The 70,387-nt window shown below is 47.0% G+C and overlaps 2 protein-coding genes and 2 non-coding genes across 4 annotated transcripts in view; all 4 read right to left on the reverse strand.

The window, feature by feature from the left end:
• Nucleotides 1–3,006: 3,006 nt before the first annotated feature.
• Nucleotides 3,007–25,496, reverse strand: Itga5 (integrin subunit alpha 5). The gene is made up of 30 exons (XM_036207748.1): nt 25,046–25,496; nt 18,837–18,967; nt 17,289–17,401; nt 17,067–17,187; nt 16,809–16,870; nt 16,669–16,714; nt 16,300–16,425; nt 16,057–16,101; nt 15,905–15,948; nt 14,022–14,078; nt 13,803–13,855; nt 13,314–13,522; nt 12,882–13,082; nt 12,689–12,734; nt 12,426–12,527; nt 12,205–12,260; nt 11,949–12,103; nt 11,514–11,651; nt 11,348–11,415; nt 10,927–11,077; nt 10,748–10,840; nt 10,566–10,645; nt 10,362–10,442; nt 10,154–10,259; nt 9,586–9,738; nt 8,202–8,285; nt 7,981–8,094; nt 5,800–5,901; nt 5,029–5,151; nt 3,007–4,431 (listed from the first exon to the last, which is right to left on the reverse strand). The coding sequence occupies exons 1-30, from the start codon at nt 25,417–25,419 to the stop codon at nt 4,348–4,350; spliced, it is 3,318 nt and encodes a 1,105-aa protein (XP_036063641.1). The 5' UTR covers nt 25,420–25,496; the 3' UTR covers nt 3,007–4,347.
• Nucleotides 25,497–47,605: 22,109 nt separating this feature from the next.
• On the reverse strand, nt 47,606–47,712 carry LOC118597555. Its single transcript, XR_004946855.1, has one exon. It is a non-coding gene; the product is annotated as a U6 spliceosomal RNA (small nuclear RNA).
• Nucleotides 47,713–49,665: 1,953 nt separating this feature from the next.
• LOC118597563 lies at nt 49,666–49,768 on the reverse strand. Its single transcript, XR_004946860.1, has one exon. It is a non-coding gene; the product is annotated as a U6 spliceosomal RNA (small nuclear RNA).
• A 20,220-nt stretch (nt 49,769–69,988) lies between these two features.
• Gtsf1 (gametocyte specific factor 1) overlaps nt 69,989–70,387 on the reverse strand; it is a 19,712-nt gene continuing 19,313 nt past the window's right edge. The window contains exon 9 of the mRNA XM_036209116.1: nt 69,989–70,090. The gene's annotated coding sequence lies outside the window, so the exon portion shown is untranslated. The remainder of the gene's footprint in view (nt 70,091–70,387) is intronic.

Below are 70,387 nucleotides of genomic sequence, written 5' to 3' on the forward strand. Positions count from 1 at the left end.
AAGACAAACAGGATGAGGCTGGAGTGTGAGAGTCGGGGAGGTATGGGGGGGGGGAGAGGCAGCTGCTACTGCAGCCTGAACCTGTCTGTACCTGCCGCCAGAGGGAGGGCAGTAGGCAGAGTTCCCAGAAGGCCAAGCAGCCAGCTTTAGGCCAACCCCAGCCAGAGGGAAAGGGGATGAGACTGGGAACTGGAACACTCGGGGTTTAGGGAGAGTAGAGGCAAGGGTGAAGACCAGGGTCAAGAGTGGTAGGAGTGGATCCAGAAATATTCGAGAAAGGAGGGCATTTCCAGCTTCTGGAGGGAAGTTGGGGCCTGGTGGCCAATTCAGGTGCCGGAAGTTTGGGCTCCTGTCGTGAGCCCTAGCAATGTCTGCCTTCCTTATGCAAAAAGCTGTTTGCAGCTACCCAGATGCTCCAGCTCAAGGCTAAGTTAATGATGGGTGCCAGCACCTTGGTCTTTGGGTCCTGTGATCCTGCTTTGAGGAAAGATGTGAGACCTCTGGGTCCACCAGAGACAATCTAACCTGTCAGGATCCCACTGCACTTCTATACCAGAAAGCTTGCTTCTTCGATTCAGCCCCTCCTCTCCTCTTCCAGGTTTCTCCCCTGGGGAAGAGACAGACTAAACAAGGACCAGCACTGGTCTTGGTTGATCTGAGGGCACCCTTTGCCCTTCAGGCCTTGTCCAACCTGCCCACACTGTCCCTAGGGTCTCTGAGTTAGGCAGAACTCAGAGGAGGGCTTGCTTAGCTTACTATGGGAGGCAGCTGGCTGGAGGGTGGGGTGACCTTGCAGGCAGCTGGGAGGGGGAGCATTGTGTTGGGTGAATTCATTATTGATGAGCCCTGCACCCCAGGCTACTAATGAGTCCAGGCCGACTGCCCTAATTGATGTCAAGAAACTTGAGACCCCCAGATCATCTTCCTGCCTGCCAGCTGCCTCTTCTGAGCCCCTTCACCCCCCCCCCCCATCTTCAGCTGCTTTGTTACTTTCTCCCTCCTCTTTTCCACCTTCACCGACACAGACAAGGAGAGGGTCAGGCGGCTGATCCCCACAGCCTCCATGCTCCTCTGGAGAGTGGGAGACACATTCTAACTGCAGGGTCGGGAGGTTGAGGAGGCAGCTCAGCTCAGAGGAGAGAGTCAAAGAAGTAAGCTCAGGGATGATGCTAGTGCTAGATCACAACTGTGGCATGCCTGAGCCCAAGGAATTTCTTAATTAGAGGGAGATTTTGTCATCCTCTTCTGAAGCAAAGGCACCACACACTGTCACACCCATGACACCAGCCCTTAGTCCTAGCCCACTTCCCTTCTTCATTTCCTCCTCATTACAGTGGAGACATTTCAGACCCAGTCCCTAGAATTGTGTCAACCTTCCCCAGTAGGATCTCCTTGAAAATTCCTGCTGTCCTTGGAATTCTCTGCCTCATTGTGTCTCTGCTGCCTCAGTCCTCTTGCTTTGTGGATTCTGGAAAGACTCTGTAAGTACAGGACTGGAGTGTAATTCAGGTAGCTTACCAGGAGGAATATTTGAAGGTGTTGTAAGAGTCTGAGTTAATAATAATAGCCCTGTTGAAGGGAGAGTTGGGTCTCACACCTCCCTGCCACAAAGTCCCAGAAATTTATGGCTATGCTGCCCTCTGGTGGTAAAATCCTGGTCTAGCATGACATAACCATCTGCCCTATTCAGCTTTCCGCTCTTCAGGATAGACCTTGAGAAAGAGGACCCTGGGGCTCTCTCATGTGGCATGATTTCTCTTTGAAGACCTGAGCTCTCCGGCACGTTGGTTATGAATAAGGGCTTTCACAGACAGACCGGCGACACTGAATGTGACTTGTTCTGCTATGCAGTGTGACCTTGGCAAGTTACATAAGCTCTGGGCCTCAGTGTCTCCTAGAGTAAATGGAGGTAATGGTACCATCACAGGACTGGTAGAGTTAGATGTGGGTGAAACATTTATCATGCAAGCCTGACAACTTGGGTTTGGATCCTCAGAACCCACATAAAAACCTGACTTGTATAATAGCTTGTGTCTGAAATCTCATTGCACCCCTGAGACACAGGAGAACTGCCAGAAGCTTGCAGGCCAGCTAGCCTGTGGTATTCCAGCAGTAAACAAGAGACCCCACCTTAAGCAAGGTGGAAGGCAAGAACCAACATTCAAGTTCAAAATTGTCTTCTGACCTCATGTGTGTGGTAAACTCACATGCCCAATTACAAGTGCACATACACGTGCACGGGAAGAAAAATTAAGAGATCATCCATATGAACTACTTAATGCCCCCTTACACTGGCACACAATAGTAACTTCAATACAAAACCCGAAGCAGGCTGTGATTAAAGGCTCTTGTCACCAAGTTGAAAGGCCTGAATTTGATTCTTCTTCTTCTTTTTTTCCTTTTTCTTTTCCCCAAGACAGGGTTTCTCTGTGTAACTAACTGCCCTGGAACTAGCCTTGTAGGCTAGACTGGCCTTGAACTGGGATCCACCTGCCTCTGCCTCCCAAGTGCTAATATTAAAGGTGTGCACCCCCATTGCCCCGTCTGAGTTTGATTCTTAAACTCACGTGGAAGAAAACCAAGTCCTGCAGGTTGTCTTCTGGCCTCCATTATTTGTGCTTTGGCATGTGCCCCCTCCCACACATTCTCACAAAAGGTGCAAAACAAACAGAAAAACTAATGGGCTTTCCTTTTACTTTATTTTTCTGATTTAAGGGAAACCGAGGTGAGTGTTTTGTACAATCTTTCCTCACGACCTCTCTGCATTCTTTCATAATTCTCAGTCCTAAAGAAGAGAGATCTCTCTCTTTCTTTGCTCCTTGGTGGTATGGATGAGGAACAACAACCAAGCTCTTTTTTTTTTTTCTGAGACAGGGCTTTTCTGCCCTGGCTGACTTGGAACTCACTCCGTAGACCAGGCAGTCTTGAATTCAGAGATCTGCCTGCCTCTGCCTCCACGTGCTGGGAATAAAGGTGTGCGCCACCACTATCTGGTTCCTCTCTCCCCTTCTAGTCTCTCTCCCTTGGGTCTCAGGTAGCCCAGGCAGGCCTTGAAATCATTATGCAGTGTGTAGCTAAGGACGACCTTGAACTCCAGAATTCTGGGATCGTAAGCACGTTACCACACCTAGCTCCCTTTCACTGTCTTTTAATCATCTAGAAGTTTGTTGGGTGGAGGAATCTCACTTCTGGCTCCTCCTCGTGGGAATAGGCCCATGGGAGACAGACATTTCCTTTTTACTCTGCTTTCTGGGTCTAGGATAGGTCTGGAAAGTAGGGTGGAAGGACAGACTGCAACTTTGGTCAGTGGGAGCAGTGGGTGGGGTTTATTGCACTTGCAACAGAGTTTAAATAAGTTGGGGGTAGGTTCTGGAGCAGAGGGAAAGGGTGGGTGGGAGGGAAGGGCAGCATCAGTGCAGCTGGTGGGCAGAACCCAGGTCCGGCAGGCCTGGGGCTCCCCATTCTCTGGGGAATGAATGAGCCTGTTTGGCCAAGCTGAGGTTCCAGATATGTTGCCACTGTGGCCTGGTTAGGGACCTGGGCAATTCCTGACTTCTCCTAAGTCAGGAATGAAGAAGGCCCCAGTCTCAGGTCTGCTGCTGACCCAAATGCCATCCTGGGTCTGTGAGTATATGTTCTTAAAATCTGAGACTGGGCTCCAGATGAATCCCAGGCCCCAGACTAGGTCTGGCTCCGTTCTCATTCTGACTCCTCTGGACCTGGGTCTGGGCCTGCTTCGACCTTTGTTTGGGATTTGTCCTGAGCTGGTCCTGCAGCACCATCCATGGTTAGTGTTCTTTACTGGCCCTCTAGGATGGGGGCTATTGGAGCTGCCAGGTCTCACTCCCCAAGTCTCAGGCTCTTAGCTGCAGGCTTCCTTTGGATCTCTGGGAAGGCCAAAGATACATCTTTGCAGTCTGAAACCAGACGGGAAGTCCTGGTGGTATGCCTGGCCCACAGAACCATGACTGGATTCCCTAATTACGGCTCCAAGTTGCCTTCATAAAAGTCTCCAAAATGCAAAGGCTGAAGGTAGGCTGGGGCTTCTGTCCCTGGACCTGAGGCCCCCATCCATGAGAGGGCATGTGTAGAGGCCCCCATCCATGAGAGGGCATGTGTAGAGGCCCCCATCCAAGAGAGGGCACGTGTAAACGAGGGTCCTTCACAGTGCATGGGGGGAAGGATCCCCAGCTTCTTGTTCCCCAGCTCTGGCCCTTCAAGTATGTCTCTGGGCTGGGGAAAATAGCTTCTCCCCAGCCCTCAGCACCTTCAGGAAGTGCCTGGTCCCTCCCTGTTGGCAGGTAAGGGACTGGCTCTTCAGGATCAGGAGTCTGGGATCAGGAGGACTCAGGCATCTGAGGTGGCTGGAGGCTTGAGCTGAGCTTTCTCCATGGCTGTGCCATACGGGAGGGAGCGTTTGAAGAAGCCAAGCTGATGAGAAAGGAGGGACAATGAGAGATCATATTCATTCTACTAGGGATCCGGGGGATGAGGAGCCTCCTGCCTCTCCCTTCCCCATCCTGCCAAAGTGGCTTCTGAATACACATTCAGATACTTCCCCAAGGGGTCCAAAGGATGTGGGAGGTCTAAAATCAGGGGTTTATTATGGGGCAATCTCTTATCAGAGCTTTTAAAAATGCTCCCAGTTAAGCCAGGAATGGTAAACAACTTCAATTCAAGTGCCATATCTGATTGCCCAGCAGTGGCCGCCACCTGTAGGATATGATTTGTTGTTCACTGCCACAGAGTTTTCGAGGAAATGACAGCACAAATGCCATCATGTATTTGCCATCTGCAGTTTTGCAATATTGGCAAACTTATCCTGAGACAGGAGGCTTCTTTCTAAACGGGGGCTGCAGACTGAAGGGAGGGTCCAGTAGTAAAAGACAGGATGGGGGTGTGAGTAGCCAGGGGCAAAGATGGGGGCCTATGCCGGAAAACAGATGTGAGAGTAGCTTTTTAGATTCTCTGTGTAAAAGGTGGAGCCTGGTAGGAGGGTAGCCAAGCCAGGGGCAGGGTGTGGCTGACCTTGTAGAGGACGTAGATGAGCAGACCTAAGAGCAAAAGGCCAAAAAGGATGGCTAGGATGATGATCCACAACGGGACACCATTGCTGCCTTCTGCCTTGGTCCACTGCACAGCTGTGGCCACCTGGGGACAAGCCAAATGACACTGAGAACCAAAATTCTTCCTACCCTCTTCCTGGCTACTGCTGACTGCTAGATCTGGACCTAACTCTCATTTTTAGCTAACAGCATTCCAAACTTAAAGATGGAAGAGTCTGAAATGCACACGTGTCTTTTTGTTTTTGTTTTTGGAGAGACAGGTTTCTTTGCGTAGCCCTGGCTGTCCTGGAACTCACTCTGCAGACCAGGCTGGCCTCGAACTCAGAGAGATCCACCTGCCTCAACCTCCCAAGTGCTGGGATCAAAGGCATGCGCCGTGTCTCTTGTTTTTGTGTTTCACATCTGCTGTTGTCTCCACCCAGAATCTTCCTTTCTGGGACAGTTAGCCTCGTTAGTTTCTTCAGGCTTTAGCTTGTACACCACTCCTTCCGGGAAGGAAGGAAGACCGGTTCAGGTATTCCTATGACATGTTTCCATAGACTGTCTGGTATGTGTCATGCTGATGTCATTGCCTTCTAGGTTGTGAACTCCAAAGCAGAGATACTATGTTAATCACCTACAAAGTCAGGAAATATTTGCACAAAGAAAGACCAGCCTGAATCCATGTCCTCACCCTGCTTCTGACATTCTTGAGCCTGCCTGCTTGGATCAAGACCTCTGACCTTGAACTCACCTGAAGTTTCTTTTGTGGCAGCTGCCGAGGCAGGATCTGGTAGGGCATCTTCAGAGCTTCATATACAGCCTCACACTGCAGGCTGAATGGCTGGTGTTCCCGCTGTGGGTGGAGAAAGGTGGTCAGGGCAGCCCCTCTTGGGATCTAGAGGACACAGGGCTTCCCCAGTTTGTCTCAGGATGTGATCGCTCCCTATTATGGACTCATTCTCTCTGATTCTCTTGATGTTCCTTATGAGAAATGATAAATGTAAAATTGAATAATTATAACTGAATAATGTATAATTAGATGACTATATGCTTAATATTTTTTTTAACAATGAATATGGGTTAACATCCAGGACCATGGTTGATCTATAATGTGTGTTCAGTATATGATAGCCTTTCCCTCTTCCTGCTTCTGCTTGTCCCTTCACTATGGATTCATCTTTTCTCCTACTCTCTTACATTAAAAAAAAAAAAATTACAGTTGTGTCCATGTGTATTCTATGTGTGTGTGTGTGTGTGTGTGTGTGTGTGTGTGTGCACATGTCAATGCACATGTTCCATGACACACATGTGGAGGTCAGAGGATAAATTTTACAAGTCAGTTTTCACCTTCCACCTTGTTGAGGCGGAGTTGCTTTTGTTTCTGCCACTGTGCTACATACCCCAGGCTAGCTGACCCACCAAACTCAGTTTTTTCCTTGGGTTCCAGAAATTAAACCCAAGTGGTCAGGCTTGAACAACTAGTCCATTTACTCACTGAGCCATCTCCCCAATCTTCTTTCTTATCTTCTTATTTATTTTTTAAACATTGATTTATTTATTTGTACGTGCTTGGGCATGCACATGCCAAGTCTTGCCTATGGAGGTCAGGGGGAGTCAACACTCTCTTTCTGTAAAAGTGGGTCCTGGACATCAAACTCAGGTTGTTAGGCTTAGAGGAAGGTACCTTTACCCACCCACTGAGACATCTCACAAGCCTCCTTCTCTTCTTTTCTTCCTGTGTATGATGTGAGTACATATGTAGGTGGGTCAGAGCCTGAAGTTTCATACACTGAGACAGGCTCTCTCATGTGCATGTATGTGTATGGTTTGTGTTTACATGTGTGGGGGGTCAGAGGCTGATGTCGGATATCTCATACATTGAGACAGGTTCTCTCATTGAACCCAGAGATCACCATTTTGCTTTAACTGTCTGGCCAGCTGACTGTGGGGATTCCTTGTTTTTGCCTCCTATGTGCTAGGATCACATATACATGGCTGCCACACCAGCTAGGCTTTCACTTACGTGAAAACTCTAGTCTTCATACTTGCATGTAAGTGCTTTACTCAGGAGTCAGCTCCCAGCCCACCCACTCTGGTGTTTAAACCTGTGGGTTGGGTATGCACCCTACCACTGACCTGAATCCCATCCCCTCTCCTGCTTCTTTCCTTCTCTCTCTCTCTCTCTCTCTCTCTCTCTCTCTCTCCCTCTCTCCCTCCCTCTCTCTCCCTCTTCCCCTCTCTCTCTCTCTCTCTCTCTCTCTCTCTCTCTCTTTCTCTCTCTCTCTCTCTCTCTCTTTCCCCGACACAGGGTTTCTCTGTGTAGCCCTGACTGTCCTGGAACCAGGCTGGTTCCTTGAACTCTGCCTCTTGCCTCCCTAGTGCTGAGATTAAAGGCATGTCCCACCATGTCCGGCCTGATTTTCTTTTTTTGTGTGTGGTTATTTGTTTATTGTTTGTTTTTTTTGTTTTGTTTTATTTTTTGAGACAGGTTTCTCCATGTAGTTTTGGTGCCTGTCCTGGAACTCACTTTGTAGACCAGGCTGGCCTCGAAATCACAGAGATCCTGGCTCTGCCTCCCAAGTGCTGGAACTAAAGGTGTGTGCCACCACCGCCCTGCTTATCTATTGTATTTTTTTTTTGAGACAGGATCTCTGCCTCTGCCTCCCGAGTGCTGGGATTAAAGGTGAGCGAGTGCCATCCTGCTGGGTTCTACTGTTCTATCAGGGCCAGAAAGGGAAATGGTTGCTCCTACTGTGGCCACGAGGTGGCGCCAAGGACACACAACTGGTCTAAACCAGGGTGAGGGAGGGAGATGAAGTTTGTATGTTTGTACACCAAAGCAGAGGTGGAAGGGCAGACAGTAGGGAGAGAACAGGGTCAACCCAACTAGGCCCAAAGGCTGGGGGGTCCGGGCTGCATAAAGCTCCCTCACCTGCAGGAAGGTCTTGGCCCAGACTCGGAAATGCAGCTGCAGACTCCAGCTCTCTTGGCGGTGCAGTGGCCCAAACTCACAACGTAACCTGAAACACTTGGCTTCAGGGCATTTCTGGAAAAAAAGAAGGTATTTGAGCCCAGAATTCTACTTTGGTGATCCTGAGAACTCAAACTGGTATCCAGTGATTGGGACAAACTTCATTCCCTGCAATGACTTACCAGGACTTGTGGCCCTGAGGAGGTAGGGCCCCTGCCTGGAGCCTCTCTTTTCTGCAGGTGGTGCGGGACACTATCTGGATCCAGCTGGAAGGAGAAACATTCTTACTGTCCCTCCAGCCTCATTACAGCACCTAAGTCAGCCTGAACCTGAGTTCCAGAGCAGGACCCAGGCTTCCGTCTCTGTCCCCATGTCCAGCCGACCCACCCTCTGCCAGAGCAAGGCACCTACCTTGTTCTGCACTGAAACGGGAGATGTGTAAAGACATCTTTAGTCCTTCCTGCCTCAGACCCTTTGTACTGGTTGTTTCTTCTCCCATCGGGAGTGTCCTCAGCCTTGTCTTTCAGGCTCAGTTGATTCATAACTTACTTTTATCAAGGCAGAGTTTCTCTGTATAGTTTTGGCACCTGTCCTGGAACTCACTCTGTAGACCAGGCTGACTTCGAACTCACACAGATCTGCTTGGCTCTGACTCCCGAGTGCTGGGACTAAAGGCGTGCGCCACCCACCCCAGCCTTCATTACTTACTTTATTTAGCAGTGCTGGGATTGAACCTAGAGTCTTGGGCATGCTATGTAAGTGTCCTCCTGGTTAATGGCTACCTCTTCAGTAAGCCGACTTTGTATCCCACAGCATATTAGGTCCACTTGCCTGTTTTCCTTCTTTCCTTCGAGAGCTCTCATTATGTAGCCTTGGCTGGCCTAGAACTCACTATGTAGACAGGACTGGCCTTAAAACCTGTGACTGTGTTCCTGCTCTAGCCTCTTCTAAGTGCTGGTGATTAAGATGAGAGGTAAGCTAAGATTACAGGTGTGGCCACCATGCCTGGGTAGCTCCGCACTTTCAATACTTCCTGTCAATCTTGTTGTCACTCAGGGTCTCACGTATGTAGCTGAGGACAGTCTTGAACTTCTGATCTTCCTTCCTCCCCCTAGTGCTGGGATTACAGGTGTACACGCCAGGCTTCACCACTTCTCAACAGCCAATTCTTTTCCTTTTTAGGTCTTATTGTTTACCAGCCTTCATCAGATGCAAGCTCCAGGAATGTGGGGACCTAGTGAGTTTCATTTGGTGTGGGGTTTCTCCTAGTTGTAACTGTTCACTGTAACCCTTACTTCATTCAGTGTTGTTTACAAACACATTCTCAGTGGGCCAGAGGACAGGTCTGAGAAGGCTCAGAGGAGGGACAAGGTGGCATAGATCTGGGAGCACATCAGGAGCATGAAGACTATCAGGCCAAAGGACAGGAATGCGCAGATACGGGTCTTTTTTCTCCTTCCAGATCCTGTGGAGCCTGTCTCCCCACCACTTCCAGTAGCCTCCAGGCAACCTTTCCCAGCCCCACGGCCCCAGTCCTCCACCCCATGCCCACGTCCAGGTTCTTACCTCCAGGCCCTGTGAGTTAGGGGTGTAGTTGGAGGTACAGTTGCTGAGTCCTGTTACCCTGGTCACATAGAGGAGCTGCTGGCCTTCCAGAGCCTGGGGACAGCTGAGTTCCAGCACACCCTGGCTAATGGAGCTGGGGCCGTGGTTGATGAGCTGAGAGGGAATAATACAACTCTCTGAAGGGAATACAGGCCTACGTCACCACCCATACACACCGCATCAGGGCTCCTGTCTGAGAATTGAAGGAACACCTGAAGGCAGCTATAACATCCACCTCAGCCATCACTTTTGACACAAGGTCTCACTCTGTACCCAGGCTGGCCTGGACCTTACTGTATAGATCATGCTGGCCTAGAACTCACAGCAATCCTCCTGATACAGGCCCCCTTTATAAGTTAATGGACTGGTGTGTTCCTCTTCTGGCCATCTCCCATAGACCCTCAGTACTCACCAGGCTGTCCCCTCTTCTCTACTAACCCAGGTCCTAGTTACTGTCACTCATACTGGCTCCTCTTTTTACCCCCATCATGTGGCTGGACCCCCTGGCTTGTCTCCCAACCCTCCTCACCTCATAGACATGGTGGACAGCAGGGCCCAAGTCTCCCTCCTTCTGAGGTTGGTCTTGGGGATACCAGTCAGTGACTGGGAAGAGCACAGCTTCAGGCTTGGAGACACTGAGGAAGAAGATGGTTTAGAGCAGGCAAGAGGAATCCAAGTGTCCTTCCCTAGAAGTCCATCCCTTCCCTCTAAGGGCTCCATTCTGCTTGGGCACTGACCCATTGAGGGAGACCTGGGCCTGAGCCTCCACGGAGAGTGGGAAGGAAACCATGTTGCTTTGTGAGTTGTTCAGGTTCTTGCTGTGGGAGGGAGGCAACAGAGAAGCAGTTTGCTGAGGGAGTCACCAGGCTCTGCCACCTGTCCCACACTCTCCCTTCTTCCAGTCTCAGCTGAGTCCCAGCTCAGGTCCCATCACTCCCTACCTGAAGATCTGGAAGTCAAACTGGATGGTTTTCTTTGTGTCTCGAAGATGAGGAACAGTGAACCGAAGGCCACCCCAGATCTGTGAAATGGAGGAGAGGGAGGAAAGGGGTGTTCAGCTGTGCGCTGGGGCAGCGGGACCCTGTCCTGTACTCTCCAACCCCTTCCTTTTCCCCTGACTTACACTGGTGCCTGCCTTCATGGGGTTGCCCAGGTCACACACCAGCTGTCGGCTCTGGTTCACAGCGAAGTAGTCACAGCTCAGGCTGGAGAAGTTCTGGGGACAGGCAGGCACAGGCCAGTCAGGCTTCAGCACCCTCTGGAGGGGATCACCACGGCAGCCCCATTTGAGTCCCTTCTCACCCCTGGGTGTCTGACAAGTCCTGAGTATTCAGCCTCCAGCGGGGCTGTGACTCGAAGCTCAGCCTCATAGGCGCCACCCTCACCCAAATTTTGGGCATGGAACGTCAGGTTCAGTGAGTTCTTGTCACCCAGGTACACATGTTTCTTCTCCCTGAAAGGGACACAGGGTAAGGGCACTGAAGAATGACTCCACAAACCAGGCAATGGGGCATGGTAATAACACAGCCGACTAGCCCTGCTGACTGGGCCCTAACTCTGGCAAGCATAAGGTGAGGTGCTGTAATCACAGTAGTGCCCTTAACCTGTCTAGAGCCAGAGAAATGAGTGTTCCCTGTAGACAAAGCAGATACCCAGAGATGCTGCTTACAGATCTCACAGCTAGAGTGTCCCTGATGCTTGGTCACGTGACAGTCCAACTCACCCATACACATCCAGCTGCAGGTCAGGCACACAGATATTGTCCTCACCGCAGTCCAGCAAGATTTGGGCCTGGGGAGCAGGACAGCTTTGAGAGGGGTCCTACCACCCCTTTTCCAGGGCTCTGCCTCAGATGCTACCACGCCTGTCCTCCCAAGTTCTTCCCTTACCTTGTCCTCTATCCGACTCTTGCTCTGGTAGTGGAGGACTGGCTGGAGGCCATGGCTGTCCATGGGGGCACTGGGGTCCAGGGAGAAGTTAAGGGCGATGTGAATCGGGGAGAGTTTGTCTCGGAATTCTGATTCATTCTAGGGCCGGGGGAGAGAGTGCACAAGATCAGGAGCTCTGGGGCCTCACTGGCCTTGCTTCTTTGATTTATTTCTCTTTTTATCTGTTTAAGACCCAAATTTAACAATCCCCATTGCTCTGTGGGTCTAGGCTCCTGGTGTCTGGATCTTCTGATAGAAGGGCTTCTTTTTTAGCCTCTCAAGAATCCCATGCCCTTCAGGGGGAACCTCACAGAGACACAGACAGACAGACAGACAGACAGACAGACAGACACACACACACACTCAGGCTGGGTCACCCCCACCCTCAAGCCATACCCTGAGGTAGATCTTCATCTCCCTGCAGTCCTCCCGAGCCCCATTCTGGATAATCAGGGTCTGGGTAAGGGTGGCCTGCTTGGAGGCCAGGAATAGCGCCCGCCGAATTCCTCCCTTCTGCTTCTGCCAGTCCAGTTGGAGTTCTACCTCAAAACCTGTGGCCAGGAAACATGGTGTGAGTTTGTCTCTCCTACCTGCTGGACTCAGTCCTCCCACCCCACTCCATGGTCTACCACACTCAAGCAGTCTCCCTTACCTATAGAGTTGGGGACGTGCTTTCCAGAGGCGTTGAGGCAAAAGCTAAGGTTGATGCTGGAGAAAGACGGAGGAGAAAGTGCTGAGCGTAAGTGGAACTGGACTCCTGCCTTCCTCAGAAAGACCCAGACTAGGTTACCCCCGTTTGCCCCTTCCTGAGGCAGACATGGGCCCCTGCCCACTGACGGGTACAGATCTCTGTAGGTTCCTGGCTCAGCTCACCAGGACACAGGGTTTCCTTCCAGGCTGCAGCTGCGCTCCTCTGGGTTGAACATGGAGGGAAAGATGGTGAGAGATGCACTGGCGGATATGATAGGCCGGCCCCTGCAGAGTGGGCGTGTGGTGCGGTAAACAGAGTCAAGGATCCTCTGAGGCCTGGGCACCTGCCCCAGGACACCAGTTCCCTTTGCACTGATGCTCCAAGTCTTAGTTCTAAAGGAACATTTCTACTTCCCCAGGCTGCCTCAGTCTCCCTGAGTTCATACCTGTATACCAGAGCCTTGTCCACACCAAAGGACCCAACGATTAGATCTGCAAAAAGCCAAGATACAACCCTTTATAGCAAGCCCCAAATCAGGATCCCTTTTTCCTAGGCTTTCTAGTTTCATGGCTCAAGGAGGCCTGAGCTAGGGAACGGTACCACCTGGTGGCAGCTGCCTAGAAATGCACACAACTTACCAGGGTATCCATTGCTGTCCAGATCTCGGCCTCCTCGAAGGGCGGAGCCAAAGAAGTCTGGGGTGTGGCCAGCTGCCCACAGGGGCTGCAAAACCTGGGAAGGCTTAGTGCGCAGTCCTCCTGGGCCTCCTGGGCCTCCGGGGAATATAAACACGACTCCCTGCTGGGTTTCCCCACCAAATGGAGCCCCAATGGCAACATCTGCAAGACATAACACACATTTGTCATCAAGTTAGGACCCAGGTGTTGAAATCCCTACCACAAAACCTGCCCCTCATCTATCTGTCATTCCTGTTCTAAATCTCTTTAAACCCCAATATCCCTGGAAAGTCAAGAGGGCCTGGGTAGTTAGTTAACATAAACCCTCCCCTTATATTCCTGACCAATCAGGCTCCCCCACTCAGCCTCAGCCCCCTGGGCCATGATGCTTACCATTGTAGCCATCTTGGTCCAGGTCCCCCAGGGGTGTCAAGGAGCTTCCAAACCGGCCGAATTCATCTTGGCCAGTGAGGGTGAGGGTGGGTGTGGGCTCTATGCCAGCTGGGTGCTGCAGGTAGATATAAACCCTGCCCACCTCCTGAGGTCTTCCATCAGCTGTCCGCTCCATGAGCAAGGGTGCCCCTACCAGCAGGTCATCTAGCCTGCAGAAAAGGGCAGATCCAAGCATCTTGATAACCTGTCTTGTCATAATTTATTGCCCCTATACAGGAAATCCAGGCATTCTGGATCCCCAGGCCCCTTCTGTGAATAAGACCTGAGGGCTCTGATGTAGCATTCAGCCCTCCCCTTGCCTTGACCAAGGAGAAGGACAGCATGAATGAGAGTCCAGAACAAAAACTATGAGGGAGCACTCGCCCACACTGTCCCATCCCCATCCTTCCTGCCCAGGTCTGGAAGATGCACCCCTTTCCCAGCACTCACCCATCTCCATTGGTATCAGTGGCAGCCACAGCATAGCCGAAGTAGGAGGCCATCTGTGAGGACAAAGGACATCACTGGGTCAGAACACGGTTCAGTCAGTAAACAGATCGAGAATGAGTGGATGCTCAGCGGCTCCAGCGAAGGTCGGAAGCTTGACACTATTTGTCCAGAGCTTAGTTGGCAAGAGAGACAACCTGGAGTTAGCGAGGGTGTCCTCACCTGTTCTCCTGAGACATTGTAGAGGGACTGGATGTCTGAGCCATTAAGGATGGTGACCTGAAGATGAAGAGAAAGGCCTATTGGTCCTGGATGCCCTATAGTCGAAGGTCTGGGACACACGGGACAGGAATTCCTCAGGGGCACCTAAGCACTCCTCTGATTCCTTCCCAGTTTGCCCACCCTCCACCAACATGTTTTCTCTACCCTGTTGCTGTTTTGCCTTTTTTTTCTTTTTTTTTAAAGATTTATTATTTTTATGTACATTGGTGTTTTGTCTGTATGTATGTCTGTGTCAGAGTGTCGGATCTCTAGAACTGTAGTTACAGACAGTTGTGAGCTGCCATGTAGATGCTGGAAATTGAACCTGGGTCCTCTGAAAGAGCATTCAGTGCTCTTAACTCCTGAGCCATCTCTCCAGCTCCCGCTGTTTTGCCCTTTTCCTTTAAATCTACCCAGCAGATTCTAGTGACTAGAATATAAGATCAGTGGGACCAGGAGCATGGTTTTTGTTTTTTGCCTCTCAGAGACTCAAGAAGAGCTTAGCAAGCAGCAGGTAAGCAGTAATTGATATCAAATACATACTGGGGTTTCAAACCCAACAGACTCAAAACTTCAGTTATCCCTCACCCACCAGTGTCTGCAAGTCACTCACATTTCTGTCTCCTCTTAGACATTGGCCCAGCAGACCTCCAAGTCTCTTGGATCCTGCTTTCTGCCCTGCTGTTTTGCTGAGACTTGGTGTGAGCCTTCCTAGGACTGCTGGGCATCCAGCCTCTGTGCCTTGGATTTCTCCCACTGGCACTGATGCCAGAGAGCAGGTGGAGACTGTTACTCCCACCTGTGCACCCCAGGGAGCCCCCTGAACCCACTGTCAGTCTCTGTCTCTTGGCTGGCTCTCCAAGGCTCCTGGTGTCTAGCCCCACAGCCCATGCTTGCTCAATGCTCCCTTGCTCTTCTTACCCTCTTTTAGCTTGTGAGGCTACAAACTAGCTCGTTTCCTATTCTTTGTGTTCTTCATACCTGTGCCTGGGACTCCCTCTTGACCCATCTGTGCAGAGCCCTCACAGAACCTTCTCTTACGCACTCTCTCTGGAAAGAGGTTACTGCTCTCCTAAAATGTGTTAGGTTACCTCAGTTGCTTTTCAGGAACTTCCAGTTCAAAAAGAGTGTAGAATTGGGAATATGGTAGATATTAAATATTTATCCAGCTGCCCCTAAGCAACATAATTGGTATCTTAGAACCATAGTTTATGTGCAAATTGTCAAGGCTGTTCTCCACCCCATGGGGCTGTAGTGGGGAACACCATCATGAATGGACAGTGCCTGAGACCTTGAGAGGCTCATGAACAGTAGCTCCGTCAAGATGAAAGCTGTGTGTCTCATCCCACATACTTGACTAGAGGCGACTGACAAGATGGGATAAGATATCTTTGTTTCATCTCTCACCTTGCCTTAATAAATGTTATTAATCGGACAGCTGTGTGTGGCACCCATCTGTCCGGGCTCTTGTCATAGTCTAATGATAGCAGCTGGCTGTTGTACACCACCTAACAATTCACAAGTGCTTCCATCCCCTTACAAGTGCCTAGTGAGGTCAGAACTATTATTACCCCATTGCACATGGAAGAAGCAGCTTGGAGAGGTTAAGCAGGGGACAGTGTACAATAAAAGAACAGATGAACTTATCCAGAGTCAGTGCCAGAATTTGAACCCAAGTCTGACTTCACATGCTTCCTTTCCTTGAACTAGACTTCCGAAATCCTATCTGTTTTCCCCAGAGCCTATGTTCTGATCTTTTTTTTTTTTTGAGGCTCCACAAACTGCCAAGCAAGGCTCTGCACTTAGCCAGGGTGAGAGGCAGGAGATGGTGGGCAGGGTCTTACATAGCCATAGGTGAGGTTCCCTTTGGGCACACCGGCAACAAAGTCTGCAGAGAGAAGAGAAACTGGTGGGCTGAAGGAAGGACAGGGTAGACTCAGAAGGCTGCGTTTTGGGCTCTCTCCAGCCCCACTTTTGGCCGAGCCCGGGGACTCACCTTCTGTGTCATCACCACTGAATTCACCCACAGCCACAGAGTATCCTGGGGGACAGAGTGGGTGGATGTTAGCATTGCCTCCTTTGGGACCCCTATTCTCCGGCCCTCAATCCCTTCAGAGTCAGCCTCTACACAAGTATGGCCGCAGAGCTGGTGGCACCGAGTGGGAGAAGCAGGGGAGGGCTGAGTGAGGACTGAAGCTCCTAATCTGCCCTCCCATTCTCTCCCCACCTGCTTGCTTACCCAAGTAGCTGTCATCATATATGGAGCTGGCCTGGCGGGTCTGCAGCTGGCCCTGTACCGGATTGATGAGGTATTCTGGGTAATAGGACTTTGAGATCTGCTCTTGAGTGGCGGACAAGATCTGGCCTGGAAGGAGAGCAGAGTGATGGGCCGGGGGAGGTAACAGGGACTCAGGGGAACTGAGTAGGATTTTAGAAGTTTGGATCAGGGAGAGGGACTATGTGGAGGGTGGTGGAATAGAATGAGAGTCTGGGTGTAGATGTGGAACCGGGAAGTTGAGGGGGTGGAGAAGGGAAGGATTGGTGAGTTCAGACCTAGAGGGCAAAGGATATGGTGCTAAGGCCTGGAGAGGGCAAAGGAAGGGCTTACCTTGCCAGAAGTAGCTCCCTGGTCCACCCAGGACCACATGGCCAGTCTATGGGGAGGTGGGGGGAAGAGGGGATGAGTGTACCATTTGGTGCTGACCCTGGATCCTCACTCACTGCCCTCCCTCCCCAATCACTTCTCACCTTGGTGAACTCAGCACTGAAACCCCCTTGACAGTAACCCTGCCCTGCTGCGCTGCTGAAATCTGTGAGGGAAGAAGACAATGAGATGAGCTAGCTGTGCACTGATGGGCTGACAGGGAAGAGAAGCAGGAGCCAAAGTCTCCTGAGCAGCCTTGAAAATGTATATTTTGCTGCTTGGTGGCTATGAAAAGAAAGCCCTGAGCACCTGGGATCCTCACATGGAAAAGGCAGAGTAGGTCATGCCACTCTGGCCCCTACCTGAGCGGCAAGGTGCATACTCCAGAATCCGGGTGAAGTTGTCTGTAGAGAGGTAGCAGGTGCCCACGGGGTCACTCTGTGGATCCTTTTCTGTGCGCCAGCTGTACAGTGGAGCGCATGCCTGGGAGGCCCAGAGGGTGATTTCAGGTTTAGCCCAATAAGAACTTCTCCACCACTGCTTAGCTCTTAGGCACCATACCACTGAGCCCACTGGCCCCTCACCAAGATGGAGGAGCCGTGGGCTCGAACCGTTGCCCCGAACCACTGCAAGGACTTGTATTCCACAGGCTCCTCTCCCTTGGCACTGGACAGTGAGGACTCCAGGATCCGGGAACCTTGGGGAAGTTGAAAGGGGGCTGTCACACTGGTTCACAGAGAGGCGACCCTCAGTCTTGGCCCAGGATGCTCAACATTTCTAGACCCTGAGCCCTTCCTAAGTTGTCTTCTTGGTTTCTCGGGTTTCCTCTCAGCTATAACAGGACACTTGCATTGTGGTGCTGGGGAACTGGCGAGGTCCCATGGCTGACTTCTGTCTGTACACCAGCCCTGCATCTGCCTCCAACAGCCTCTTTCCACCTCCTTACTAGACCTTCCTTCCCGTCCCTTTCCAGTCTAAACTCTGCCCTTTGTACCACTGCCTTTCTCCCTCGTCTTACTCTCCACCTGTCTCTCAGATTTTGTTTTTAAGATGGTGTCTCATTTATAGCCTGGGCTGGCCTTGAACTTCTGGCAATCTTCCTGTTTTGGCCTCCAGAGTGTCCTTAGGCTTTTAAAAGTCAGTCTGTTTAGGAACTGGAGGCTGTAACTCGGTGGTACAGCACATGTTTAATGTGCATAATCCCTAGCACCCTTTCAGAAATCAGCCAGCCTCCTTGTTTTTTCTTCTTTCTTTTCTTTCTTTCTTTCCTTTTCTTTTCCTTCCTTCCTTCCTTCCTTCCTTCCTTCCTTCCTTCCTTCCTTCCTTCCTTCCTTCCTTCCTTTTTGAGACAGGGTTTCTCTGTGTAGCTCTGGCTGTCCTGGAACTTGCTCTGTAGATCAGACTGGCCTCAAATTCACAGAGATCCAAATGCCTCTGCCCATCCTCAGTGCTGGGATTAAAGGTGTGCTCCACCACATCTGGCTTGGCCTCTACATTTTCATGCTTACCTCTTCTTGCCCATTTACCTCAATCCTTAGCTCTGATGATAGACTGTCTGATTTCATATCCTTGATCTCTTACTAGCTGAGTGACTTAACTTCTGCTTCCTCCCTCACAGGATGGAGATACTAATTCAGTTGCTGTAGGATTAAATGAGCCAAGGCACTCATGATAGTGCCTGGCATGGAGCAAATGCTCTCTGAGTGATGGTTGAATATCCTCTGCTCCCTCAGGTCCATCTGCTTGAAGGCTGAACTCCCTGTGGCAAAGGCTGAATCACACTATAGCTGGTGTGCACTATCACTTAGCTTAGGAACAGAACCCTCTTCAGCCTCTTCTTCTGTCTTTTGTGTTATGGCTCTGGCCTCCCAGAGTTGTGGGTGATTCAGTGGAAATGAGAGCCACATGTTTCTGAATCATGCCCGCCCTCCTTGGGCTGGGCTGGGAACATGGAGTAAGTGCCATAGGGAGCCCACAGCTAGGAAATGGAGCACCAGAACTACTGCTGTGAGAACACGTGGTTCTGGTGCTGAGGCTGTACCCCTCCCAGCAGGAACCCCAACCCCCATCCTCAAGCTGCAGGCCCACCCACTGACTTACTCTAGGCTCCTCCCTGAACTCTTCCAGCCTACCTTTGCTGTCAAATTGAATGGTAGTGCACTGGGCAGGGCTGGTATCCCAGGGACACACATAGACAGCACCACCCTGCAGTACACCTGGCTGGCTCGTGTTAGCCTTGGGTGCTCCCACCAGCACACTGACCCTGTGAAGGAGAAAGGGAAGTGGATTAGGAGAGGTCCTAGTTCCAGGTCAGTCTTGGGTGGCAGGATGCACCCAGGCCTAAGGATGGGGGTGGGGTAGACGTCCCTTGGGTTGTATTTATATCTCAGAAGATGCCACAGATGCCAGAAGCAGGGGGCTGGAGTCAGGCATTTCCCATGTGCTGCTGTCACTAACTCAGCTCCTCCCCCCCTCCCACATTCTCCTACCTTCTTCTACTACCAGAAAGAAGGAGCCAGAGTCAGTTCCTGGAAAAGAAACGAGGGACAGAAGGTCTAGACTCCAGCTTTTCCATTTCTCCCATCGATCTGCCAAGGTTAGATGTCCAGACCAAATGAGGCTGTGGACCAGAGATTGAGGGTGTGCTTGGCACATGCAAGGCCCTCAGCATCAGGAAAACAAAACAAAAAACAAACAAATAGTACCAAATGCAGTCCTTTGGGTGAAAGTGGATTAAAAATATGTGTTAAAGGGACAATTTAGTCCTAGAACCCCAGGTTGCTGTGGAGTCTCAGGGTCCTCACCTATTGTATACCACCTCTCCTCAAGCCAAATTTTCTCCCTGGGTCAGAACTCAGGCAACTGGCCACTTAGGCTTGGGGCATGTTGGAGGAAAATGTGAGTGTTGGAGAGGAGCTGGAGCACTGTGGAAAGAGTGTTTCCTGGGCCTGGCCTGCCCCTCCCTGAGGCCCAAAGTAGACCTCACTTTCCTAGCTGGGGCTCTGCCGTACTTGTACCTCTTTACCACAAAGCAGCCCCAGAAGACTGAACTCAAATCCTGTTCTGTTGGATCCTCTTCCTGGACACACATGCCCGAGATGGGGTGCTCCACCAAGGGATGGCTCCCGGAATTCCTCCTCTACCAGCCCTGGTCCCTTGTCTCCAGGTCCTCCACATAGCCACAGCCCTGTTCTCTCTTGGCGCTTTACTCAGAATCTCCTGCAAGGACTGCATCTGGCAGCCTGGGCAGCTTTCCCTGGCACCCCAGCTCTGGGCCAGTGTCCCGGCCAGGCTTGGCCTCTGCTCTCCTCCCCCGCTGCCATTGGCATTGCTCCCCAACCTCTCTGCCTGTCTGTCCCCAGTACTGCTTGCTCTCTTGATTTAGATTCCTGGGTCTCCTCCTTTGAAAAAAAAAAGTATTTATTCATTTAATGTGTATGGATAATTTGCCTGAATGTCTGTGTGGCATGTGGGTACTTGGCTCTAGAGGAGGCCAGAAGAAGGTATTGCATACCCTGGGACTGGAGTTACGAGTAATCATGAGCTGCCGTGTGGGTGCTGGGAATTGAACCCTGCAGTCAGTGCTCTTAACTGCTAAGCCGTGTCTTCCTTTTTTGATTTCAGATCTCTGGTTTCTCCACCTCTAATGGTTTTTATACCCTTTCAGGTTTCAACACTCCCAACACCTACCCTTTTCTTGCTTGTTCCACAGCCTTTATCACTAGGATTGTGGGCTCAAGAAGGGACTTAGCACAGGTCACAAAGGCAGGAGTGTCTTCCAATAGGGTTACATATACTGAGGGGGAGGGTCAGGGTCTAAGAAGAACAAGTGATGGGATCAACAGGGAAGGCAGTCCCTAGGACACCAACCCAAGGAGTATGGAAGGTGTGTAAGAGGATAGGAGAGAATAAAGAAAGCAGGGTCCAGAGGAACAAGAGTCGGGGCAGGACAGGAGATGCCTCAAGTTATAGAGTGGAGAGGGGAGGTGCCAGCTTCAGTTACCCTGGGGACAGGAAATGTTTACCGCCTGTGGCTTCCGGTCAGTTTCCAGCCTCACATTTCTCCATTTGTCTCCCACCCACTGGGTCTCACCTCTCTCTCACTCAGGCATTAAGGCCAATTAGAGGTTGGAGCCACCATTCCAAGGGCCCAGTGTCCTTCTCAGGTGAGAGTGCCCGAGGCTAACTACATGGAGAAGCTGGGGTGTGGTCCTTCTGTAGCTAGAGCTGGCACAGAGAATTTAGACCTGGCACCAAAAAACAGTAAGGGCCTGCAGCGCGGCGGTCTACACAGTGAGTTCCAGGACAGCCAGAGCTGCACAGAGAGACCCTGTCTCAAAAAACCCAACCAAAACAACAACCAAAACAGTGAAGGTTCTGCACAGGAACCAGACAGCTGCACCAGGAGCTGGAGCCCTGGTTCTTGCCCTAGCTCAGCATGGGCTTGGGTTTCCTCTCTTTCTTTGGCTTCTACCAAGGTCCCCAGATTTCTCCCATACCACCTGCATTCGTGGAGAAACTGAGAAGGGAGTGTATAGTTCAGCAGCCCTTACAAAGCTTGTGAAACCTATAAGCCCACAGGCCAGGGGCATATCTGTTTGCTATGTGAAGGTTCGGGGATCCGCGGACGTAGATCCAGACCAGCCCATGCCATCCATGCATGGCTTCCACCTAAGGCTTTGGTGGTGTGTCCATCTCAGCAGTTCCATTCCAGCACCCACACATGCCAAGGCTGCCATGTAAGCTCATTATCCCTATTCCCCTTCTGCCTGATGCTTCCTAAATCCTGCAGCAGTAGAATCCTCATAGTGATCCAAAAGGGGACTAAGGGAAGGAGGGTCCTTGGGCTGTTTTCCATATTGCAAAACGTGTAACGGAAACCATGCATTTATCTGATAAGGCACACTAGGCTAATTAAAACTTCAAGTGCATTTGCTTTTCACTGGCATTACACCAACTTGTGTGGGGAACCTGGTTATCTCAGGCTGGTCAGAAGCTCTGATTGGCAGCTATAGATACTCTTGGTTCATAAAAGACGAAAAGACCATGAATTATCTCCCACTAGACGCTGCTTGGCAGATACACTCTATTACAGAGTCCGAGGGAAGAAATGCTTGCCATCATTTATCCAGAAGCCTCAGAGCTCAGAGGGTTTGGTTAGTCTTTTGAGACAGATGGCCATATCTAGAAGCCACTGCACAGAACATCTATTGGTTTTAGGACTAATGCAGATACCCTGTGGGTGCTGCATGCAGTAGAGGAAGGCCATCTCCAGTCCTAACACTCCCCAACAAGTCCCCAAACTGCTGATCTAGCCTCACGACCTTATTTGACGGATGGGAAAACTAAGTCCAAGAGAAGTCACAGCCATTGGGGGTTGCTCAGAATCTTTCCCAGGATATGAACAGAAGCCTGGAATCCTGGCTCCTAGACTAGTGTTCTGCCCTGCCCCACTGTCAAAATATCCCCTCCTCTCTTCTTCACTATCTCCCTAGCCAGGCTTTTGATTAACCAAGACCCTGTTCAATATTCAGTTACTGTTTGACTCCCTTGGCTTGACAAGGTCAGTGTAGAGAGCAGCAGGTGGGTCAGGGCCCAGCTCCCACAATCCTACCTCACCCCTAGCCAGGCCAGAGGTGGACACCTGCTTCTGGGACCCCAGGTACATTCTAAAGGGATATACTTGGTTGGCTGAATAAGAGCTGCCTTCAGCAGACTGGCTCACTTTTTCAGCTTTAAGTGTCCTAGTGTCTCTCTTCTAGCCTTGAATTCTCTCAATGATGAGTTGCTTTTGATGGTCCCTAAACTAACTTCTAGTTCTAAATTTTTATGACTTTTGAAGCAATCATATTTTCTCTGCTCAACACAAGATTTTTGTAATAATCCAATGAGAAATTGATATGAAAGCATAAGAGGAATGTAAGGGACTATTATTGCTATCACAGTTATTAGCAAGTACTACAAGCATGTGAGGACTGGGGATGAGCAGTTCCAGCAGGTGGACTGCTTGCCAAGCATGCACAGAGGCCCTGGGTTCAATCTCCATAAACTGGGTGTGATGGAGGGTGTGGCAAAGCCAGCCTGTAATCCCAGCACTCTGTAGAAGTAGGAGCAGCAGTTCAAGGTCATCCTTGGCTATACAGCTTGAGTTCAGCCTGGGAATGAATAAATGAATGCAAGTCAGAAATGGAGAAAAACTTAAGATATGAATGAAGTTGGTGCCAGGAAAATAAAAATCAGAACCAGGACTCTCCCCATAAAACTCATGCTTTCATGTGGTGCCTGCATATGGGCAGGCACCTTTTAGGTATTGTCTCATTCAGTTCTTACAATAAGTTAGACATCACGTTCAAGGGGAGGCTGGACTCCCTTGTTGCCTGTGAGACCTCTGTGGGGCTCACCCTGTTCTCTTCATTGTTCCACATGAGAAGCAATGCAGAAGAACCTGGGACACCCAGACTACAGACTGAGTCCCCACGAAGGAGAGGGAGTCGGAGTGTAGCACACAGGCGCTGGGAGGGGAATGTTCTCAGAGGGTCACACAGAGCAAAGGGGACACCTGGGTTCTCCTGGGAGCAGATGAACAGGGTAGGGTGGGATGATGTAAAGACTGGGTCCCCGTTTAGAAGAAGCCTTAGGGACTGAAGGATCGGGCCAGGGGCCAGATACACATCTAGGGTCAAGGAGTGCAAAGTCCAACAGATATGTCAGTTTTTAAAGAGAACTAGCTGACAGTTTTGTGTGGGGTGGGGTAGGGATAAGGGAGAAATAGAAAGCCAGACCCCCTGATGAGGGAAAACATCCTATATCCCCTCCATCTCTTCAGCTCCATTAGGGTTGCGGTAAGAAGTTTGGGGGACATTGGGGGAAACAAGGCCTGGCAGAGACTCTAGGCCAGGGTGATGCAATGAAGTTTGGGCAAGAGGCCAGGGTGTGGGGTGGGGACCTTGAAAAGCCCAAATTCAACGTCTGGGGCCTAGTTATCTTTTTTTTCCCCATCCCTAAGTCCCCCAAACAAAGTAGAAAACTGTCCCTTCCCCAATTGAATTAGCTAGAGTTAGACCCCTCCCCCACCCCCTAGTTAAATAGACAGCTAAAATCAGCTCACCTCTGACAAAGGTCCTATCAAGCCCTAAGATCTCGGGGTGGGGTGCTGCTGTGGGCATAAGGAGGCCCAGAGCTTGGAGGTGGAGGAGAAACAACTACTTCTGTCATCCAAGGGGTTCAGGAACCTGGCATCTGGGGTTCCCTGTCCTAGAGGCTCAGACTGTCACCTTCCTCTTACTTCCTAACGTCCTCCCCTCATTTAAACAAACACTTTTGTTTCAGTGTGGCCTCTAATTCTGATTTCCGAGCCTGTGGGGACCCATTTTCCCGGCACTCGGAGTCTAGGTCTGTTTATTACCCGGAAATAAGGATCTCCATAGAGATTTTCAGGAACCTTCGTTCTGATGCTCTTGGGCCCAGAAAGCCTATGTCTCCCCAGCTTCCGACCCTAGTCCCAGAAGTCTGAGTCTCAGTTCAACTCCAGCCGACAAGCTACAGGAAATCAGCTTTTCTCTTCCTCCCAAGAGTTGAGCTAGAGGGAAACCGCCCACCCCCCTTCGGGCGCGCACACACCCCTCCCGACACATCCGTGCGCCGCCCTGGGCTGGTCCCGCCTCTAGCCCCAGCACCTCCAGTGCCGGGGTCCAGGGATTCTCCCTAAGTTTTTGGATCTCCTCGCCTGAAGAGACTGGGGGTGGGAGGCGACGCAGGGGACTGAGGAGAAAGGGGAGGGGGAGCCCCGTCCTTCTCCCTGGTCTTTCCCTAGTCTGAGTTGATGGGGGAGGGGAGGATGAGACTGGCCCCCACATAACCTCCCGACCCTCTCAGACTGTCTGCCCTCTTACTGCACGCGTTCACCCAGCTTCAACCCTCTCAGTGGCCCCACGGAGGATCTCCAAGTTCCTCCAGTGCTCCCTAAGGCCCGGCCTCCGCGACCCCCTCGACTCCCACCCGCCACAGGTCCCCAGCAGCCCACAAATCGCCGGAGACCCTGCGCTTTCTGCGCTCTTTCCTCCCGGTTGGCCTCCAGACCCTGCCTGCACTTCTCCAGCTTCTAGATTCCCGTCCTCTGCTCATGCCACAAGTCTCCACACCGATCTCACTCTCCACGTCGGCCACGGTGCCTCCCCGGCTTCAGCGCGGGCCCCCAATTCTAGCTTGGGCCCCCAACCCTAGTTCTGGTCCTTTCAAACTCCTCCCTCAAACTCAAGTCTCGGTCGCCTCCAGACCACGGCGCGCCCCCATTCTCCAGTTGGCCCCCTGCTCCCTTCCCGCCGCCAACCTCGCCACTCACCCGTCTCTTCCTGGCCGGTAAAACTCCACGGAGAAGCCGAAGAGGGAGCCGGGGGGCCCGGAGAGCACCGCTGGGGCCTCCGCTTCCAGGTTGAAGCCCCCAACTTGGAGTGGTGGCGGCCACAGGAGCAGCAGCAGCGGCAGCAGCGGCGGTAGGCACCGGGGCCCCCAGCGCAGCCGCACCGCGTGGAGAGGAGACGGTGGCGACCGTGGCGTCCGGCTCCCCATAGCGCCAGCTCTTCCCTGTCCTGGGGCCACCGACCCGGAGCCGCTTCCTAAACCTCCCAGAGGCGAATGACTCAACGCTGGGAGGAGTTTGCCAAACTCCCGGCTGGGCCCTCCCCCCAGCCGCCGGGCCGGCTGGCGGGGGGACATTCCTGGGTCCCCGGGACGCCAAGGCCGCGCCCCGCACCCCGAAGGGGCGTGGGGGGCCGCACCTCTGAACCTCTGGCTCCGGCCCCAGCTGGAGGTGGTGGTCTGGCCTGGCTCAGACTGGGCAGGCTCGGGTTCTTCGCCCTCCTCTCCGCTTCCCCTCCCTCCTCCCCCTCCTTTCCAGATGTACAACGTAAACGCTCGGAAAAGCAGTTGGAAAAAAGGAGCAGAGAATTTCCTAATGAGGAAAGGAATCACCTCTGGGGGGCGGAGGGAGCCTGAACAGTGTGTGTGTGGGTCTCCCTCACTTATTCAGGAAAGAAGCTTTGGGGTCGAGAGACAAGGGACTCCTCTGGCGTCCATCCAACAGGGATTCCCCCTTGCCTTCCGGGGCCACCGGGTGCCTGGGTTCGGGCCAGCTGGATTGGGGACTCTTGCAGCCCAGGCACGGAGTGCCTCCAGACAGCCTGCTGGAGCAGCTTCGCTGGCTGCGGGAGTTCTGCGGCTGCCCCTTCCTAAACCCATAGAGTGGAAAGCACAGGAGTTTGAGGTCTCAGTTCTCTAGCTTCTCTCCAAGGTAGGGCTTGGAAGTCTCTGTTATGGCCCTTTCTTGGATTTGGCAGTTGACCAACTGGCTAGCCCCTCAATTCAGTGCCTTCATCATGTTGCCTGATTTCCTGGAGAAATCCCAGAAAGATATGTGATGGGTGGCAGATGTGATGGTGGTGGTGGGGAGTCTTCAAAGGAAACCAACCTTCGGCTTCTGTTGGCTGTCATGGTCACCCCCAGAGCCTGTGTAAGTAGAGGAAGGAGTTTTAGTAAGTGGAGGTATCTTTCTAGCTCCTAGCTCAGGCGGTGTGTGATGAGATCACCTTTTAGAACTTTAGTCTTTATCTTACTTACTCTGGGGGATGGGGAGAGAGGCCTGGAGTCCCCACAATCTCCTTCCCTTTCTGCTCCCTTCTCTGCCTTTTTCTTCCAGGATTTCTCCCTTTCTGGAACAATGCTCCCAAACTTAAATCCTGCCCCTGTGCCCTTCCTTCTCCTTTGCTCCGCTGTGGCCTGTGGGGTTTCCGAATAAAAGTCCCAGAGTTAATTTTTTTCTTCCTGCTGTGTGCTTCCCTCTTTCGGTCACTCCGGTACCCTGCTTCCTTTTCCCAGTTGCCCAGCTAGGTGTTCAAAAATCCCATCTCCAGAGCCAGTCACAGCCCCAGCCAAAGGCCAGCTGAGCAGACCACAGCCATAGTGGCTCCAGCCCACTTTCCCAGGTTAGGACACCAAGGAATCTGTGGGTCAGGATCTGAGGCAAGCAGTGCCCAAAGGTGACCTCTGGTGAAACCAGCCAAGGGGAACCCCCTTGGAGAGAAGGATGGAGCCTTACTGCTTATAGAGACCCATGTGAAGCTTGGGTCTCACATGTGAACCCAATCCTCTCCTTTCTCAGCCCAGACTCTTTAGATTTTTCCCAGGATTTAGGAGCTGGGGGAAGAAGGGGGTGTACAGCTAGGGAGGTGTGTGACTCAGATCCTCCCAGGAGCCTTGGTGGGGGACAGGGGACACAGCGTCCTGCCCTGGTCCTCCTCCCCAATCCCCCTCCCACCATTGGCCAACTCAAACAGGCTCCCTCCCTGTCCATTCCTTCTCCTGTTTACACAGGAGCCCCTTAGTCATTCTCTGGCTGCTCTCTACTCTCCCCAGTATCCTCCTCTCTTGGCTCTCCTGCCCTTATAAGTCCTCACCCAGCCGCCCCAACACCAGCTTCTCACTTGTCTTGCCTTCGCCTAGCCTCCCTTTCGTGGGCTTCTTGTTGAATCTGAGCTAGGATTCTTCCTGCTTGGGGATGCTCCAGCAGTAACCCTCCAGGCCAGTTAGAAAAGGGTCCCTGGAGGCTATCCACCCAATCTTATTCAGGAGAGAAAATTGCCGTAGAGTGATGACTTGTTAAAGGTCACATGGCTAGCCATGGAGAGTCTAGGACCTGTGTGCTATTTGTTTATTTGTTTGTTTTTTACAATCATTTTCTGTGTGTGAGATCATGCGCAGATAATGACACACATGAGTGGGTCAGAGGACAACTCTCAGGAGTTGTTTATCTTATTCCACCGTGTGGATCCCTGGGATCAAACTCAGGTTATCAAGTTTGAGGTAGCAAGTACCTTTACCATTTTGCCAGTCCAGCCTGACTTGGGTACTTTGACTCCAAACCTGTGCCTCTCCTCTGAGCCCATGGCCTGTGTCCTCCTAACCCCTTTCTCCCCGATCTATATATCTCACCTCTCTGGCCAATCTGTCCCATGGTTCAGTGGTAATGATTTGCTGTGATGGCCATTATTAATCATAGTGTGCTGCATGGTGGAGGCCCAGAGGGTGAAGGACAAGACCAGGACCCTCACCGAGCTCCTGCTGTCAGCAGCTTGACTGCCTCCAAGGCAAAAGAGTGAATTTCCACAGGGGAATTCAGATGCAGATACAAAGCCTAAACTCAGGAGTCATACCAAGCTGACAGCCAGGTTAGGGCGTGGAACAGTAATGGTTTATCTAACACGTGCTATATGCTGGGTTCGGGCTGAGCTTTAAGCTGTTTCTCCATTTAACTTCCCAAAGGCCCAGCACTGAAGGTATGACTGTCCTAATTTTACTGTTAGGAAACTCAGAGGAGTGGCTAGCAACATCACAAAAAGAAGGCAGAGGAGCACCCAAAGCATCCCAGTACATTCTGAGGCTTGCTCTTCCCAGTGTTAGCCCTCTACAAAGCTGTGCTTCTACAGGGGAGCAGGGACCCTAATCTAGATCTGCTGTCCTTGGAGGTGGGGTGAGGGGAGGGTTGTATATACAACCCATTAATCCTCTGATGCTGGAGGGAAGTATTGACTTCTCTGGGGGTAAGTCAGTAGCTTCTTTCAGAGTCTCAGATGCCTGTAAACAGAGAGCATTGAAGCTGAGTGTACTGAATTTAAGAAGTAGGCCTCCACTTTATGGGGCCTGTAGAAAGCTTGGCTGGATAAAGGGGTCTGAGGTTCTTATAAAATAAAACTTCTTGGTAGCTGGGCTTACTGGCATATGCTTGTAACTCCAGCACTTGGGAAACGGAGGCAGGAGGAGTGTGAATTCCAGGCCTATATAGATTACATAGTGAAACTGTGTCTTGAAAAATCCATAGCCTGCCTGGCGGTGGTGGCACATGCCTTTAATCCCAGCACTTGGGAGGCAGAGCCAGGCAGATCTTTGTGAGTTCGAGGCCAGCCTGGTCTACCAAGGGAGATCCAGGAAAGGTGCAAAGCTACACAGAGAAACCCTGTCTCGAAAAATCAAAAAAAAAAAAAAAAAAAAAATCCATAGCTGGTGGTGGCACACAGCTTTAATCCCAGCACTAGGGAAGCAGAAGCAGGGGGATCTCTGAGTTTGAGGCCAGCCTGGTCTACAGAATGAGTTCCAGGACAGCCAGGGCTACACAGTGAAACCTTGTTTCTGATAAACCAAACCCAAACCCAAACCCAAAACCAAACGAAACAAAAAAAACAAGACAAACCAAAAACATACAACAACAAAACAAAAACCCCATAACCAGGCTTCCAGAGGTCCTGAGTTCAATTCCCACCAACCACATGGTGGCTCACAACCATCTATAATGAGATCTGGTGACCCCTTCTGGCCTGCAAGGACGCATGCAGGCAGAACATTGTATACACAATAAATAAATCTTAAAAAAAAAAAAAAAAAACAAAACTCCCAAGCCCACACTGCCTCCCCCTACAACCCTCCATTCCCAAACCTCTCCTAGCTGGTGTGATTGAAATACAAATGGGTCATAGGTGTGCTAGGACAGACTGATTCCCTAACTCCCCGGAAACCTGGGCACTACCAGAGACTCCAGGCTACTGGCTTCTGGCCAGAACAGCCTTGCTTTTATTTGAGGGATTGCTCAGACTTAATGTTCTCAAAAAAGATGACACAGTTCAGTGGAAAAGGAGACAGAGGAGAGTTTGGCCCCAGAACCCAATCTCCCTGTCCTGAGCTGGAGTGATAAGCAGGTGTGGAACCTCAGTGGAAGGAAAGAAAGAAGTCTGTGAAGAGAATGAGGCTGCCAGGGGAGGTGGATCTGCAGAAGCAGAGCAGGAGCCCAGTGACAGCAGAAGGCTGCTGAAGTTGGGGCACTGTTGTCTGTGAGAGAGGGAAGTGGGGAAGTTTAAGGAGTAAGCCCTCTGAACTCAAGGGTTGTCACTGCCTGACTCAGGTCTCTGTTTAGAGGAACTGATGGCTCCATCATCCGTGAGTCACCATTTACCACTCCCACCCGTCTGCCCAGGGAGAACCCCCCCATGTCCCAGAGGTGAACTAAACCCAGACTACACTCTCCTTCCCGCCCCCACTCTCCTTCCCGCCCCCACTTTGCTCAGAATGTAGGAGGAAGTGGATGAAAGTGTTCACCAGGGCGACAAGAGCAGTCCTGGGAGACAGATGCTTACATCCTCTTGGGTTGTGGAACTCTGAACCTAGTGACTGAAATGGTGACTAGATAGTTCTGCAGACACCAAACTCGGAGTTTTCTGGACAGAGGGATGGGGACTAGGCAATGGGCATTGATGAAAAAGGGTGGGGCTGAAAGACACTGTGATTAAAAGGACCAGTTCAGGGACAAGTTGCCCAGTGGAAGGAAGGACCATCTATTCCAACTTTCTTCAGTTTTTCTTTCTTTTCTTTCTCAGCCTTTTGAGAATCATCAGAACTCTACAGCAAAATTTAATAACCCAGATAAAAAGTTAAAAGAAAAATAAGATCCTCAGGGGCATCCTAAACATTGACCTTTGATTTGCTCTCTTACCTCACCCCCATTTTTTTCTCTCATTGTTCACCCCTTGCTCATAGTCCCTACCTCCGGAGAGGGAAGGGGTGCCTGGTACTTCTTAGCTGAAGGCCTGGAAGCTGAAAGGAGAGACTCCATCCGGGGTGGGAGCTGTAAGTGGGAGTGTCAGTTTCCTGGGATGGCCTTCCCAGATGTGAGCACATCTGGAGCCCATCAGGGAGGGACCTGGAGCACCGAGATTTCCAGTGCACATCCGATTGAGGCTACAAGGGGCTGTGGATGAGCCAGGAGTTCCCTCCTACTTCCACAAGTCTGCCTGCCATTTCTAGCTCTCTGTGGAAGGATTACCAGCCAAGACAGGAAGTTGAAACATTGTCAGGGCCCTGTCAGGGAGGACAGCAAGAAAGCCAGGGATTGTGCTCCAAATCTAGATATTTCAGTAGCTACAGCTTTTTATGGCTCTATAGAGATGACAGTATCTCTGATCTGGTAGAAGTGTGTGTGTGTGTGTGTATATGGTTGTGTGTGTTGGGGGTGGGGAGTGAGGGGGTGGGGCATGGTATACACTTTGTCCTTAACACATGGCATGAAGTTGGAGATGGGACCCAGCATAAATACTTGCCTGTTTTTCAGGAACAAGTCCTCAGAAGATCACTAGACCTTTGGCTCTCTTCATCTCTCCACTCACCCAAACACACACTGTTTCTTTGGCTCCAGGCTCCTCCTTGTCCATCATCACCTCACAATGAACACATTTGTTTTCTAGGGATCATGTACAAGGATAAGAATAGGTAGACCTCCTTACCCGCTGAATCATGGGGTTTACAATGACCTCACAAGGGTTACAGCTGTCTGCTGCAGCAAATATTGCATAAGGGTAACACAGAAAGTCTCTGAGGCTGGAATTCATGAGGCCAGTGACAGAGTGAGTGAGGGGTGTGTGTGTGTATGCCCCTCCCTTTCTTCTAGAACAATAGCTGGAGTAGGAATCAAGCCTTTTAAGATTCTTTCATTTGCTGGTAGTGATGGAGGCATACATCTTTAATCCCAGCACTTGGGAGGCAGAGGCCAGCCTGGTCTACAAAGTGAGTTTCAGCACAGCCAGGGCTATACAGAGAAACCTTGTCTTAAACAAAATAAAACAAAACAACAAGAAGAAAATGAAAATAAAAATAATTCATTTGTTTATTTTCTGTGTGTATGTGCATGCGTGTGCATGTGAAATACAGAGGCAGGTACTGGGTATTTTCTTCAGTCACTTTCAATCTAGTTTTGAGACAGAGTCTTACTATACCTGAAGCTTAAGAATTTGGCTAGGTTAGCTGGCCAGTAAACCTCAGGGATCCTCCTGTCTCTGACTTTCCAGTGCTGAGGTCTATGCTTTCTTTTTTCCTTCCTTCCTTTCGAGACAGGGTTTCTCTGTGTAGTTTTGGTGCCTGTCCTGGATCTCGCTCTGTAGACCAGGCTAGCCTCGAGCTCACAGAGATCCAACTGGCTCTGCCTCCCAAGTGCTGGGATTAAAGGTGTGTGCCACCACCACCCAGCGAGGTCTGTGCTTTCAACCCTAGTTTTTTACATGGTTGATTGGGATCTGAACTTGGGTCCTCATGCTTGCCTGACAAGCACTTTACCATCTTTCCACCTCTTTATTTATTATTTTTTATTTTGTGATATAGGGAATTGAACCCAGGACCTTGCATATGCTAAGCAAGTACCCTACACTGAGTTATGTCTCCAGCCCCAGGAGTCTCTGTCTTATAAAAATAATAAATAGGGGCTGTAAAGATGGCTCAGCAGTTAATAGCACTGGTTGCTCTTCCAGAGGACTGGGTTCAATTCTCAACACTCACATAGTGACTCACAACCCTCTGTAACTCTAGTTTCAGGAGATCCAACATTCTTTTCTGGCCTCTAAGGACACCAGGCATACATACTGTACACATACATTTAGGGGAAACACTCATACACATAAGGTAATTTTTTTTTTCCTTAAGACAGAGTTTCTTTGTGTTGCCCTGGCTGTCCTGTAACTCACTCTGTCGACCAGGCTAGACCCAAACTTAGAGATCTGCCTGCCTCTGCCTCCCAAATGCTGGCATTAAAGGTATATCCCATCACATCCAGTAGCACACTTGTGTTCTTTTAAAACACACACATATACACATAAAAAAATAAAATTTGGGTTTGGGGATTTAGCTCAGTGGTAGAGCGCTTGCCTAGCAGGCACAAGGCCCTGGGTTCAATCCTCAGCTCTACAAACAAACGAACAAACAAAAAACCAAAAACAAAACAACAAAAAACAAACAAACAAAAAACAAAATTTTACAAATAACATTGAATTTTTAAAATCATGTTCAGTATTTTGAAGTCTGTTGGGAAATGGTTAAATCTAACTAGTTAAGAAGAACATTGCCTCACATGGTTACTTGGTGGTGAAGGTACCCTTTTTATAGTTGCCAAAGGGCAACACACTGTGGTTAACTAGAATCACTTTGATGGACATGGCCACACATGATTTTAATCCCAGCACTTCAAAGCAGAGGCAGGAGGATCTCTATGAGTTCTAGGCCAGCCAGGGCTATGTAGTGAGATCCTGTCTTAAACAAAGCAAAAGCAAAAAAAAAAACAAAAAACAACAAAAACAAAAAACCCCTTATTGTTATCTTGTTGCATCTCTAGATCCTGAAATTGATACCAACTTGATACTAGCTATAACCCTGTATCCTTGGGCTAACATCTATTTCCCTCTCCTAACTGTCTTAGCCTCTGGTAATCACTGTTCTCCTCTCTATTATTAGATTGACTTGTTTACAATCCACACATGAATGACATCGTGGGACATTTGTTTTTCAGCACCTGGTTTATTTCACTCAACATAAAGTCCTCTAGGATTATCTATGCTAGACCAAATGGCAGTGTTTCATTCTCTCTGAAGCATTTCCTCTGGGCACACTGAGTGAGCCTCCGTTTTCTTTACTCACCCATTCGCAAACACTGGTGGATTCATTGTTGCCGCTGTGAACAATGCTACAACTTAAGAATGCAGATGCCCTTTCAATACACACATTTTGTTTCCTTCAGTTATTCCCAGTTAGAGGAACTGGTAGATGGTTGTAGGCCTCATGTATACCAGGTGGCACACACCTTTAATTCCAGCACTCAGGAAGCAGAGGCAGGCAGATCTCTGTGAGTTTGAGGCCAGCCTGGTCTGCATAGTGAGTTCTAGGACAATCAGGACTATTACAAAGAGAAATCCTGTCTCAAAAAACCCACAAAAACCAAAAAGCAAACAAAAAAACAAACTGAACAACCCCCGCCAAAATCTACCACCACCACCAAAACTTATCTAGCAAAGACTCAGCACCCATCCCTTTCCACCCTACCTCAGCCTCTGCAAGAGGACGAGCTTCCTGACCGTTTGGCTGAGAACCCTTTCAACAGCTGTCTGCCAGCGTACAGGCTGAATGCCAGAGGTCTTCCTGTTCCAGGTTCAGATCAACATTTAGCTAGTGTGTTCCACATAACCTAATTCTGGAGATAGAGGGTAGGGCTGGGGTCTCTAAGTCTCCAAGAGAAAGGGAAGTGTGTGATAGAGATTGATCTTGGAGGGGGAAAATTGGGGGAGTCAGGGGAGAGCTGTGTCACAGGGGAGGGAAAGGTAAGATGGCTTCTATCTCAGGGAAATCAGGCTTTCATTTAGGTCACTTCCTTCCAGCCCAGGTGGCCATGGCTGTCCATACTGCTACAACTAGAGATCTCAACTCTACTCCCCAACTGCAAGCCAATAGCTTACAGAAGTTCTAAGAAGGGTGGGTAAAGAATATGAGGTGCAGAGAAGGAAAACCATAAAGAGAAGGGGTGAGGGAGAGGAGAAGAGAGAAAGAAAGTTATTATCAAGGGGGGGAGTCTTTGGAAAGTGGGGAACCATCAGAGAGGAGAGAAACAGCTGGAGAAGGAGAAATGATGTAGCTACATGGCAAGACCCTGTCATCAACCAAACAGAGGAGGAAAGAGGGTCTTAGATCCTCTGCAATTCACTTTACTCATTTTGGGCATCCAAACCACCTAAACAAACCTCTGATGGTGTTATTTTCAGATCAAAACCTGTGGTTCCATCCTGTGAACCCCAAAGTCTGCAAGGGACAGCCAACGGGGCCTTTGATCTAACTCTTTGACTGAACATACAAAGCTCTGTGAACTGGAGGAAGGAGGGGAGCTGAGCTGGGTTGGAGACTTTTTTGTTTTGTTTTGTTTTGTTTTGTTTTTAGAGAGGGTCTCAACTTGCAGTCCTGGCTAACCTGGAACTCAGAGAACTGCATCCTTCTGCCTTCTGAGTGCTAGGATTAAAGGCATACACCACCAACCATTTCTTGAAAATAGAAGTCAGAGAGGGCTCAGAGAAAAGGAAGACAGACTAGGAAGGGAGAGCCAGGAATGGTGTATGAAACAGAAGTGAGAAGGGAGGTCCTGAACACTGTTGGAAGAGAGGAGAAGGAGGAAAGGAGAAGAGAGGAAAGGGAGGAAAGGGAGAAGGAACGCGGAGGTAGGCTGGTGTGGGAAGTAGATAAACTTTGGAAGCTGCTTGAAGGAAAAGTTCAAATCCTCTTCAGCAGTTGGTGAGGAACTCTCCATTGGTCGCTGAGAGGCAGCTGCAGTTCTGAGGAGGCAGGAAGTAGGCCACCTGACTTACTTTATCCTCAAATCCCCCACTCTTCACTTAGGGCCCAATTTTCTACGTCATTTGCCATTTTTAGGTCCTTCAGTGGATCTTATTCTTCGTTGGGTCTTCTACCCTTCTGACCACTATCTCTTGGGCACAGATTTCTGGTCACTCTTCTTCCCTTTTGTCACATGCAGGTCATTCTCTCTTCCTGGTCTCTTTAGGTCCAGCTGCTCTGGCCTATTCACCCTCTGTGGCAAGCAGAGATGAAACAGACTGGAGGTGTATCCTGCTCTCTGCTCAGTGCCCCTCCCCCTCCAAGCCAAGGTTGAGACAGTGATGCAACTGTCCCTTTGGCCATTTTCCTGCTCCTGAATCCCAGGGGTGGTGTATGGGGTGGGAGGAGGGGTAGATCTGAGGTGGAAAGTCTGACGCTGAGTCCAAGCCCCCAGCCCCACTCAGATTGGCTGAGCTCATCTCTTCAAGCAACCACAGCTGGACGTTTTCCATATGATCACCTCAGGGAGCAGGGCAGAGCTCCAGAAACCAGGCAGCTGACAGTTTCACAGGAAGCAGGCTGCAGGCCAGAGCACCCTACGTGCCTTTGGTCTTCCTTTTTGTTGCGTTCTGCAGGCTGTAGTCCCGGGGGAGGAGTAAGGAAAGGGCTCTAAGCTTGGAGAAGAGCCAAAGCTGGACCAGCTTGTGGGTCCCAGACAGACAGGTTTCTTCATCCCTCCACATCAGTGTTCACTGTTTGTACCAGCCAGCAGAGGTTCCTGTGTGGCACAAATGTGTATGTGAGCTGGTAACCTGTGCACACACTTACACACAGCCTTTGAACTGCGTATGCTTGTGTCAGTGTTTACTAGGATGGGATATTTGTGTCCTGAGGGGTCCACAGGCCAAAGTTGAAGGTGATGTGTGGGTATGAGCCCATCTACTTTCTTCTCAGTGGTGAGGGAGATAAAATAGCAGGTTTGAGATGAGGGCTACTTGTTCTCACAACTCCTGTTTCCCCACCAGTCAGCCCTTCCCTCACTTAGCCTTCAGCTCTTTATTTATTTTTTCTTTTCTTTTCTTTCTTTCTTTCTTTCTTTCTTTTTTTTTTCTAGATAGAGTTTCTCTCTGTAGCCCTGGCTGTCCTGGAACTCACTCTACATACAGGACCAGGCTGGCCTGGTCTGCCCTTGCCTCCCAAGTGCTGGGACGAAAGGCATGTGCCACCACTGACTGGCTGGCTGCCTTCTTTCAACTACAGATAACCAGAGGGTCATTAGGGAAACAGGAACGGGTCCCTTTAGTGGTGACACAGGTTTAGGAGGGGACGATTTTCTAGCAGTGGATTAGGAACTGCTGGGAGAATAGGGGACTCTTGCCACGAAGGCTGAATGTTTGCTATTTATTTATGTTTGGTTTTGGCCTTTTGAGATTGGGTTTAGCTATGTAGCCTGGGTTGGCCTGGAAGTTACCATGAAGCCCAGGCTGATTTCAAACCTGGAGTAACCCTTCTAGCTTTGCCTCCCAAATGCTAGGATTACAGGTGTGAGCCCCTAGACCTAGCTAAACCTGTCTTTGCTGGGGGCACTGAGATGTCTGCATAGGGTGGAGGGGGCTGGAGGCAGTATGGGCAGGAAGCACTTGGCTGTTTATTCCCTCTCTTTCCTGCCTCCTTTGTGGTGGCAGACTGGCTTCCTTCCTTACTTCAGCACCTTGGCTCCCAGCTCATTTCCGCTCTTAGACTCCCAGTGTGGCTCTCAACCTTGCACAGCAGAGTTTTTCCATGCATGGTCTTTTGGGCAAGGGGACCCCTGGGTGGGTGAGTCAGGAACTGAGGAATGCTGGTGAGGTACCTCTGCATCCTTCCCTCACCCCATTCAAGTGGCTCTGAACTGAGGGAGGGGCTCCTTTGCCGGGGATTAGAAGCACTGACCAGATGTGTGGTTTACCTGGGATTGCTTCTCCTTTGTCTTGCCATATGGAGAACAGGCCTGAAAAGATACCCCAGGCCAGCCCAACCTAGTCTAGCTTCCCTCTTTTGTGTCCCTACTTGGCTGTCTTTGCCTCAGTCTGCCCCTGCCCCACCTCCCACCTCCATCCACTGCCCTACAAGTCAAGGAATGTAACTTTTCTCTCTCACTCTCTCATTGATTAGTCATGGGCACCCCATCCCCGTGGGAACCGTTACTCATCCTTGCCCCCCTTCCCAGCAGTCTCCCCAGAACTGGCGTAACTCCTGCAAGAGGAGTGCTTAGTCAGTTATTGGACACCAGAGGTGGAGTGGGGGCAGTGTCCTGGAGAAAGCCACCATGGCCCAGGAACAGAAACCCCCTTCCCACTTGGTCCACACACCAGGAGCTTGCAACTCCTGGTTTTAGCTACTTTAATAGCTGTGGTTTGGTTAGCAGGGTTGGGGGAGGGGACTGTTTGGAGAAGGGTCCAAAGCAAATGGGCACCTAGGTCCTTCTCTGGTGCTGGTTTTGAGACTAGGACCTGGAGCCTGCTCTTTGGATTTGGCCTGGTGCCAAGGCCTGGCCTCTGTCTCTCAGAATCAGACAGGACCTTTCCCAATAAGGAGCCTCCCAACTCTAGGGCCACTCCCTGCTTCCCCCCTTTCCAGTCCCTCCAATAGTTCCTCTGCCCTAAAATAGCCAGGCTTTCCCTCTCTTCCTCTTTGCCTCTCCCCACACCCAGGTTTGGGGCCCAGAGGGATAGAGGAGAGCTGAAGAAGGGTGAGATTGTACAGGAACCATATGGGCAAGTTTGGAGAGGGGTAATAAGAGCCCATGAAGATAACTGGTCACATGGTCCAGGTCTGCATGGGGTGGGGCTGGGGACACAGTTCCTGGAACTATTGACTCTAAAATAATAATAGCTGGTGCTTTTTAGCACAGTGTTTATTCAGAGAGCTCTCTGTGAATGAACTTAGTTGGTACTGCTCCTGTATGAGGGACATCTTCTTGTCTGTCTCACAAGGGGAAGAAACTGAAGGGCAATTAAACAGAGGATAATTAATATGCTAAAAGTGAGTAGAAAAGCTGATTCAAACTCAGACTTGGAGAAACTACCTATTTTAGCTCTTGGCTTGGCTTTTGGGTATTTGGGCCTCCCAGGACAGTGTAAGGAATGCTCTTATGGGGCTTTTGGGGTGGTGATGCTCAGAGACTCTGCCACTCTAGTATGCCTATTACAGCGTCTACTCCTTGGGTGTCTGGATAGAAACAGATTCTGATTAAACACTCCCAAAGAGAACCATTGATCATTTTAAGAAAAATTTTACTTTTTATTATTTACTTTGTGCATGGGTCTGTTTGTGGGTGCCTGAGGGTGGCAGAGGAGGTTGTCAGATCCCCTGGAGCTGAAGTTACAGGCTATTGTGAACCACCTCTGTGGGTGCTGGGAATTGAGTCTTCTAGATGAGTATCAACCTGTTGAGCCAGTGAGCATTAAAAACAAACAAAACAAGCCGGGTGGTGGTGGCGCACACCTTTAATCCCAGCGCTCGGGAGGCAGAGGCAGGTGGATCTCTGTGAGTTTGAACCCAGCGTGGTCTATAGAGTATATTCCAGGACAGCTAGAACTATACAGAGAAACCATGTCTGGAAAAACAAAACAAAACCCCCCAAATTCCCCTTATCTTATTGTTCATTTTAAAAACAAATTAACCTTACTGTAAAATGAAAAATATAATCACTTGATTCTCAAATTTATTTTTATTTTTTAAAGATTTATTTATTTATTATGTATCCCTGCAGGCCAGAAGAGGGCGCCAGATCTCATTACAGATGGTTGTGAGACACCATGTGGTTGCTGGGAATTGAACTCAGGACCTCTGGAAGAACAGCCAGTGCTCTTAACCTCTGAGCCATCTCTCCAGCCCCTCTTATTTATTTATTTATTTATTTATTTATTTATTTATTCATTCATTCATTCATTCATTCATTCATTCATTCATTTAAAGGTATGGTCTCACTCTGTAGCCCTGGCTAGCCAAAACTCACTATTGTAGACCGGGCTAGTTTCAAACTCAGAGTTGACATGTCTTTGCTTCAGATTAAACACACCCCACTCAAACTCATTTAAAAAAACAAAACAAAACAACCAAATATATAGCCTGACATTGTAGTGCATGCCTATAACTCCAGAATTCAGGAGTCTGAGGCAGGAGGTTGGTGAGTTCTAGGTTGTCCAGGATACCTAGGGAGACCCTGACACAGAAAAACAAACCTGGGGCCGGGGATTGGCTCTGAGGGTGAAGTGTTTACCGTGCAGGTACGGACTTGGAATGCCGTGCCCATTAGCCACTGTGCAAGTGTGAGGACAGGGTGAGATCCATTATCTATGTAGAAGCTACAGCCGTAGGTGTGCATGGCAGCCTCCCTCTCCCCCCAGCCTTTGGGAGGCAAGGCCAGACACTCCCTGGAGAAAGCTGGCTAGCTGGCTAGACAGAGAGCTCTGAGTTCAGTGAGAGACCTTGCTTCAGCACATAAGGAAGAAAGCAGTTGAAGAAGACACCAGAAGCCAACCTCAGACCTCCACATGTATGTGCACATGAACACTCATAGGCACACATAGGCCACATATATACATACTCTAAAACCCAAAACAAAACCAACATCACCAATTTAAACCAACAAAACAATAATTTATTGTTGAATGATGTGTAAATGATATACAGGTTAGCACTGAAGCCAAGTAAGTATGACAGGAGGTGGATGTCAAGAGAGGAACGCAAGGTCAGGAGTCAAAGTTAGGGGACACCTGGGGGAAAGGAGGAAGACAAGTTGTGAGTGGAGGACTTTCTGGGGCCCCTGTCCAGCCCTTGCTTACGTTCCAGGTAGTTGAAAATACTGATTTCTTTTTTCTCACAGAGAGGAAGAAAGGAAGGGGGGTGAGAATTCTTCAAGTCATGAGAACTGACAGGAACCACTGGGATGGATCCAGGCACTCAGAAGTTCCAGCTTGAGCAAGATTCTTCTTTTTTAGCTCTGAAGTTTATCTTTGCTAATGAGAGTGACTAAGCTACGAGAGCATTAGGTTCCATCTTACTCCAATACATTCAGATTCTTATACAGAAACTCAGGGGAACCAGGGCTGAAGTCCTTGTGAGGGCTCAGGAACAAACAAATACTTGGTAACCAGGATGAGCTCAGGGCTCTGTAGGGGGTGGTGAGGAAAGCCGGTCAGCCAGGCCAGACTCCAGAAGTAAATGGAGGGTGGCTCACTCATTCATCTGACCTTGTGCCTTCAAAAACTAAAATCTAGAATGTAAGTATCCTATCCAAGGAGACTGAAATGGGACACAGCTCTGCACATCTGGGAAGGGCGAATTCCCAGGTCCCTCTGTAATGGAGGTATTATGGAGATGGAAACAGCCAAAGTTATGAAATACTGTTTAGGAAACTAAGCAGTGTACATATATTACCTAATTTAACCCCAAGATAATATGCTGCAGCAGTTGATATGTTCCAAATTAATATTGTAGTTTCCTTTTTTCTTTTCTGAGAGAGGGTCTTACGTAGCCTTGTTTGGCCTGGAACTCATCCACCTGTCTCTGCTCCCTGAGTGCTGGTATTAGAGGTGTGACGTCATGCCCAGCACTTGTTTTTTAAGGTGTATAGTTCTGGCTTGCCTCAGATTTCCTTTGTAGCTGATGATGACCTTAAACTGTTGATCTTTCTGCCCCTAACTCCCAAGTGCTGGGATATAGCCATGTTCTACCATTTCAGGCTCTCTCCCTTCTCTCCCTCTCTCCAAAAGAGTCTCATTCTGTACCCCAGACTAGCCTGAAACTCAGTATTGGCCCTCACACTAATGGGCAATCTTCCTGTCTTAGCATCACATTGGACTGAATTTAGAGGCGTGAGATAACAAGCCTGATTTGTTTTTCTTCTTTAATGTTCTCAATAGCTAAAGTTAACAAGGACATTTGATTTATGAGCCATCTTTAAAAGCAGGAGAAGGGTTGGTGATTTAGCTCAGTGGAAGAGCGCTCGCCTAGCAGGCTCTGAGTTCGATGCTCAGCTCAAAAAAAAAAAGAAAAGAAAGAAAGAAAGGAAGAAAGAAAAAAAGAAAAGCAGGAGAAGCTGGCATGGTGTCATAAGCCTTTAGTACCAGCACTGGGGAGGCAGATCTCTGAGTCTGAGGTCACCTTGGTCTACACCAAGAGTCCCAGGACAGCCAGATAAGACCCTGTCCAAAAAAAAAAGAAAGAAAGAAAGAAAAGAAAAAGGTAGGAAAGATGGTTAGGTTCCACTAGGACTTTCTAACTGGTGAAGGAACATCTCTAGAAGTTAAGGGGCTTTTGCATCCCAGTAGGATCCATTCTGGATAGGGCTGTTGGGGTGGGGTGGGGTGGGTTTTGTTGCCAGCCCTTGAGGATGAGAGTTAAATTGGGTGCCCACACCATGTTACCCTGTAGGAGAATAGGACACCTTGATAGCACCTCTCCCCACTTTTTTCCTGGCATTTTGAGATAGAATCTCATTGTGTAGTTCTGGCTGGTCAGTGCTGGCATTACAGGTGTGCTGCACCTTACCAGGCCTTATGTAAAGCCTTTAGAGATGGAAACAGTGAGTTATCAAGTTGGGGATGTTTTAAGTTTGCAAGGAGACCAGAAGTTGATTTTGAGACGGCAAATTCCCTTTTGTTTCCACCAGCTACTTGTTAGCAGGAGGAAAGGAAATTAGATATTAGAGGGACTTCCCTACTGTTTGGGGCTGATAGGAGCCTCTGCCTCCTGTGGTGATTTGAAAGACAATGCATTCTTCCTTGTCTGTAATGAGCAGGAGCTGGAGGTATGAAAGGTCATCAGGCTGCTAGGATTGTGGATGAGGTGGTTTATTTGATGACCTATGACCAGCTAGAAGAGCCTGAGGTTTTTGAGGGAGAGGAAATTTGCCAAAAGGGCATTTGGAGGAGGGTATTTTTGGGCTCCAGCCTAGGGTGAAGTCAGAGACATAAATCACACCTCCCAACTGCCCATTTCCGACTTCAGTTTAGTTCCCAGCCAACAGTTTAGTCAGCTTGCCAGAGGAGTGTGTGGAAGGAGGTGGGGCGCTGGAGCTGGAAGCAGTGACTAGGAATGGGAATCCGCAGGGAGTAGGAAACAAGTTCCTATTGGGCCCTGTTGGGTCAGGGTTGGGCTGGAAGGGCAGGGATCACAGTGAAGGTGGGTTTGAAAGCCTTGTGCGTTGGTATACTCCTATAATTCCAGCACTTAGGAGGCAGAGGCTGAAGGATCACTGCAAGTTCAATACCAGGGACAGTGAGACACTGTTCCTCCCAAACCTCCCCTCCCCGCAAAATCCCAACAAAACAAGAGTGAATTGGAGATTTCTCATCCCCGACAAGACTTTCAGCCACACCCAGTCTGCTGAATTCTCCCTCAGGTACAAAACCACCAGGGCATGCTTTAAAGACTGATGCCTTCAGAGAAACACTCCATCCCACCCAACGCTCACATCAGCCAGAAAAGTCCAGATGTTCTGGATGAGCAGAACCAGAAGTGAGTGGGGACTGAGAGATGAGGATCTCAGAATATTAAGGCTGGGGAACATCCTTCTCCTGTGACCCTATACTATAGCAGGACTGGATTGATCTTTCTTCTCACTAGAGAACCTCAAGGTCTGCTGTCCTGTGGTGGGCATGGCCTTTTCACCATGGGGTTGGGGAGGCAGAGTAGGAGGCCCTGGATTGAGTGTATATGTTGGGAGGGGTAGGTGTTTGAAGTCAGGAAGTCCAGAAAGCAACTCAGACAATGGCTTTTTCCGCTGGCGTGGGTCTAGGCTGCTGGATCCCGTCTGACTCTATAGCACCTCCTAATTTGCTTATTGCTTACTAGTTGGGGAGAGGCCTGTTTCCAGGTAATTTAATCCAGCCTGGCATCCTTTTCCACATGGAGGTTGTTATGGTCCCCCATATGATATGGCACTGGCACTTTGATATTAGGGCAAACATGCTTTTATTTATGTTTTTTTGTTTTTCGAGACAGGGTTTCTCTGTGTAGCTTTGTGCCTGTCCTGGAACTCACTTGGTCGTCCAGGCTGGACTCGAACTCACAGAGATCCGCCTGGCTCTGCCTAGTGAGTGCTGGGATTAAAGGTGTGTGCCATCACCGCCTGTCTTTTATTTATGTTTAATCTATTTGTTCCTTAAATTGTTCTCTTGTGTGTTCTAGGAGACCAGAAGCTTTGGTCCAGCCCCCAGTCTAGCATTAAAACAATAACATGTGCCTCTTGAAATGCAAGGTGACAATATGATTAGATGGAGACCTTGGAATGTTGGAATATGTTTCTAGAAAATGAGAGTGAGCTGAGCTTAACCCCAGGACTTGGAAGACTCAGGTAGGAGTTTCAGGCCAGCCTTGGCTATATAGTGAGACCTCTCAACAACAAAGAGGCAGGAGCAGCCAGGTAGTGGTGGCTCATGCCTTTAATCCCAGCATTTGGGAGGCAGAGCCAGGTGGATCTCTGTGAGTTTGAGGCCAGCCTGATCTACAAAGCGAGTTCCAGGACTGCTAGGGCTGTTACACAGAAAATCCCTGTTGAGAGAGAGAGAGAGAGAGAGAGAGAGAAGGAAGGAAGGAAAGAAGGAAGGAAAGAAAGAAAGAGGGGAAACAGATGGGAAGGTATGGCCACTGCTACCAGGGCTTCAGCCAGGTAAACTGACACTGAGGCCCTCCATCTCTTCCCTTCCTCCTGCTCCTACCTGAGAGAAGCAGACAGCTCACCATGTGGGTAGAGGACTCAGCATTGTCTCACTAATGTGCCCAATTTATTGTTAGCCTTGCCCCCATGATTCCAGGGTCTGGAACCACAGTCATCTTTATTGTTGTCCAGGCGGCTGAAGCCCTGAACAAGTTCTTCTTAACTCTCAGCAGTCCCCTTCTTTTTATGCCTTGCCCTTGTTGTCCAGACTGTACAGTCTGGCACTTAGTTACCTAGGGTATAAATAGAGTTCCTGTGAAATTTAGAAACTGAATTCATCTGAATGTACATTTGACAGACGCAGCTATAAATATTTTATGAAAAAGATTACATAGAATTCTTTTTTAAAAAAGATTTATTTATTTACCACATATATAATATGCCTGTACACCAGAAGAGGGCACCAGATCTCATCTCATTACAGATGGCTGTGAGCCATCATGTGGGTGCTGGGAATTGAACTCAGGACCTCTGGAAGAGCAGCCAGTGCTCTTAAGCCCTGAGCCACCTCTCCAGCCCCAAGAATTCTTTTTAAAAAAAGATTTATTTTTATGTGCGTGTTTTGCCTGCCTGTATTCACGTGCACTACATGTGCATGCCTGGTACCAGGACCAGAAGAGGGCACTGGATCCCATGGAACAGGAGCTACAGATGGTTCTGATTGTGAGCCACCATGGGAGAACAAACATGGGTCTTCTAGAAGGGGAGCAAGTGCTTTTTTTTTTTTTTAAGATTTATTTATTTATTTAATGTATATGAGTGCTCTTTACGACAGAAGAGGGCATCAGATCTCACTAGAGATAGTCCTGAGCCATCATGTGGTTGCTGGGCATTGAACTCAGGACCTTTGGAAAACAGCCAGTGCTTTTAACCACTGAGCCATCTCTCCAGCCCCCCACTCCCATCCCCACTTTGCAGCAAGTGCTCTTAACCAATTTGCCATTGATCTATACCCCCATAGTTGGTTTTTTTTTTTTTTTTGTTTGTTTGTTTTGTTTTGTTTTCGTTTTATTTTTGAGATAGGGTCTTCATAGCCCTGGCTGTTCTGGAATTCACCAAGATCTGCTTGCCTCTGTCTCCAAGTGCAGGGATTAAAGGCATTCACCACCATATCCAGCCATACATAGAATTCTTTCTTTCTTTTTTCTTTTTCTTTTAACAGAGTTTATCTGTGTAGCTTTGGCTGTCCTTGAACTCACCAAGATCTGCTTTCCTCTGGTTGCCCCAAGTGCTGGGATTAAAGGCATGCACCACCACTGCCCGGCTCATAGAATTCTTAATGTAGACTTTTGTGTTAAAGTGCTTTTATTTTGCACAGAAAATATGTCTGTTATATTGGAAAGAAGACTTGAGTTTGAATGCTGACTCTACCATTTAATAGATAGGCCACAGCTTGGTATGGTGACATACACCTGGAATCCTAGCACTTAAGAGGCTGAGGCAGGACCGAGAGTTTCATACCAGCCTGAGCTATATACTCTTGTCTAAAAAAAAAAACCAAAACAACAAGCAAACAAACAAACAAAAAACAGTGTTAAGCTGGGTTTGCTGGTGTATGCCCTTAATTCTAGCATTCTAGAGGCAGAAACAGGTGGATCTGTGAGTTCAAGGCCAGCCTGGTCTACAGAGTGAATTCCAGGACAGCCAGGGCTACTTAGAGAAACTCTGCCTGGAAAACCCAAAATAAATAAGTAAACAAACAAACAAACAGTGTCAAGTTATGTAATCTTCTGTGTTCTCAATATATTTATCTATAAAACAGAGATGTACTTTTTTTCCTAAGACTTGTTGGGAGAAATTAAAATAATATACTGTCTGTGCAATCACAGTGCTGAGAAGACTGAAATCCATTTAAAGTCTGAGGTGCTCTTTCTGATTGACAAAGTGTGTTTTACAGGCCAGTTCTCAGCACAGACATCACTGATCCTTACCTAGCACTCCACAACACAACTCACAACACTTGTCTCTTCCACTAGACCAGGTTAGGAATGTAAAGGTTGTTTTTACTTCCATTTTCCCATGGCCTAGTACACTGCTTGATTAGTAAAATATTTGAACACAATGCCTTAAAAAATAACAAAGGTCTGGGAATATAACTCAATTATTTAATGAGCATGTATGAAGTTCCAGGTTTGATCCCCAATTCCCTGCTCATTCAGGAATGTGATGGTGGCACATGCCTCTAATCCCAGCACTTGGGAGATTAGGGCAGGAGGATCAGGTCACTTTAGCTATATACTGAGTTCAGGGCCAATTTGGGTTACATGAGACCTCTTTAAAAAAACAAAACCAGCTGGGCAGTGGTGGCACACCCTTTAATCCCAGTACTTGGGAGGCAGAGCCAGGCGGATCTCTGTGAGTTCAAGGCTAGCCTGGTCTCCAAAGCAAGTTCTAGGAAAGGCACAAAGCTACACAGAGAAACCTTGTCTCGAAAAACCAAAAAAAAAAACCAAAAAACAAAAAACAAAAAACAAACAAAAAACCAACCAAAACCAAAAACAACTTGGGGTTGGAGATTTGACTTAGTGGTTAATAACTCTTGCAGAGGACCTGGGTTCAATTCCCTGCACTCACATGGCAGCTCACAAACTATCTCTATCTCAAGTCCTTGGGGGGATCCCGTGCCCTCTTCAGACGTCTGGGGGCACCAGACGCATGTGTTGCACATATGTATGTATACACAGACAAAACACTCATGCAATTAAATAATAACATAAGGAGGTGGAAAAATAGCTCAGCAGTTAAGAGCACTGACTGCTCTTCCGGAAGACCTGGGTTCAATTCTTGGCAACCACGTGGCAGCCCTCAACTGTAACTCCAGTTCCAGGGTACCCAACCTCCACATAGACATACATGAAGGCAAAACACCAATGCACATAAAATAAAAATGAATAAATTATTAAAAATAATAATATAAGTACATTTTAAAATAAAAACTAATGAAAACATGATGACATGCAATTTTGTGACAAATGCTATTTTAAAATATTTTTAGTCATTCTGTAAAGCTTTTATTGTATATATATTCATCTTCCATGATATGTTACACAATGTGTATTGAGCCCATTTCCTCCCATACATCCTACCCTCCTTTTTTTATTTTTGGATTTTTATTTAGCTGAGGATGATTTTGAACTCCTGATTCTCCTGCTTTCATCTTCCAAGTTTTGTGATTATAAGCATGCACCACCACATTCAGTCTTGTTTTGTGTCTGTTTGTTCATGTGTATGACAACCTTGGTTGATTTCTTCAGGTGCCATCCATACACCTTGCTCTTTTTTTTTTTTTTTTTTTTTTTTTTTTAGACAGGGTCTCACTTTGTAGCTCTGGCTCACCTGGAACTTGCTATGGTTGGCCCCATGTGCCACCATGCCCAACCCTATCTTGGTTTTTCAAGCAGGGTCTCTCATTGGCTTGGAGCTCTCTGATTAGGCTAGGGAACTCCAGGGATCCGCTCTCTATCTTCCAGAGCTGGGATTACGAGGGTGTGCCACCATCACTGGCTTCTCTGTGTGGAGTCTGGAGATCAAATACAGGTCCTCATGCTCACATAACTAGCACTTTATCAATAAAGCTGTCTTGCCAACCATACTAGCTGGTTTTGTATGCCAGCTTGACACAAGCTATAGTCATCAGAAGAAGGAGCCTCAGTTGAAGAAATACCTTGATGAGATGCAGCTATAAGGCATTTTCTCAATTAGTGATTTCTTAAAATGTGGGAGGGCTTACCCCATGGTGGGTGGTGCCATCCCTCAGTTGCTGGTCCTGGGTTCTGTAAGAAGATGGGCTGAGCAAGCCAGGGGAAGCAGCTACCCTCCATGGCCTCTGCATCAGCTCCTGCCTCAGGGATCCTCCTCTGTTTGAGTTCCTGTCCTTACTTCCTTCAGTGATAAACAGCAATGCTGAAGTATAAGCCAAAAACACCCTTTCCTCCCCAGCTTGCTTCTTGGTTATGGGGTTTTGTTGCAGCAATAGAAACCTTAGCTAAGACACCAACCTTTTTGTTGTTGTTGTTGTTTTTTAAAAAGGAACCCTTCACAAATTTGCATGTCATCCTTTCACAGGAGTCATGCTAATCTTCTCTGTATTGTTCCAATTTTAGTATATGTGCTGCTGAAGGGAGCACTCTTTTTGTTTTCTTTAAGATTTATTTTATGTATTTGAATATTTTGCCCGCATATATGTATGTGTACCATGTACATGTATTATGTATCTGCAGAGGCCAGAGAGGGTATTAGATTCCCTAGATCTGGAGTTACACTCAGTTGTGAGCCATCCTGTGGGTCCTGGAACTGAATTCAGATCCTTTGGAAGAACAGTAAGTGCTCTTAAACACTGAGCCATCTCTCTAGCCCCAGTACTACTGTTTTTTGAAATAGCCTTTAGCTCTGGCTGGGCTGGAACTCTCCATGTTGACTAGGCTGACCTTGAACCTGTAGTAATCCTTTTGTCTTGGCCTGTAGAATGCTGGGATTACAGGTGCACCACCACACATAGCTCCTAATGGACATCTTTGCTGTGGAATAATCCTTTTGTACACTGTGAAAATGTGTTGTTCTCATTGTTAACAAAAAGCTGATAGCTAGGCAGGATTTTTGGGGCAAAGAGAATGCTGGGAGGAAGAAGGGTGGAGTCAAAGGAGTTGAGAGAGATCCAGAAAGGAGCAAGATGAACATACTGCATTGAAAGAAGGTACTGCCATGTGGCAGAGGGTAGATAAGAAATTAGGTTAGTTGGGTGTGGTGGCACACACCTTTACACTTGGGAGGCAGAGGCAGGCATATCTCTGTGAGTTCAAGACCAGCCTGGTCTACAGAGTGAGTTCCAGGACAAGGCTCCAAAGCTACACAGAGAAACTCTGTCTTGAAAAAACCAAAAACCAAAACCAAAAACAGAAAAGGGGGGAAAAAAAAGAAATTGAGTTAATTTAAAATGTAAGAATTAGCTAGTAACCAGCCTGAGCTATTGGCTGATCATTTATAATTAATATTAAGCCTCTTTGTGGTTATTTGGGAGCAGCTGCTGAGATACAGAGAAACTCTATCTGCACATCTTGTCTGCAACTTTTTGAAAGAAACTAAGCCGGAACCACCCTGCTACTCTGTTCTTGAATTATTTGAGTCAGGATCTTAGGTATCATGGAAGAACCTTGCCTGTTTTTGACTGTGACTTTGACCTTCCTGTTTCAACTTCCCTGAGTGCTGGGATTACAGGCACATGCCACCAAGCCCAGTAATTTGGTAATGGGGGGATCTAACCCAGGGCTTCATGCATCTAGGTAAACATTCTACCAACTAAGTTACATTGCAGATGCTTTTGAATTCTTAGCCCATTGATACTGAGAGAGAATATTCATGTTTTACTTAAACAGAGTTGGGTATGACATTATACACCAATAACCAACATAGATTATACATTCCTTGAAAGTAAGGCTCATGCCTTAAACTTCTTTTGCCTCAAATTATTGCACCAACTTCCCCTCCCACAACAAGATCAGAGCATACTAAAACAGTTGGGAAAAATGACAGGTAAAATTGTTATTCCCTTTGACACCGAACATAAAACAATTGGATGAAAAGACATGAATCATTCTGACTGTATTTTCTTACTTGAGGATGAAGATTTCCCAGGGTGGTAGAACAGGTGAGTATTGTTATTTGTCATACTGGAATCTCCCTGAACTCTGTTCTCAGCACTTAACATGGGATAGCTTCTTAAGCCTGGGTACAGAGGAGGGAAAGCTCTACCAAGTGGAAACTTTCTAATGTCTAATGGAAACATGGAAACTCACCTGGGCAAAGGAAGTGGAGCTCTAATGGAGGGGAAGTAAAGGTCCTTTCCCAAGGATCAGGTGGACACTGTCAGCCAATGTCATTGTCACTGGGTGGAGACTGGCAAAGAAGAACAGCTCTAGGGGGTAAATGCTTATGAAAGAAAGCATTTAATCGGGGCTTACTTACAGTTTCAGAAGTTTAATCTGACTTAATAGACACAGTAGAGGCTACACAGATAAGTATCCAGAGTCTCTGTTTGCACCTGTACATTTATTCTTTCTTTCTTTCCTTTTTTTTTTTTTTTTTTAAATAAGGAAGTCTTCATGAATTTGCATGTCATCCTTGTGCAGGGGCCATGCTATCTTCACTGTATCATCCAACTTTAGTATTGTGCTGTTGAAGTGAGCACTATTCTTTCTTTTATATGGCTGACTCAAGCCCTTGGCCTTTTCAACATACGGAAGATAGATAACAGATGGGACTTCTGATCTTCACTTCTCTTTAGGATGCTCAGGGGTGGGAAAGAGATTGTGGGAGTAGGGTATTGGGAGGTCAGAACTTTTATTTCTTAGCTTAGACACAGCTTCTGCTGTGGTTTTGCTGGTGCTAGACTAGATACCTTCAACCTGCTTCTCATTTGAAGAGCAGATGCTGGAGGGAGAAAGAGATACCATCTACCCCAATGCCATCATTTGACAGGAAAGTGAGGCCTAGAAAAGAGGAAGCAACTTGCCTTCAGCTACACAACACATATGGGATAGACTTCAGGCATTTTTCTGGAGTGGTGGTGCAGGCTAGCACTTGGGAAGTGGTGGCAGAAGGATCCAAAGTTCAATGGCATCTCCAACTTCCAGACTTTTGCCCCCTAACAGAGTAGAGGGGCTTTGCTACTGTTCTCAGGTAGAGCACTGCCCCCTTTCCTGGTCTGATGTTCCCCTCTTGTTCTTGCAATGAGAAACTGAATCATCTTTCCACAAGCAAGAGAAAGCTCCTGCTTCATTTAGTTTGTGTCAGGAAAGCTGCTGGACACAGTCTGTGGAATCCCCTCCACCTTGTCAGGCTGCTTTTACCCAACTGGTGGCAATGGCCTTGTGCCCACAGGCAAGCAATTTGAGGCTTGCTGTTCATGAATGCCAGGTGGCTGACTGGAGACCTATACTGCACCTGCTGGTCCTGGTGTGAAAGTCTTGGATTTGTATATGTGTGAGTTTCAGGAGGGAAATTTTTACACAGATTTAAGGGATTTGGACTAAAGGTATAGACTACCTCTTTTTGAATTGTTGGTCTGTGGAGGTTCTCTAACCCCCATCCAAACATTACAGGCTACTGCCACTGCTCTTTATTACTGTCTCAGTCAGTGTTCTATTGCTGTGAAGAGACACCATGATCACAGCGACTCTTATAAAAGAAAGTATTTAATTGGGGGCTTACTTAACAGTTTCAGAAGTTTAGTTCATTATCAGCATGGCAGGAAGCATGGTGGCATGCAGGCCGATATGGTGCTCAAGAAGGAGCTTAGGGTTCCATGTCCATACGTAGTAGGGAGAAAGAGCCACTGGGACTGACTTGGACTTTTGAAACCTCAAAGTCTACCCCCAGTGATGCACTTCCTCCAACTAGGCTAATCTTTTCAAATAGTGTTACTCCCTAAGCATTTAAATATATGAGCCTATGGGGGCCATTCTTCAAACTACCATAGTTACCCTCCAGAACTTGATGGTAAGGTCCTATTGCTGAAGATACCACATACATGACCTATGGGTCATGGAGAATTCAAGCTGGTATTCACCTGGAACCTCTATCCCCACTGGCTAGCTTTCACAGTACTATAAGTAACTATGTATACTACTAGGGGAGAAAAATAATCAACAATCTTACCCAGCTGTGAACCCTGTAAGTTACACTAATGACTGGTCTGAAATGCTGTGGGAATGACCAATTACTTTCTGACTGGATTTAAAGCCTGATCCATAAGATGGAACTAGTACTGCTAACTGGGCCAAAAAATAGATCCATGATTAGCTAAGTGATAGGCCTTACAGGAGAACCTAATACTATTACTGTGTTAAATCTCATCTCAAGATCTTACCTTCACACCCACAGATTAGTTTATCTCCCATTCCTTACCAGAGAAGCTTCTTTTAATTAATTAATTAATTAATTTTTATTTTTTTAAACAGTAGATGGCAACTAACACACAGACCACAACTGGTCAAAGTGCAAAGGGTAAAACTGTTGAGTGCTCAATGGGACAGTTAGGTTACATTCCCTCTCCCCAAAGCTCAGGGATCATTGTAAATGAGGGGCAGAAAGATTTTAGGAGCAAGAGGTAGTGTGGATGTCTGCAGTGAAACAATATTTGCTGGACATGACAGGGCCTTTCTACACATGAACTCACAGAAGCTGTGACTGCTTGCATAATGCTTGTACAAGATCAAGCCAAACAAAATCCCAGCATAGATAGAGGTAGGTCAGGAAGTTCTATTCCTGAGCAGCTACCAGCAATTGGTGGCTGTTAGGGGGAAGGAAGAGTCAGCTTCCTTTAGGAATGTGAACCCTTAGAGCTATCCATGTTGTAGTAGATTATCCTATACTCATATACACACAGGCATCACTAACTGGACTCAGTGGGTTAAAAAAATAGCCAGGCATGGTGGTGCATACATTTAATCTCAGCACTTGGCATCAGAGGCAGGCAAATCTCTGAGTTTGAGGTCAGTCTGCTCTACACAGAGAGTTCCAGACCAGCCAGGGCTACATAATGAGACTCCATCTAAAACAGAGACAAAAACAAAAAAGGAAAAAAGAAAAAAAGAGATTGAGAGAGGTCTTGAGTGGGCCTACATTAAAATTGGTCAGGGGTTGGGGATTTAGCTCAGTGGTAGAGTGCTTGCCTAGCAAGTGCAAGGCCCTGGGTTCAATCCTCAGCTCCAAGAAAAACAAACAAACAAACAAACAACAACAACAACAAAACAGGGGCGGGTGGTAGTGGTGGTGGTGGTGGTGGTGGTGGTGGTGGTGGTGGTGGCGGTGGCGGTGGCGGCGGCGGCGGCGGCGGCGGCGGCGGCGGCGGCGGCGGCGGCAGCAGCAGCAGCAGCAGCAGCAGCAGCAGCAGCAGCAGCGGCACACGCCTTTAATCCCAGCACTCAGGAGGCAGAGGCAGGTGGATCTCTGTGAGTTCAAGGTCAGCCGGGTCTACAGAGTGAGATCCAGGACAGGCACCAAAACTACACAGAGAAACCTTGTCTCGGGAAAAAAAAAAACCAAAAAAACCCAAAAACCAAAAACCAAACAAAAACCAAACACCAAAACAAAACAAAACAAAAAAGGAATTAAAGGGGAAGGAAAGGGTGTGGACTTGATCAAAATGCATTATATGGTTGTATACAATTCTTAAACAATTAGAAGATCTTGGCACTGGGGAACTGTGAGACAGCTAAGCAAGTAAAGGCACCCATTGCCAAGCCTGACAGCCCGAGTTCAAACCCTAGGATCCACATAGTGGAAGGAGAGAACTGATTCCTGTAAGTTGTCATCTGACCTCCTTATGTGGACCATGACATGTGCGTAACTCATGTGCACAAATGAAAAACAAAGGATGCTGGCTTTTGCTGTGGCATGCATGCATCTCCACATGTATCATGCATATACTAAAAAAAAAAAAGAAAGATATTGGTATTTCCAGATTGTCAGGAGAAGTAATACCCCACTGCCAACCTAGAATCTATGGATAGCCCTGAGTCTGTGCTTAGAAAAGCTTTTCAAATGTTGGCTATTTATTTATTTATCTATCTATTTATTTATTTATTTGTTTGTTTATTTGAGACAGGATTTCTCTGTGTTGCCCTGACTGATTGGGAATTTGATCTGTAGATCAGGCTGGCCTCAAATTCATGGAGATCCATCTGCCTCTGCCTCTGCCTCCTAAGTGCTAGGATTAAAGGCATGTACTACCATTGCCTGACAGGATTTTACATATCCCAGGCTAGCCTCTAACTTTTTTGGCCCAAGATGACCTTGAAGTTTTGATCCTGACTCTATCTCCTAAGTGCTGGGATCACAGGCATGTGCTATCATGTTTAGTTTATGGGGTGTTGGGGATTGAACCAAAGGTTTTGTGTATACTAAACAAGCACTTTACCAGCTAAGCTATGGCCCTAAGGCAATGGGCCATTTCTAAGGCAGGGAAGAGAAATGAGGTTTGGGTGTTAGGATGAACACACTAAGAGCAGAAAGAGTGCCCTGCTTCTGCCTCTCATAGGCTGCTTCTTCATGGTCATTTGCAGTGCAGTCTCAGGGCACCTTAGACCTGAACGCCACCTGCTGGACACCAAGGAGCTCCAAAGTTATATCTCAGCTTTTTCACTAGAATTTCACCTTTATTACAGTGCTAAAAACTTCATTTTAGAATCTGTTCAGGTGAGTTTTTTCTCTTGGGAGCCAGACTGACTGTCTTTTCAGGGAGACTAGGTACATCCCCCCAACTCCCCAGACTGCCCTTTTCCCATCCAAAACATTTTATCCTGAGGCTGGATAAAGTGTTTTATAGTTCCTTGATTCAGGTGCCCCAGGGTGGCTGAACTCTACTCTATTTTGGAAAAACAAACTCAAAACAATGCAGAGCATTCTTGATACTAACTGCATGTCTCTCTGTGTGTAATTCACACACCAAGTAAGCAAAAATATTTCAGAGGGCCCTGGCTAGCTAGCCTAATTCAATTTAATTTGGATGCTATTGGGAAATAGCCCCAGATACAGGGATTGTAGGCTCAGTCCCAGGTATCTGTCCCCTGCCTTCAGATGCCAGCTATAATCCTTCAGCTGTTCTATTTCTGACCAATTGGCTATACAGTGAGGTTCCCTACAAACCCAATTTATGGGTTGATTAATGTGTTTGAGTGGCTCCCCAAATTCTGGGAAACACATTAATCAATCATAAGAAATATTAAAGGATACAAAAAGACACTCAGGATGAGTGAGGCATGGTTGAAGGGGTACAGAGTTTCCATGTCCCAGGTATCTGTCATATACTGTTCTCCAGGTCCTTTATCTTCTGTAAGTCTGATCAGCTACTGAAGCCCTCCAAGATCTTATGCAGACTCAACAGTGTCTCCAACCCTAAGAAGACTAGATGAGGACACCCAGAATCCTAAGTCTTCTTGGCCTCTATACAGCATTCCTCCTTCCAGGTATGGGCAAACCTCTCTGGCATGAGGTAAAAGGCAAGCCAGAGAATTCCTTCAGGCCAGTTCCAGGACAGAAAGGCAGGGAAAGATTACAGTTCCTATGACCTGCTTTGAGGGAAAGTACTTCTAATTTTTATAGCCTTCTCTGGGGAGGGAGATATGATCCAGGAATTGCAAATAAAATCCAAAAAAGTATCTATCATACAATCACACCTTACTGCCGACAGGAAGCAGCTGGATAGATGGGACAGGCCACAGGATTCTTGGACAGGAAGAAGGTACTGCCTTTGATTGGCTTTCTGTCTCCTCTACCTGTTTCAAATATAGGGAACTGGTGTGTTCATGGTCCTTGCTCATTTAGCACAGATAACCACTAAACCCATTAAAGTCATTTAATGTACTGGAAACTGTGGACTAGCTATTCCAACTTGGGCTGCATCTTCAGAATGGGGAGTAATTTGTGAGTTTTGACAGTTCTAAAATAAATCCTTCATTGGTGAAATGGGGACAGCATTAATCAACAACCTCAAGATTGGCTGGGCTGTACGATAACATGCAGTTCACAGGGCTGGGAAAACAGATGTAGACATCTCTCCATCTCCAGCTGACTCTGTAATCTAGCTTAGTCAAAAAGCAGTCCTTTCATATTTTCTGCATGCCTCCTTAACATACACCTTTTAAGTTATCTTCCAAATTTTTGCTTTAAAAGAAAGGAATCAAGGAGGATTTGATTAAGAGACTGTTGTGGCTAATCTCATGCTATATTCACTTAATGTCATTTCTGTAATGTCTATTAGTTTACCCAGCACTTTAATGATTTATTTTTATTTTATGTGCATCGATGTTTTGTCTGCATGTATTATCTATGTGAGGGTGTTGGATCCCCTGTAACTGGAGTTACAGATAGCTGAGAGCTGCCATGTGGGTGCTGGGAACTGAATCCAGGTGTTTTGGAAAAGCAGCCCGTGCTCTCAACTGCTGAGCCATCTCTCCAGCCACCCCCTGGCACTTTTAATTAAAATTTGAAATTATGTGTGTGTACGTGTGTAGGGGATATGTGCATGTGAATCCAGGTGCCCAGAAAGGCCAGAGGTATTGGAGTTATAGGTGATTGTGAGCTACCTGACATGGGTGCTAAGAATTGAACTCGGGCTGGGTGGTGGTGGCACATGCCTTTAATCCCAGCCTTTGGGAGGTAGAGGCAGACATACCTCATGAGTTTCAGGCCAGCCTAGTCCACAGAATGAGTTCTAGGACAGCTAGGGCTACACAGAAAAACCCTGTCTTGAAAAACCAAAACCAAAAATCAAAACAAACAAAACAAAAAACCAAAACAAATACACCCCCCCAAAAAACCCCACACCAAACAAACAAAAACCTCAACAAACTCTGGACTTCGGGAAGAGGTGCATGCTCTTAACCACTCAGCTGTCTTTCTAGACAGAGTGCTTACTCTTAAGGACTTTGGTGCATTTGTCTTACATAAACTTTTTTTTTTTTAAAGATTTATTTATTATGTATACAGTATCCTGCCTGCATGTATGTCTGTAGGCCAGAAGAGGGCATCAGATCTCATTGCAGATGGCTTTGAGCCACCATGTGGTTGCTGGGAATTGAACTCAGGTCCTCTGGAAGAGCAGACAGTGCTCTTAACCTCTGAGCCATCTCTCCAGCCCCTTACTTGAAACTTTTAAAGGGAACATCACTGAGTTGGTAGAGTGCCTAAGCATGCATAAAGTCCTGGGTTCAATTCCTAATACCACATAAACCAGGTATAGTGACTCACTCCTTTAATACCCACACTATTGAGATAGAAGAAGGGGGACTAGGAATTCATGGTCTTCAGACAGCTGAGTTCCAGGCTTGGCCTGAGATGCCTCAAAAAAAAAAAAAAAAGAAAAGAAAAACAACCCAAAATTCCAAACCCTTTAAAGGGATCTGAGAACATATTACTGTGATTTTACCTTTAATCACTACTATACTATACCTTTTACTTGTGATTAGTTTGTGGATTTTTCATAAAATTAAAAAAAATTATGTGTTTTGAGTTCAAGGCCTGCCTGCAGAGTGAGTTCCAGGACAGCCAGGGCAATATAAAAAAACTGTCTCCAAAACCAAAAAAAATTGTAAATGGGTGTTTTTTAAATTTTCTTATTTGTTTATTTTGTTTTGTTTTGTTTTTTCCTGAGACAGGGTTTCTCTGTGTAGCTTTGCGCCTTTCCTGGAACTCACTTGGTAGCCCAGGCTGGCCTCGAACTCACAGAGATCTGCCTGGCTCTGCCTCTCGAGCCGCCACCTGGATGAATGTGTTTTTGTGTGCCACTTTTTCTTTTTGTTTTTGTTCTTTTTGAGACAGGGTTTCTCTGTGTAGACCAGGCTGCCTCTAGAACTCACTATGTAGACCAGGCTGCCTTGAACACAAAGATCTGCTTGCTTCTGCTTCCAGAGTGGTGGAATTAAACTCTGCCTGGCTGTGCACCACTTTAAGCTTGGTGCTCAAGGAGGCCAGAAGAGGGTGCTGGATCCCTGGAACTGGAATTACAGTCATTAGGCACCATGTGGGTGCTGGGAATTGAACCCAGGTCCTCTGGCAGATCAGCCAGTGCTTTTAACCTCTGAGCCATCCTCTAGCTTTTTACATGTGAACTTTTAAAAAAGATTTTATTTTTAATATCTCATGTGTCTGGGCCTGCATTCATGCACTCTGGCCTATGGGGAAACCAGAAGCATAACATTTCCTAAAACTGGAGTTATAGGTGCTACTGAGCTTAGGTCTTCCATCTCTCCAGACTAAGTCTGTGGTCTTTTAAAGGACCTAAGTCCTTAAAAACTAAAGCTGTAATTAAGTTCCTTGTAAATTCCTAAAAAGACTTTTTTGTAGTGATTTTAGAAACTCTTTTGCCTATACCTGAGGTGTACTGTGAGAAATGGATTGTGCTGCTTCCACATATTCTGATTCAGGATCTGGACATAAGCCCAGGAATCTGCATTTTACAATAAGCATCTATAGCAATTGTGATGGAGGTGATAGATAGCTGGAATATGCTTCCAGAACACTGACTTTGACTATAAAAGGAACGAGGGGAGGGCTGTAACTAAAACAAATCTTCATGTGTAAATCCCACTTCATTTAGCTCTGTGGAGCCACAGCTCTCACACTGGGTTAGTATCATCTTGCCCAAGAAATAAACCCTCAGTCATTTCCCTGTAGAGAGGAGAGGTAGCCCTGGGCTGTGTGTTAGACACTTAGGAAAGTGTGTTATGTGTTAATTTGCTTCCCAACCTGAATCATTTCTGTGCAAAGGCTTGGCTGAAAGCAGTATGAACTGACATACTATCCCTGGTGATTTTGTAGTTTTCACTGTAGAAGGCATGTACAAAGCAGGAAGCAGAGTAAAGGGGAAGGTATTGGGGACTAAGCTGGAGTTATATCAAGCTTTGCAGTACTAGCAGCAAGCATTTTAAGCAGAGGAGGAAAGGGCTACAAACAGCTTTGGAAACCTATGTTTTCTGGGCATCTCATTTTGAGGGAAACAACAAAAATGCATAGTATTGGCAAACCAACCCTTGGCTACTATGTAGAAAGTTTGTGAGTAAATGGTGTTCTGAAATGCAGTTCGTTTCATAGAAGAGAATGAATGATAAGTCTTGACAGAAAAAATTAGGCCAAAAGCCTTGCAAGCACCTCAAACAGCCCAGAGGAGGTTGAAAGGCCTTAGCAGAAAGAAAGCATCATTGAATCCCTGCCTAGCTAACACAGACTAGAGGATGCTTTCAGTGCATTTTAAAACAGACCTGCCTTTTGGGATGAGCCATACAGCTCTTAGAAATCACTGATGGTTCTTTGAAGAACCCCACCCCCCAATTCCTGGAAACAGATTAACAAGAACCCCAAATTGTGAGATTAGGGAACACAGAGGCTGCTCTGTGATTTAGAAGTCTGACTTGATGTGGTGAGAGGTTATCTTTGTCCCTGCTTCCTTCATCTCATTTGGTGGTCTCAGAGAATGATTTAAGGACAGAAATTCCACACACACCCCCGACAGGGTTTCCCTGTGTGGCTTTGGAGTCTGTCCTGGAATTTTCTCTGTAGCCCTGAGATTAAAGGCATGTGCCACCACCGCCTGGCCAGGACAGGAAAATTTTATGCACTGATCAAAATTGTTATGCACTCTAAAATTGTTGCTTAATTAATCTTTTCTTTTTTTGTTTTGTTTTGTTTTTTGAGACAGGGTTTCTCTGTAGCTTTGGAGCCTGTAGACTAGCTCTGTAGACCAGCCTGGCCTCGAACTCACAGAGATCCACCTGCCTCTGCCTCCCGAGTACTGGGATTACAGGTGTGCGCCACCACCGCCAGGCTCCATTTTTTATTTTATTTAATTGTATTTAAAAGTACTTTTTTCTAGGTAAATAAAACCACCAAAATTTTAGTGTTGGGTAAACCTTGGAAGCCATATACTTCCGTTCTGTCTCTTCATAAAGATGACTGAGGCACAGAAAGTTTATTTGGCATTTCCAAGGTTATAGGGATGTTCTTGAGACAGGGTCTATTATGGAGCTCTGGCTGTCCTGAACTCACTCTGTAGATCAGGCTGGCCTAGAATACAGATCTGCCTGCTTCTACCTCCCCAGTGCTGATGAAAGGCATGTGCAGTCATTTACATGATAGGGCTCTTCTTCAGACTACTAGTTCTGCCACTGTTTGCATAACCACCTTTCCTTAGTAGTTCCACCTGCTCACTCAGTGCTTGCTCAGTCATCAAGTACTATAGCCAACATATTTTTAATTAATTTATTTTTATGTGCATTGGTGTTTTGTCTGCATAATTGTCTGTGTGAGGATCCCCTGGAACTGGAGTTACAGTTATAAGCTGCCATGTGGGTACTGGGAATTGAATCTGAGTCCTCTGGAAGAGCAGCCAGTGCTCCTAACTGAGCCATCTCTACAGCCCTAGTCAACACATTTTTGTGGGTTTTTTTTTTTTTTTTTTTTTAGGGATGGGAGTGATGTAGGGGAGAATATGCTGGCATATGGTACTTATCCCTGTGGGCTTTGAGGAGAGAGAGGAGAAAGGGAGGAAGAATAAGGAGGTGGAAAAGAAGATTGGGGAGAGAGATGAAGGAGGGAGACAACCTTGTGCTAATTATTTTTGGTTTTTCAAGACAGGGTTACTGTGTGTAGCCCTGGCTGTCCTGGTACTTGCTCTGTAGACCAGGTTGGCCTGGAACTCGAGAGATTCATCTGTCTCTTCCTCTCAAGTGCTGGGATTAAAGGTGTGCATCACCACTGCTCAACTTATTTTCTTAATTTTTACAAAATTATTTGCCACAGCTGGGTGGCGGTGGCACACACCTTTGATCCCAGCATTCGGGAGGCAGATGTAGGCGGATTCTGAGTTTGAGGTCACCCTGGTCTACAGAGTAAGTTCCAGGACAGCCAGGGCTACACAGAGAAACTCTGCCTCAAACAACAACCACAACCACATTTAATCCTAGTTGGGTGGTGGTAATGGTGCAAATTTTTAATCCCAGCACTCAGGAGCCAAAGACAGGCAGGCAGATCTCTGAGTTCCAGTTCTAGTCTGGTCTACAGAGCAGCAGTGGTATTTGTTCCGCCCATGACCTTGGGCTATACAGCCCAAAGGAGGCAGTGCTTCCTGCTATCCACCTCTGAGAAGGGGTTGGAGAAGAGTCACATGCCTCTTCTCCCTGCTCCTGCCTTCGAGGTCAGATCAGATGATGACTTCTGCTGCCTACTCCGTTCTGTAATCATGAGTGTATTGCTTCATTTTATAAGAGGGCACCAGATCTCATTACAGATGGTTGTGAGCCACCGTGTGGTTGCTGGGAATTGAACTCAGGACCTCTGGAAGAGCAGTCAGTGCTCTTAACCTCTGAGCCATCTCTCCAGCCCCCTGATCTTAATAAATAACACCCAGGACAGCCAGGGATATACAGAGAATATATAATCTATTCTAAAAGTATGGGTGTTCTGCATGCATACAAGTCTGCCTACCACATTCATGTCTCCTGCCTGTGGAGGTCAAAGGAGGGACTGGATCCCCTGGGACTAAAATTAGTCGATAGCCATCATGTGGGTGCTGGGAGATGAACCTGGGTCCTTTAGAAGAACAGCCATCACTCTTAACTGCTAAGCTATTGATCCAGTCCTAGATGTTTTATTATTATTATTATTATTTTACTTGATACAGGGTTTATGTAACTCTGGCTGTCCTGTGTCTTGCTATGTTGACCAGGCTGGCTTCAAACTCCAAGATCCACCTTGGCTCTGCCTCTGGACTGCTGGGATTAAAGATGTGCACTATCACATTTGACACCCCAGACTTCTAATCTTACAAAAGACGACACTGAAAGCCCACACATTAGAGAAAACTTGAGGGCTCAATACACTGAATACCAAGCTTCCTTTTACTCTCCTCAGATGACCAGCTCCCAGATGTCTGTATTAGTAACTCAAAGAAAATAAAATGATCGCAAGTATACTGTGGGGTTGCAGCTATGCTGTTATCTCCTCAGGCTTAATACTATTTAGGAACCATAATAGGCTACAGGTCCTTAATGGCTTAGTCTGGTGGTGTCCTGAGAGTAGTTCCTCAGAGGCTCAACATATAGCTTGCTCCTCGGATGACTTAGTCAAATACCCAATTCACTGTATATTCTCCCTTTGTGCTTAAAATGTCAAGTGTGGTTTCTGTTTCCTTCTAAACTCTGATGGGGGCATTTAGAAGTGAATAATGGCCAGGCTTTGAGGCCAGCCTGGTCTACAAAGTGAGTTCCAGGACAGCCAGAGCTATTACACAGAGAAACCTCATCTCAAAAAACAAACAAACAAACCAAGTGAAACAAACAAACAAATAAACCAAGTGAATTACAATACAACTCAGTAACTGTTACTAAAAAAAGCATAAGCAGGATGTGTTGGTACAGACCTCCAATCTCAGAACTCGGAAGCAGAGGCAGATGGAACTCTGAGTTCCAGGCTAGCCAAGGGCAACATTAAAATAAGTAAATAAATAAATAAAAGGCATGAACAGAGAAGAATGTAAAAAGTTTGGAAGTTAATGAGGAGACAACATTTGAGTTGGAATTTGAAGATGAGATTGCATCAGGAAGAAGCATCAGGAAACAAGCATTAGAAAACAAGACCTGTGGATGGTATGGTCATAAGATTTATTATTGTATGTGGATGAGTAATATGACTGTGTACCACATGGGTGCCTGGCTCCCTAGGAGGTGGTCAGCCTCCATGTGGGTGCTGGGAATCAAAGTCAGATCCTTTACAACAATAAGTGCTCTTAAACCATTGAGCCAACTCTCCAGCTCGTGATAGTATGGTCATTAAAGAGCACTCTAGGGACAGTGAGCTCACCATGGTTAGACTACGACCACAGTGGACTAATTGTAAAATGTAGTGGGGTTAAGAGTACTGGCTTTTGGAGCTTGTAGATAAGATTACAATTTTGTTTCTTCTATATAGTAACCAAGCAACTCTGATTAAATCTTGTGAATTCTGTGCTCCTCAGTTTTCTTATCTACCAAGTGGAAGTCCTGGGATCAAAGGCCTGCAACACTACTGACCAGCTCTTTTTCTTTTCTTTTTTTTTTTTTTTTTCTCTTTTTTTAGGCAGAGCTAGCCTGGAATTTAAGGGCAATCTTCCTGCCTCAGCCTGCTCAGCCTGAATGCTGGGATTCTAAGTGTGAGCTAACATACCCACACTTCCTTCAGGCCAAAAGAATGCTTTCATGCTTGACATTAACATGGCTCCTGCCGCAAGCATCACAGGAAACTGCAGGAGTAGGAACAGACTGCTGGACACAAATATAAACGGCACTTTAGAGAAGGGCCATGGGCTGGAGAGAGGGCTCAGCTATTAAGAGCACCCTTTGAGCCCTTTTAGGGTGGCACATGTCTTTAAATCCAGCACTTTGGAGGTGGAACTCAGATCTCTGAGTTCAAGGCCAGCCTGGTCTACAGAGGGAGTTCCAGGATAGCCAGGGCTACACAGAGAAACCTTGTCTTGAAAAACCAAACCATCTGTAACTCCAGTTCCAGGAGATTCTGATTCCCTTTTAGGGACTCCATGAGTACCAGGCCTGCATATGGTGTGCAGACATACATGCAGGCAAACTTTCATGTACATAATAAACATAGATAAATCTTTAAAAAGTCAGCAAGATGGTTTAGCAGGTAACCAGAGTTAGATCCATATGGTAGAAAGAAAAGACTCTAGCCAAGTTCACTTTTGACCTCCATGTCACCCTCTCCCACACAATAAATACATGTAATAAAACTTAGAAAAGGTAAGTATAGACAACTCTTCCAGTCCAGTTAAGCTCTTCTGTAGGGCAAATGAGCAACTGCTTGAGAGGGAGGTGGTAGGTTCTATGTATTGCTTTGCTCAGCACACACACTCCCTCTTTAGTGTGAAGAGGCTGGAAAACCAGAGACAATGTTTGTCCTGTTTCCTTGTAGCCAGTTAGTTACTTTTTGTGTTGCTAGGGATTAAACTTAGTTCCTCACACACTCCGGGGTGTGCTCTATCCCTGAGCTACATCTTCAGCTCTTAGCTAACACCTTGAAACATCTGAATTAAGTTCTGTCAATCAAAGCCAGCAGTGGCTCAGACAGGGCACACATTTGGGGATGCTGACACTGGCTGTGATGTATTTGGCAGCTCTATTAGCAGCATCCTAAATGCAGGGAAGTAGTGGCAGGTCCCTTCATAACCCTTAGAAAGAATCTGTAGAAGCCTAGAGTTTGTTTTAGTCTTCTGTGCCCTGTATAGCTTCCTTAACAAGTACTTTACTGGTTACACCGGCTATAACGGATTCTGTTCTCTGCAATCAAACTCTGTTTGAAAATGAAATGAGGTTTCTCTTTTCTTTTTGCTTTTTTCAGACAGGGTCTCTCTATGTAGCTCTGGCTGGTATAGAACTCTTTATGTAGATCATGCTGGCCTCAAACTCAAAGATCTGCCTGTCCCTGCCTCCCAACTGTTGGGATTAAAGGCATGCACCACCATTCCCAGTCTGTTTTATTTTTTAAAGAGTAGATGAATCTATCATTTTTGTAGCTAAGAAAGGGTAGAGAATAACTTATGTAAGTATTACAGGTTTTGAGAAGCTGAGTGGTAGTTTGCCTTCAATTAAGGCCCCTGATTAATCTCATCTCCTAGTGTTTGTACTCCTATGAAGTCCCCTATTATAAGGAAAAAGGCTGGAGCATAACCAAAAGCATATTGTGAGATGAAGGTGGGTGATTTCTAAGGTTGAGGTCATAAAACAATTACAGCTTCCATCTTATAGACTGGGGAAAATCAGGTGGCATGTTGTGACAGACACTGAAAACAGGCTGTGCAGAGTCCCATGTGGGGAGGAAGTGAGCATTTCCGCCAACAACTAACCCTGACTTGCTAGATACTAAGCCCTTAACATCAAATTCTTACCTGTATCAGAAAACTGCTGCTCTGGATAAACTGACCAAAGCCACAGGAAAGTTCCCTACTCAAGATGACTCAGCTAATCTGATTCTGTTCCCAACCCACAGAAATTGTGAGAACAGTGTCTAATATTGTTTGTTTGTTTATTATTTATTTATTTTTTGGTTCTTCTAGACAGGGTTTCTCTGTATAGTTTTGGTGCCTGTCCTGGATCTCGCTCTGTAGACCAGGCTGGCCTTGAACTCACAGAGATCTGCCTGGCTCTTCTTCCTGAGTGCTGGGACTAAAGGTGTGTACCACCACTGCCCAGCATGACATTTATTTCTTTAGACACAAGAGTCTCAGCTGGGAGTAGGGGGTGGGGGCTGTTGGGGAGGTTGGTAGAGGTAGGCAGATCTCTGTTAGTTCCAGGCTAGTCTGGTTTACAAAGCAAGTTCCAGGGCAGCTAGAACTACTTACTATGTAGCCAAAATTGACCCTGAATTTCTGACTCTCCTGCCAGCACTGACAAATGTATATCCTTAGCAAAGATCAAAATTTCAGGACTTTTTTATTTGTACTAAACATGTTAAAAACTGAGAGTAGAAAAGTACTGTGATTATGGGCATGCACCACCAAGAGGTGCTAGGAACTGAAGCCATGGTTTAGTGCATGCTACACAAACACTTTACCAAATGAACTATATCCCCGGTCCTATTTTTATTTTATTTTATTTTATTTTTGGCTTTTTGAGATGGGGTTTCTCTGTGTAGCTTTGGAGCCTGTCCTGGAACTCACTCTATAACCCAGGCTGGCCTCGAACTCAGAGATCTGCCTGCCTCTGCCTCTTGAGTGCTGGGATTAAAGGTGGGCACCACCACAACCCGACTCTTCCCTATTTTTATTTTAAAAGAACTTATTACATAGCGAGTTCCAGGATTGCCAGGGCTACACAGAAAGATCCTGTCTCACCTGCCCTCTCAACCAAATTAAAAAAAATTGTTGTATTACCTCCAAAATGCTAAGACTGCAGGCATGTGGACCATATCCAGTTTAAAACAGCCTTTAAATAAGGTAAAGACAAACACAAATCTGCTGACCAATCTTGTGTTCTCTAGGGTTGGGGCTGAAGGTACTACTTTTCTGATGTAAGAGTTGGAGCAGGCAGAACTGCCATGTAAAAGGAAAACATTCTGTTCACACACAGGTTTGTCAGATCTCAGTATGGGGCTGGGTGTGGTTATGCATACCAGGAAGGCCAGTACTCCAGAGTTAAACAGAAAAGGTTAAAAAAAAGTTAGAGGCCAGCTTGGAATATATAGAAATTTTCAGGCTGGTCTGGGCTACTGTTATGGCTAAAGCAGCTTTTACGTTACGCATCCATCTTGGTGCCCACCAGCCATTTGTCTGACTCCAATCCCAAGAAGATAAGTTCCTTGACTCAGTAACCCCCACCCAAAAATGTATATCTATTTGTTGTGCTATGAGTAACACCCCCCCCCCCCCCCCCCCGTAACCTGCTTACAAGGATGCTGAAAGATTGTTGAGAGTCGCTTTTAATCACTTAACTTGGCAGAACAGAACAGTTTTTACTTCCTTGCATAGACACAGAAGGTCTTCATGTGGTTTTCTCCTTTAAAAGTCCTTATCCATACCCTTCCTTCATGGCAATCTCAAATTTGGTTCAGAGATTGTTCATCCTGCTAGCAGTTAATCAATAAATCTTTTAATCATAACTGGATTGAGGTTATTGTCTTTTCCCAGGGGTCACAAACTCCGTAACAGTACATACTAAGGTACTATTTAAAACCTGAGCCAAAACAAATAGCATACAGGAGATGTAGGTGGACATTTCTGCTATAATTCTGCGAGAGGTTGATGCAGAAGATGGAGAATTTGAGGCTTTTACAGAAGTCCCTAACTAAAGAAAGAAACAAAAAAACCAAGCCAGCCAATCAACTCTTCCCCCAAGAAGCAGCAAGGAAAAAAATATACAAGCAGTACACAGGGCTGGGATGTCCTCAGGGTAGAATGCTTGCCTAGCATTCTCAAAGCCTTGGGTTTGATTCTTAGTACCATCTATACACTTTATGCATTGCCATAACCATACTTTACCTTAAGAATGGTAGAAATAGCCAAGTGGTGGTGGTGCACACCTTTGATCCCAGCACTGGGGAGGCAGAGCCAGGCCTATCTCTGTGAGTTCAAAGCCAGCCTGGTCCATAGGGCGAGTTCCAGGACAGCAAGAGCTATACAGAGAAATCCAGTCTTGAAACAAATCAAAAATCAAACTGAAACAAAAAGAATGATAGAAGTAGCTTGGTGTGGTGACACACATTTCTAATTCTAGCACTTGAGAGGTGGAGGCAGGAGGAAGATCAAAAGTTGAAGGTCATCACTGGCTACCACTGAATTTGAGGCCAGTCTTAGTTACATGAGACCCTGCCTCTAAAACAAAACAAAATGTAAAAGTAAAATGCTCTCCCTTCAGCTTTTACCTGTTATGAAACTTAGTATGAATTATGAGGAAGACAGCTAAAGGATCTGAGAATGCCAGTGTGGTAGATACTGCAGCTACTGCCTCTCAAGTGAAAGGTACTGCAGGGAATTATTTCAAGTTAAACTTAAATGTTTTCCCTTTTCAGCTCAGGTACTGCTACTAGGAGAGCTAAGCATCACTTATCATCTACACTTGTTTATTCCTGGAGAGAACATTTGCAAATCACAATGGCAATTTTAGAACCCTTGAAAGAAAGTCAATCTTTGAAAAAGCAAATGCTCTGACTGGAGCAGAGCATGAAAGCCCCACATAAGATCAAAGTGCAGAACCTAGAGCCTAGCTAGCTCTTTAGGTAAGTATCGTTAAAATACCTCTACTTTAACTTTTATAAATAATTTTGAACAGCTACCAGTTTTTAAAAACATTTTATTAAACAAGTTTTATATGTATGGGTATCTTTGCATGCATGTTTGTGCACCATGCCAAGTGCCTAAGGCATGCAGAAGAGGGTCTCAGATCTCCCGAGACTGGATTTCTAGATGACAATTGCCATGTGGGTGCTGGAACTTGAACCCAGGTCCTCTGCAAGAACAGCTGGTGCTCTTAACCACCGAGACATCTCTCCAGGCCCACTTTTAATTTTTGGTCATAAGACTTGTTTCTAATGGAAAAGGAGGACTGTTTATGTTCTTCTCATTCTTCACATTATCCTCTGACAAGGATGTTCTGAGGCAAGAAGTCCCAGAGATGCCTTCCCCCAGTTCCCAACAAGCAGTAAAGAGAAGAGCTGCTTCTTTGAAATAGTTTTTGGGGACCCCCAAACATTTCCAGCAAACGAAACCAGATGAGTGAGTCTTAGGTGTCCCAAAATTGTAAGCAGTCTGTTAAAGCTTGTGATCCAGACAGGAGGGTAGTTTTAATTATTACTTTGCTAAAGAAAATAACATCCAAAGCTACATCTGAAAAGTCTCACCAAACATGACTGCATAAACATGAGCTGAATAAAGAGGATAAAAGGAACTTGCCAAACTACAGGGGAAAAGTCCAGGAGTCCTCAACCCTACCTACACAAAGAGCTACAGGCAACTAAATAGAGCTGGGAGTAGCAGAGCTGTCCTCAGTGAAGAACACACCAATTGGTTGTCTATGCCAAACAGCTCTAAAAACATACATACAAGCAACATTATATGGACTCAAGAGGTTATGTATATACAAATACATATATGCATGCAATAACTACTGATGAGAAAAAGGCCATGAATTTGAAGGAGAGAGGGGAAGCATATATGGGAGAGTTTGAAGGCGGATAGGGAAGGGAGAATGTTGTAATTAAAATACAATATACAATCTCAAAAATAAACAAAAAAGATAAAATGTAGACTATCCATACCAAAAACAAAACAATAAGCCTGTCTATATTGTGAGCTACCTAAATTAACATATGCAAGCATTCTTCTGTATTAAATGCTATGCACATTTCAGAAGGCCAGGTGCTTTATGGATGAGTTCTAAGGAGTGGAGATGTTCCAAAACAACAAACTGCAGGGCTGGAGAGACAGAACTTGTGCTCTTTCAAGGACCTGAGTCCACTGGACCCCAGCACCTATACAACTATCTGCAACTCTAGCTTCAGGGGATCAAAGGATCAAATGCTTTTCTGTCCTCCTTGGGTACCTGCACACATGTGGCATACACATATAGACACATACAGATCAATAAAAATCTAAACAAAAAAATCCCAAAACTAAACTGTTTTTTTTTTTTTTTTGAAATAGGGTCACATGTATGATATGATACATGTACTGAGATATTATATCAAAAAACTGAAATCGATGGGGTTGGGGATTTAGCTCAGTGGTAGACCACTTGCCTAGCAAGTGCAAGGCCCTGGGTTCGGTCTGCAGCTCCGGCAAAAAACACCACCACCACCACCGATGATGAAATTAAACCAAAACAGTATACAGGGGCTGATGGTGGTGTCTATTTCTGCTGTAATCCCCCCCCCCCCCCCCCGTTTTGTTTTTTTCAAGACAGGGTTTCTCTGTGTTACCTTAGCTGTCCTGGAACTCACTATGTAGCCCAGGCTGGCCTCAAACATGGAGGCAATCTTCCTGCCTCAGCCTGCCAAAGCTGGTTACATAAGCTACCGCACTGGGTTAGGGTTTCTCTGTGCAACATTTCTGGCTGTCCTGGAACTAGCTCTATAGACCAGGCTGAGATAGTCTTTTTTTTTTTTTTTTTTTTTTTTGGTTTTTCGAGAGAGGGTTTCTCTGTGTAGCTTTGCGCCTTTCCTGGAACTCACTTGGTAGACCAGGCTGGCCTCGAACTCACAGAGATCTGCCTGCCTCTGCCTCCCGAGTGCTGGGATTAAAGGTGTGCGCCACCACTGCCCGGCCAAGATAGTCTTAAAAAGAGGAAAAAGGGGGTGGGAATAGTAAGGATGTAGTTCCTTGGCACAATGCTTGCCTAGCATGCATTTGATCCCTAGCCTCTCAAATCATGAAGGTCATTCTCAGTTACATAGTGAGTTTGAAGCTAGCCTGAGCAGGCTATTTGAGATTCTGTCAAGAAAAAAGTAAAACAAACAAACAAACAAACCAACAAACCACCACCACCAACAACAACAAAAAAAACCAACAAAAAATATAATCACCATCAAAATAAAACAAAAAACTTTCAGAAATAAATGAGTTTAAAATGTCCTTTTAAGGGCCTACAAGGTACTAGGACAGCCAGAGCTTGGGGCAATTTAGAAATCTAAACTGCTAGGCACACATCCGAAGGCAGTGACCAGGGCCTCTCATATATTTAAATTCCTAAGCTGAATCAAATTTGACAGGTGGAAAGCCTATACCTTCTCCAATTATCCATTTGAGCCTCCCTTGGTTTATACAGAAGCCACAGCTAGCTTGATAGTACATTTTCTAGCTAGAACACAGGAAGATAAAAAGCAAAAGCAAAAACCTACCCTACGCTGGAAATATTCAAGCAGCGAGATGTCCAAATGAGAATGGGGCGTTTTGCTGTACACAAGCTAACGCCATCTCAAAGACACTGGATGAAGAGATGTACTGTTCAGAAAAGCCCAGTTTTTTTAAATGCTTAAAAGAATTTGGTTTATATATGCCAGAGAACACAAATGCAGTTACTTTTTCTTTTTTTGTTTTTTCAAGACAGGGTTTCTCCGTGTAGTTTTGGTGCCTGTCCTGGATCTCACTTTGTAGATCAGGCTGGACTCGAACTCACAAAGATCCACCTGGCGCCACCACTGCCCGGCCAGAGTTTTTCTAATCCAAGTTTTCTGTCTATGCTAGCTGGATCCTGTATTATGATAGTTTCACATCATTATGTTTCATTAACTAGAATGGGAAGTGATTTTTTTTATTTGGGGCAGTAGGTATTTAAACTATCAAGCTGTCTACTTCAACAATGTGTAGAAGGTTCTGGCATCAAATAATTGAGGAGTCAAAGTCTCAGCAGTTAAAAAAAAAGTACTTGCCAGTTTGAAAGTCACAGACAGTTTACTGTTCTATAATTAGATAAAGAGAAAAAAGAAGAACCCTTGGGTAGCAGGAAAAAGCAAGAGTCTTCCATAGTCTGGCATCTGCAAGGAAATGAGAAAAAAGTTTTTACTTCCTTTCAATGACAGAAGTACCAACTACATCTTCCAGAAATTCAGTGTTGTTAATAACAAGACATCTTCTCCTCTTTAGTCCCTCTGTGTACATGGAAACTTGCTAACTGGATTAAAAACATTCTTCACAGTCATCGATATGCATTTTGTGTGTCAACAGTTTCACAAGTGAGAACTGGCTCTCTAGGCAGCTGACTACTTTGAACAATTCTAAAGAATTCTAATGAACTTATGTTGGTATTTTTCCTCTCAAATACTCTATTACTC

The sequence above is a fragment of the Onychomys torridus genome, chromosome 16, assembly GCF_903995425.1.
Source record: "Onychomys torridus chromosome 16, mOncTor1.1, whole genome shotgun sequence".
NCBI lineage: Eukaryota > Metazoa > Chordata > Mammalia > Rodentia > Cricetidae > Onychomys > Onychomys torridus.

Coding starts and splice junctions, on each gene's coding strand:
- Itga5 (XM_036207748.1), bottom strand. CDS start 25,419: ATGTCCCCCCGCCAGCCGGCCCGGCGGCTGGGGGGAGGGCCCAGCCGG. Junction 18,968..25,045: donor TACCGGCCAGGAAGAGACGG/GTGAGTGGCGAG, acceptor TCTCCTTCACAG/GGTCAGTGTGCTGGTGGGAG. Junction 12,735..12,881: donor GGACAGCAATGGATACCCTG/GTAAGTTGTGTG, acceptor GGCTTTTTGCAG/ATCTAATCGTTGGGTCCTTT.